At 40.9% G+C, this 65754-nt stretch overlaps 3 protein-coding genes, 1 non-coding gene and 2 pseudogenes across 4 annotated transcripts in view; 3 read left to right on the forward strand and 3 right to left on the reverse strand.

Annotated features, from left to right (window-relative positions):
* Positions 1 to 18492: 18492 nt before the first annotated feature.
* RPL37 (ribosomal protein L37) lies at positions 18493 to 21352 on the reverse strand. Its single transcript, XM_024754670.1, has 4 exons — positions 21224 to 21352; positions 20205 to 20340; positions 19877 to 19961; positions 18493 to 18610 (listed from the first exon to the last, which is right to left on the reverse strand). Exons 1-4 carry the CDS (start codon positions 21224 to 21226, stop codon positions 18541 to 18543), a joined length of 294 nt encoding a protein of 97 aa, XP_024610438.1. The 5' UTR covers positions 21227 to 21352; the 3' UTR covers positions 18493 to 18540.
* On the reverse strand, positions 18691 to 18769 carry LOC112406034 (small nucleolar RNA SNORD72). The gene has a single exon (XR_003004476.1). It is a non-coding gene; the product is annotated as a small nucleolar RNA SNORD72 (small nucleolar RNA).
* A 3020-nt stretch (positions 21353 to 24372) lies between the features above and the next one.
* Positions 24373 to 37727, forward strand: CARD6 (caspase recruitment domain family member 6). Its single transcript, XM_024754633.1, is given in 9 exon segments — positions 24373 to 24424; positions 27322 to 27696; positions 27980 to 28039; positions 29741 to 29811; positions 29813 to 30293; positions 33857 to 33885; positions 34907 to 35006; positions 35009 to 35124; positions 35763 to 37727. Coding segments are annotated over 9 exon segments (1419 nt in total). The 3' UTR covers positions 35898 to 37727.
* A 3935-nt stretch (positions 37728 to 41662) lies between these two features.
* On the reverse strand, positions 41663 to 48331 carry LOC112406004 (kinetochore-associated protein NSL1 homolog pseudogene; annotated as a pseudogene).
* Positions 45203 to 65754, forward strand: part of C7 (complement C7) — a 74867-nt gene continuing 54315 nt past the window's right edge. Inside the window, exons 1-2 of the mRNA XM_024754635.1 lie at positions 45203 to 45303; positions 50918 to 51088. The gene's annotated coding sequence lies outside the window, so the exon portion shown is untranslated. The remainder of the gene's footprint in view (positions 45304 to 50917; positions 51089 to 65754) is intronic.
* Positions 55909 to 56415, forward strand: LOC112405982 (60S ribosomal protein L21 pseudogene; annotated as a pseudogene).

Below are 65754 nucleotides of genomic sequence, written 5' to 3' on the forward strand. Positions count from 1 at the left end.
AAAAAAAAAAAAAAAAAAAAGGAAAAAACTCGAGACCTATTTAGATATGAAATTAGTGAGGTACAGAGATTGGTGTGGACAGAGCGGGAAAGGAAGGAATCCTAATTACCTCCCAGGTTTCTGGAGAGATTGTCAGGAGGATGGGGAATGGAGGTTCAGCAGAAATAATGAATTCTGTCTGTAACATTAAGGCATCTGAGAGACCTTCAGGAAAGATATCCAGGAATGTATGGGTAATACAGGTCTATTAGCCCAAAAAAAGGTCAGTGTAGAGATACAGATTGGGTGTCCTCACCAAACAAATGGCAGAGTAGGGCAGTGAATTTGGGTGAGATCTCCCCAGGTTGTAGCATTAAGGGACCCAAGGACAGAACGCTCACTTAGAGAATATGGATAATTAAGAAGATCCAGAAGAAATGTGAGCCTATGAAAGAAACAGGAAAAAAAGCCAATTTATGTTAGATATTCTCTAGGAAGTTACAGTGATTAAAATTCGTTTGCGGATAGTTTTCCCCTATTTATCTAGGGTTGATGATTCCCAGCTCCTGGTTTGAAATATTTTTAGGTTAAAACTTTTGCAACCCCCTCATGATGATGAATTTTAAGCTTCAATTACCCTTGTAAAAATAGGCCCAGAGCTGTTTTCTAGGGAAAATCTTAGCACTGTTCACAAGGACTCCCTCGGTCCATCTCTAGGTAAATGTGGTTGGTTAGTCCTGGTTGGGTTCCTTGCTTTTAATAAGAAAATGTCAACCCTGCCCACCTCTCAGTTGGTTCACTAAGTATCAGGCACGTGAATCTGTCCGTGATCAGCAGCACGAAGAATAGTCATTCACCAAAAAAACATAACTCCAAACTCTTTGCTGCCCTATTCTTATCAGTTAAGGGAAATAATGTCCTTGGATGGTTGCCTGAAGGGTAGGCTGATCGTCTAAATTGTGCCCTTGGACCATCTGAGACTATCAGAGAGAGGTCGTTGGACTGTCTGGCTCTGGTTACTGTTAGATTCGTTTTTACTCAACTTGGTAATACAAGGGGCTGATAACATGTGGATGCCTTTAATAGGCTAATAATTGGGCTCTCTGTTCCAACTAGTAATTTGGTTCCCTTCAAAACAGTATTCTTGAAAAATTTATTCAACGTTTATTTAAGTGGAAAGGCAGAGGTAAAGGATGTCTGGAGCAGTGTCCCAGGAAACAAAGACCCTGCTGTTCCCAGACCCTAACTTCTTAGGCAGCAGTCCACAGGCCATCTAACCATGCATTTTGTGGGGTGAGGAGGTTTTATCCCACCCCAAGTGACTTACCAAAGTAGTTCTTTTTAGCCGCATCCTTCCAAGAAGAACTCAGGTAAGTAAAGATTAGAGTGACGTTTTGGAGCCCCCGAGATGTGCAGTATCCTTTATAGACTGGCTTCCGGGCAGCAGCCCAGCTCAGGTCTGTCTGCTCTTGTGCTGCTGTCTCTGTCCTCAGTGCAGGAGGGTGCTGAGGGCTGCTATGAGAAACAGACATGCAAAGCTTCCTTACTTCTGTGGACCCAAATGTACAGCCTACCTCTAACCAAGAACGTCGTTGCTAAAGGCATGCATGTTAGTATTCTAACCTCATCCCTGGATTAACGTATTTTCCTTCCCCTCAGTTCCTTATTTATTTATTATTTACTTTGCTGGATATTAGCACTCTCTAGGTTTCCCAGATGCTTTTTTAAAAGTAGACTTTATTTTTAGAACAGCTTTAGATTTACAGAAAAAATGTAAAGATACTACAGAGTTCTCATATACTCATGCCCAGCTTCCCCTATTACTAACACCTTACATTATATGGTACATTTGTTACAATTAATGAGAAAAATAAACCAGTGTTGATATTATATTATTATTAACTAAAGTCCATACTTTATTCCAATTTCTTTAGTTTTTACCTAATGTGCTTTTTCTGTTCCAGGATCCCATTCAGGATACCACATTACATTTAATTGTCATGTCTCCTTAGGCTCCTCTTGGCTGTGACAATTTCTCAGATATCTTGGTTTTTGTTTTTTATGACTTTGACAGTATTGAGGTGTATTAGTCAAATATTTGCTGGAATGCCCCTCTATTGGAATTGGGTGTTTTTCTCATGGCTAGATTGGCGTTATGGGGTTTGGGGAGGAAGAACACAAACAATGGTCTATCTTAATCAAATCACATCAAAGGTCTATTTCGGTTTCTCTATAGTATTGTCACTCGTTTTTTCCTCCTTTCCATACTGTACTCTTTGAAAGGAAATCACTAAGCATAGCCCACACTTAAGGATTGGGGAGTTATGCTCCATCTCCTTTAAGGCGGGATATTTATTTAAATTATTTGGTATTCTTCACAGGAGATTTCTCTCTTCTCTCCCATTTATTTATTTGATCATTTATTTATAGCAGTATAGACTCATGAATATTTACTTTATACACTGAGTTATAATCCAATACTCCTTCATTGTATTGCTCAGATTGTTCCAGCTTTGGTCATTGGGTGCTCTTTCAGTTGGCTCTTGTATCCCTTTGACATGCCTCCATCAATGTTGTTTGTTTTTGGTTTTGTTTTGTTTTTCAGTACACGGGCCTCTCACTGCTGTGACCTCTCCCACTGTGGAGCACAGGCTCTGGACGCGCAAGCTCAGCGGCCATGGCTCACGGGCCCAGCCGCTCCGCGGCATGATGGGATCTTCCCGGACCGGGGCACGAACCTGTGTCCCCTGCATCGGCAGGCGGACTCTCAACCACTGTGCCACCAGGGAAGCCCATCAATGTTGTTTTTGTTTTTTGTTTGTCTGTCACTTACTTACTGACACTACAAGATGCTGAACTTGTATATTTCCTGTCCTGGTCCTAGGATCAGCCATTTCTCAAAGATGTCCTTGTTACTTTTATTGGAGAGTGGTATTAGAACCCAAGATTTGGTATTTGGAGTGTAATTGCTTCTAGACCCTCTCAGCTGACAGAGCAAGGAAATATATGTGTGTATTCTAACTAATAAATATACCCATATCTCTATTTCTCTATGTGGAACCACCCCTGTCTATATTAAGCTAAGCATGACTTCATACTGATCCATACAACCAACTCTAATTCATTGCCGCATAGATTATTCTAGCCATTCCCATTGCTTTTCTGTAAATTCCTGCTCCAACAGTGAGAAACCTAGCTTCCATCATTTAACTTCCATTTACCTAATTGCTCAACATGAGTGTACATTTATGGAAGTATCAGAATTATTAACCCTACTCCTGTGGATAACAGTTTTATCAACTTGAGTCCAGTGCTTTTGTGTAGTTGCTTTTCTCTTTAGTTTTACCGACTTCACTCACTTCCAAGTGGTAATCTTGAATGCCACCATTTCCTTAGGTAATCACCTATTTCCTCCACCCTCTTCAGTGAGGTCGTTTCATATATGTACAATACAGACAGATTATGTTGTCACAATCTGCATTCCATCCTCCGGTCCCCCAACCTCTGTTTTAATTGCCTCCTAGTCACCCTGCTGGTGAGGGAAGAGTTCCCTCCCTAGGGTTTTGGGAATAGCCAAACACATAACACCCGACACAGGACAGATGACATCAACAGCAGTCTGTTGGCCACATATACTCACAGTCTCTCGGGCAGGAGGGTACCACATAGAGAAGGCACTGCCACACGGAAGTCGCACTCAGGAACAGAAGGAACAACCAGAGGCTGTGGGAGAGAGTTTTGTAGTACCAAGAGGATGAGGTGCCCTCTGGTTCCTGTGAAGAATTTGATTAGTTGTTTGAATAATTCCACAAGCTGGCAGGGAACTGAAACTAACTACTCAGGGATCAGCACTGACTGTGCCTGGTCCCTTCAGCATGGAGAGTTAGAGGTTTAGCTAGAGGAACTTATCTATGGCAAGAGTAGGGACAGGGATATACAGATAGGCCATTGTAGGCCCTCCCATTTTTCCCAGGTAATAAACATGACTGTTAAGGCAACACATAATATTGAGACTTTATATTAGGCCTTATACTACGACTTTCCATATGATTTTTAAAAATTTGCATACATTAAGCTTTACTCTGTGCTGTAAATTTTTGTGCGTTTCAACAATGTCATGTATCCACTATTTTTTTTTTTTGTATCCACTATTATGGTATCACACAGAATAGTGTCACTATCCTAAAAAATCTCCTGTTGCTTCACACGTTCAACCATTCTCCTCTTTTTCCTGTCTCTATAATTTTGTCTTTTTCAGAATATCATATAATTGGAATCATACAGCATGTAGTATTTTCAGACTGGCTTCTTTCCCTTAGCAATTTCCATTAAGGTTCATCTATATCTTTTCTGTCACACTTAAAGGCTTTTGAAACAAGGAAAATGTAAACTATTTAAAAAATTTTTAAAAGATTTGTCTCCATTCTAAAATATTTTCTTCAAATGTTTTAAAATATTTTATACTTTCTAAAAGAATCTTACTATGATAGAGATTTATTAAAAGTTATGTAAGGGACTTACCACTTCCATTGCAGGGGGCAGTGGTTTGATCCCTGGTCAGGAAACTAAGATCCCGTATGCCATGCAGCACAGCCAAAAAAGAAAAAAAAGAAAAAAAGTTGTTAAATGTGTTGAGGATATATATCCTCTGAAGAACTGAGCTGTAATATAGCTTTGGTGGATTTTTAAAAAAATATTATTTATTTATTTGGTTGCGCCAGGTCTTGGTTGTGGCTCACTGGCTCCTTAGTTGCAGCACGTGGGCTTCTTAGTTGTGGCAGGTGGGCTCCTTAGTTGCGGCACATGGGCTCCTTAGTTATGGCATGTGAACTCTTAGTTGCGGCATGCATGTGGGATCTAGTTCCCTGATCTGGGATCAAACCCAGGCCTCCTGCATCGGGAGCACGGAGTCTTAACTACTGCACCACCAGGGAAGCCCCTGGTGGATTCCTTAAAACTAATAAATTATATAAGAAAGAAGAGAGTTAAAGACCTGATTTTTTTTAGTAAAGAATATTATTCCTTACCTATGTGACCATCATGTGAAATTACTAATGTAATTCTCATATTGTCTATATCTATTATTTCTCTTACATAAAGTACAATTAAAGTACATTATAACATGTGTAGAGTGTTTAATTTCAAAAATTAAGTTGGTTTTATATGGGAGTTCAGGAGTTTTTTATATGTTAGGAATTTGTTCTAAGTCTAGTATATTTTATTTTTACTGAAATGCTTCTAGATTGCTTGACTCTGAAATTTTAACATGGAGAATGTTCTAGGCACCTTACTGGATCATGTACATTATAATTGACCTTTATAAAAGGCTTTTTGTTTCGCCTGGAATTAATACTTTGTCATGGTTTTTACTTGCTTAGATTTCTAAGTACTTATTGATTCAACCCGAACTTGCACCCGTTGTCTAAAATCTCTCAAAGACATGGAACATGTGATGTGTATTATCAGTCTGAGGTTCTTGAACTCTCCTAGAGCTTTCGTACCTGCTTCAGTTGTTTGCCTTCTATACCTGTCTCAGAGTTCTCACCTGAGAATCCCCTTCAATATTGTCCTGGAGAGTCCCTTCCCTTTCTCCTATGTTGGGTTTATTGTTTCCTAATGCCGTGGTTTCCGTTTTTGTTGTTTTTGTTTTTGTCCTTTCTCCCTGGTTTTGGTGGAACAATCTCACCAGTAGTTTTATGAGAAAGCCTCAGGGAAGTAAAATTTTCTGAGAGCTTATGTGTTTGAAAATGTCTTTATTCTACCCTTACACATTATAGTTTTGTTGGACATAGGGTTTTAAGTTGTAAAGAATTTCCTTGAGGGTTTTGAAGTCATTGCTCCATTATCTTCTAACTTCCCTCCTTTTTCTTAGACAAGTTTTTTGAAGTGTAATTGACATAAAATAAAACTCACTCTTTTTTTTTTTTTAAATATATTTATTTATTTATTTATTTGGCTGCACCGGGTCTTAGTTGGGGCATGCAAGATCTTTAGTTGCAGCATGTGGGATCTAGTTCCCTGACCAGGGATCGAACCCGGGCCCCCTGCATTGGGAGCCCGGAGTCTTAGCCACTGGACCACCAGGGAAGTCCCAAAACTCACTCTTTTTAGGTGTAGATTTCAATGTTTTGAAAAATGTATACTATGTGTAAGCATCACCACTATCAAGATTTAGAATAATTGCATCACCTGCCAAAATTCCCTTGTGACCTTTTAATTTCTGTAACTATAATTTTGCCTTTTTCAGAATGTCATATAAAGAAAATTATACAATATACAGTGTTTTGCATCCAGCTTCTTTCACTTAGCATAACACTTTTGAGACTCATCCGTGTTGTTGCATTTGTCAGTAGCTTATTGCTTTTTATTGCTGAATAGTATTCCATTGTCTGGATATACCAAAATTTATTTATCTATTCTTGGGGAGTTCCCTGGCGGTCCAGCAGTTAGGACTCAGTGCTTTCACTGCTGTGGCCCGACAAACCATGTGGCTCGGGCAAAAAAAAAAAAAAAAAAAAAAAATTATCCATTCTCTAGTTTTGATGTTTTATTATTTCTAATTCTTGGAGCAGGAATAGCTGTTATGAACATTCACATACAAGTCTTTGCATTTTCATTTCTTTTGAATAAATACTCAAGAGTAGGAGTGCTGGGGTTATAGTAGGTATATATTTAACCTTAAGAAACATCCAACTTGTTTTAAAGTGGCTGTACCATTTTGCATTTCCACCAGCAAAGAATGAGCATTCCAGTTGTTCCTCGTTAGCACTTGGTATTATCAGTTTTATCTATTTATTTGTTTTATTTTAGCCATTCTAATAGATGTGTAGTACTATGTCATTGTGGTTTTAATTTGCATTTCCCTGATTTTCTTTCTTTTTTTTTTTTTTTGCGGTACGCGGGCCTCTCACTGTTGTGGCCTCTCCCGTTGCTGAGCACAGGCTCCAGACGCACAGGCTCAGCGGCCATGGCTCACGGCCCCAGCCGCTCCGCGTCATGTGGGATCTTCCTGGATCGGGGCATGAACCCGTGTCCCCTGCATTGGCAGGCGGACTCTCAACCACTGTGCCACCAGGGAAGCCCCCATTTCCCTGATATTAATGTTGAGCATCTTTTCCTGTGTTTATTTGCCATGCATATTTGTTCTTTGGTGAATTACCTATTCAAATCTTCTGCCCATTTTAAAAATTGAGCAATTTATTTTTTAATTATTAAGTTCTGAATACAAGTCATTTATCATATATGTTTTGCATATATTTTCTCCAAGCCTGTGTCTTGTTTTTATTTTTTTTAATAAATTTATTTATTTTTGGATGCATTGGGTCTTTGTTGCTGCGCATGGGCTTTCTCTAGCTGCAGCGAGTGGGGGCTACTCTTCCTTGTGGTGCGTGGGCTTCTCATTGCGTTGGCTTCTCTTGTTGCAGAGCATGGGATCCAGGCACACGGGCTTCAGCAGTTGTGACATGCGGGCTCAGTAGTTGTGGCACACAGGCTTAGTTGCTCTGTGGCATGTGGGAATCTTCTCGGACCAGGGCTCGAACCCACGTCCCCTGCATTGGCAGGCAAATTCTTAACCACTGTGCCACCAGGGAAGTCCCAATACTACACTATCTTGACTACTGCAGCTTTATAGTAAAGCCTTTTTTTTTTTTTTTTTGGTTTGTTCTGTTTTTAAGCAGTTGTATTGCTATTCCATTGTAAAGAGGTACAGTAATTTGCTTAACTCAGCCTGTACTTAGGGGGTTAAGTTGTTTCTATTTTTTATATTACAGATAATGCAACAAATGCCCATGGGCATATAACTTTGTACCCTTGTGATAGTGCTTGTGTAGGGTACATGTTTAGAATTGGGAATGCTGGATCAGTGTTCCCCACATTTTCCCCTAGTAATTGGGTCTAGTTTCACATATAGATCCATTTGGGTAAGACTTATAGTATAAGTAACTAGGCTGTGCTTGGCAGTGTTCTAAGACACTGTCTGACACTGTATTCTAAGACACTGATCTTGAGCAGTGCCTTGTGGCCTATGTGCTAAAGCAAAGATTTCCTGCTTTCCTCTTTGGTCAGTTCATGTGAGCTATAGAAAGATGCTTCCTCGAGAACACAAAAATAAGAGTGCTGTCAGAGTTAGAGAGTGTTTGTCAGAACATCAGGGGCATTCTGCCTGTTTGACAGTTATACTCTTGATCAATTGGCAAGCCTATTTTCAAACAATTATTAATTTAATCTGGGATTGGATTAATCAGTTTGCTGACTAACCATAGAGGCGGGTGAAGTGCATGGTGTGGTGGAGAAGTTGAGTAGATGGAGAAATTAAGGCCTTGAGGTTGAAACTGAGCTCAAGTGGTAGGCATCTCAGGACCATGCTTTCTCTGCTCCCTCTGCCTTTCAACCTAATCCACAACAAGCAGCTTCTGAACCTCAATCAAAGATAATCCCCCAGTGGTTAACCCACCCTACCTGAATAATGAGTTGACTCTAATTTTGTTTTAAACATGACTTGGGCTTATGCACGACCACTTTCCCCTCTTCCTACCCTTCTTGGTTCACTGATATATTCCCAATGCCTAGATCAGTGGCTAGCACATAGACAGTGTACAGTTTACATCTGTAGATAGAATATTGTTAAAATTTAGTTTATTGAATATACATTTATCTTGATTTGGTTAATAAGAGCTTCCCCTGAGAGATAAGCCACCCTCATTGTTCTGATCAAATCAAATTTCTGAGCCTACAGTGCTGTAGAGTCTCTAGCATATAGCAGACACTACTAACCACGGTGAATTCGCCAAGATACATGTCGTCTTATAGGGTTCTGTCTTCCTGCTATTATCAGTGACACCCATTATCCAGGAATATTACCTATATAGTAATAATTATGATCACTAGCATTTATCAGACTCTTACCCTGTGCCAGGCACCATGTTGAACACTTTATATGCACCATCCCATTTTATTCTCATAGCAACACTTCACAACGAACGTTATGAAGTAGGTACAACTGCAACTGAAAGTGGGGTCCAGCTGCTCGCCACTCAAAGCAATAATGAGGTAAGGCTGGTGGAAAGGAAACTTTGCTTTATTTTGGACGCCGGCAACCCGGGTGGTGGGGGTGCAGATACCTGTCCAAAGGCCGACTCCCCCCTCAGCTGACAATCGGGGGCAAGAGCTTTTATAGGCTGAGGGAGGGGGCTATGTGCAGAAACAATACAGTCAGCTCTGACAGTCATCTTGAAATTGGTCATCGGTGGTCTGACCAGCGTCATCTTGACTGTTTTAAGTACGATTAATCTTCAGTTCCAGGGTTGGTTGGTTCCCATTTCCTTGAGGCCAATTCTTGGAATTGTGGCAACTTATGTCATGGCTACACTCTGGCCACCACGTAGTTAACTTCTTCCACCTGGTGAGGGTTTCCGTATCTATAAGACAGCTCACAGGACAGGGCTCAGAATATTATCTATAGCCCTTGAGGGGGAACTAAAAGTCCTTGACTTTGCTGAATGACTCAACTATTATTATTTAGTCTTGTTAGACTGTCTTTGTTTCTGCATTTTCTCACTTCTCTGTTGAAACTTATTCTTTGGCTAAAGTTTTTCACAGACAAAAGGCAGGCTGAGGACATGCAGGGCAAAGACCATAGGATCCTGCTCTGTTTCACAACTTCTGTACCATTTTACAGGTGAAAATCTTGGCTTAAGTTAATTAACTGACCTAAAATCTAGCAACTGTTTTGATTTTACCTATATACTTACATGGTGAATGCAGCATTATTTTACATTTTTAAAAATATTTATTTTTTTATTATTTGTTGCACTGGCTCCTTAGTTGCGGCATGTGGGCTCCTTTAGTTGTGGTATGCGAACTCTTAGTTGCAGCATGCATGTGGGATCTGGTTCCCTGACCAGGGATCAAATCCAGGTCCCCTGCATTGTGAGCGTGGAGTCTTAACCACTGCGCCGCCAGGGAAGTCCCAGCATTATTTTAGATGAAGACAATTTTACCAAATGATGACTCAACCCCAAAACACTAAACTTGTTATTGTTTACGTTTGGGCTACCCAGTAGGATAGCCAACAGCCACACGTAGCTGTTGAACATTTGAAATGCAACTAGTCCGAACTGAGATGTGTTGAAAGTATAAATACACACTATATTTTGAAGACTTAGTATGAAAAAATATATATATCTCAATTTTTATACTGATTACAAGATAAATAAGATACAAGATTACAATAAGATACAAGATTACAAGATAAATAATACAATGCTGGACAAAACTGTAAATAAAATAATACTATTAAAATTAGCTTTACCTTTTTTACATTTTTAAATGAGGCTGTTAGAAAATTTACAACTACATATGTGGTTTGCATTTGTGGCTCGTGTTATATTTCTACTAGATGCTTGTCTAGCACATTTTATAGACATTTATATTGGCCAGTTCAGCACAGATTTTACTCATATTGAATCTGACAGAGCTCTAAGCTGTATCAAAATGATTCTTGGTGATTCAGAAAGAGGCCTATGGTTTCTCCAGGACCAAGCTCCCACAGTATGGGGGCTTTCCCAATGCCAGACCCCTGCAGTGTTGGTGGCTTCTCCAGTGCCAGGTTCCTGCCCTGTGTACCGGCTAGGTGCCCCTAATGACCAGAAGCTTTCCCTGGACCCCCTTCAGGCAGCTTCAAAACAGAACATTGTTGGACAAGGCACCTCCCCATGAATGGCTTCCCCACCATCACCCTTCTGGTGGCTTCCCAGCAAGTCCCAGAAACAAGACACTTCAACATCCAGTGAGCTATGCTGCATCTTCTCAGACATTGGGATCTCAACTCCGGGGGTGGGGAGGCCTCCTTTCTGGGTGCTCTATCTCTGCTCTAGTAGTGGCTGCTTCTTATTTCTGCTCTTCCTGAAGAGTTCACTTCAGTTTTTCCTAGCCAATCCCTTATTACCCTAATCCCTTAATCTTTTCCTGTTCAAGTTACTATGTGACTTCTGTCTCCTCATTGAACCCTCACTGGTATACCAGCTATTTTAATTGGATGTTTGTATTTTTATACTCTACATGTTATTTCTGTTTATATATGTATATAATTACCACGTTTTGAGCAATAACTGAAGTTTTTTTTCTTTTCTTTTTTTTTTTTTGCGTTTTGCGGGCCTCTCACTGTTGTGGCCTCTCCCGTTGTGGAGCACAGGCTCCGGACGCGCAGGCTCAGCAGCCATGGCTCACGGGTCCAGCCGCTCCGCCGCATGTGGGATCTTCCCGGACCGGTGCATGAACCCGTGTCCCCTGCATCGGCAGGCGGACGCTCAACCACTGCACCACCAGGGAAGCCCTGAAGTTTTCTTAGTTTGCAAATACTAAATGACTTTCTGTGCTTGCATCTGCACAGATTGTAGCGTTGGTCTAAATTCAAGTAATTGAAAAATACCAAAAGGCATCATGTGATACTTTATTTTTACTTTTTGGCTGTGTTGGGTCTTTGTTGCTCTGCGTGGGCTTTCTCTAGTTGTGCAGAGCGGGGAATACTCTTCGTTGTGGTGTGCGGGCTTCACATTGCGGTGGCTTCTCTTGTTGCAGAGAACGGGCTCTAGGCGCGAGGGCTCAGTAGCTGTGGCACACGGGCTTAGTTGCTCCGCGGCATGTGGGATCTTCCCAGACCAGGGATTGAACCCGTATCCCCTGCACTGGAATTCTTATCCACTGCGCCACTAGGGAGGTCCCATGTGATAGTCTTTAAATCTGCCTATAGTTGTTCATCTACTTAGATTCGAAGAGTTGTCTCTGATGAATGTGAAATTTATTCAAAATTTAGAGCTGTTCAAAAATTTAAAACTGTAGTATATTCTCATAGGACTTTTTTTGCGGGGGGAGGGCAGGAATCAGGAAAGGGCAGATTTGCTCTGATCCCTATGACCGGAAAATGGCTTGCTATTACCTCAATGAGTTAATCCAGTGCTAAAATTACATATGTTAATGTCTGTACTATATGATGTATGACTAGCACTGCGGTTCCACACCGAGGCCATAGATGAGTAAGTATTCTATTTAATAAAGACAAATTTTCTATAAAAGGAATCTTACATTGTACAATGTCTGTATTAATTAAATGCATTCCAATAACTCACTATTGTCAGAATCCTTACCAGAAAAAGAAAATATATACCTTTCACCATCTCTCTGTGCCTTAGTTTGTTCCTCTCCAAAATAAAGTTTTATTACACCATCTCAAGTCTCTTGCAAATTTAAAAGCACTGTGCCATGCTGCTCTACCTCAGAGGTGTATGTTCCCAGAGGTTTCTCTCTCCAGTCATCCTAATTGAACAGTACTTCTGAGGCTTCCTGTCTCTCTCCTGCCTTGGGGAGCTGCTTCTCCTGAGGGCTGCTCCCCTGCAAAACAGGGACCATAAACAGTTTCTGCTCTGACTATGCCCTCTCCACTCTTGAGGTGACTGAGCCATTTACTGACAAGCCATCCTTCCTCCCATTTGCCCAAGATGGTCGTGTTTCTGAAACAGAACTATTGGCCACCTGCTATTTATCCCATTTGCTTCTTCCTCAGCCACCTCTACCACTTGCCGTAACTTAAGGAAGCTGGACCTTTCTCCAATACCCTGTTTTATCAGTTGTCTTTTTTACAAAAGACCTTTCCCCTAAAGGCCTTAATTTCCTCCACATAACTCTATAGAGTCCAAATCACTTTAAACATTTTTGAGGGCAAATCACACACTTTTTACATGTGCTAGATGTTTATTTGCAGAGCTATATAAATGTAACACTATTAGATTAGGGCTCTGAATTCCCTGGTGGTCCAGCGGTTAGGACTTGGCTCTTTCACTGCAGTGGGCCCGAAGTACCAAATTAGACAGACACACACACACACACACACACACACACACACACACACACTGGAAATGTATACAAGAACCATTTTTTTTTAAATTGAAGTATAGCTGTTTTACAATGTTGAGCTAATTTTTGCTGTACAGCAAAGTGGTTCAGTTATACATATATATGCATTCTTTAATATTCTTTTCCATTATGGTTTATCAGAGGATATTGAATATAGTTCCCTGTGCTATACAGTAGGACCTTGTTGTTCATCCATTCTATAATAGTTTACATCTGGTCACAGCCTTTAGAATCCTCAGCCAGATCAAGGATATAGAGGGGTCCAAGGGAAAGACTGGTAAAGAAATTTCTTTGAAGAGTTTTAAGTACTCAACTCAACCTTCTTGGAAAAGGGGGTTACTACCTTGTAGCTCTAAACCTAGGGAAGGAAACTTCAAAGGAACCACTCAGAGAGCTTTGAAATTTGCTTCCTGCAACTGTTTTGGTGGAGGGCCAGGAAAGTGCTGCTGCCTGAGATCTCCCTGCACTTAAGAACTTGTTCAGGCCAGGGAGGTGGGACTGTTTCCTGTGGACAAGATGTGGGCCACTCAGGAGAGAGGGACAGCATGGGATAATTTTGAATCCTGTCTATAGGGCCCTCAGAGGTAGAGAAAACCTCAGGAGAAAGAGGTTGGATCCTAGGGGCTAGGAAGGAATCACAAAAGACTATTCTGAATTAAGATGGGAACTACAGGAGAGGTCAAACAAATGCCCAAGAGAGGAAAAGTTTAATCATCTGCAGGGTCCAGACATTGTTTACCCACCCAACCAAGGAAGAACCAGCCCCCATCCCCCCACCTCTCCTTCCTCCTCCTGTCTACTCTAACCCCACTGAGGAGTGCAACTGCAGCTCACAAGCCCCAGAGAATGTATACAGGGAGAAGGCTGAGATCAGAGGGACCATGCCCCCTTTTCCACTGCTGGCTCCAACCCAAAGGAGGCCCAAGCTGGAAGATGTGAGATAAGGTTAAGTCAATTTTGAAGTTTGACTATAACAAAGGACTGGAAATTTTATTTGAAATAAAAAAATAACTTACTGAAATAAAGCTTTTTACAACTAATCATGACTGGAGGGTATTTTTTGTTATCTGTGAATAACCCAAAAAAACAAGGGTCAGACCAAGTCTTCATCCTGGGGCACAGGACCATATTTCCACTGTATAAAGATGAGGACACAAAAATAAGATCTGTGTTTTTACCTCAATCAACATACCATACCTGTGGTAATCTACAAGCCACCTGCACACATGAGAACCATTTTTTTTCACTGGTATTTTCTTTGAACAAGACATCCCTCTACCTTACCATACAAGGAAGCTTTTGCTTCAGATTCCATTCTTGGTTCCTGAGGTTGATAGCCTCTGCCCTGTGCTTCTCTTAGATTATGATCTGAACTACCTTTTGTTTTGAGGAAAAAAAAAAAACAACAAAAGAATGAAATACAATCCATATGTAGTACGAATGAGAAAGAGAAAGCTCCTTATCATTTAACTTGGTAAAAGTTAGGGTTGGGATCTTAGTTCCCTGACCAAGGATTGAACCCGGGCCCTCAGCAGTGAAGAGTCCTAACCACTGGACTGCCACAGAATTCCCATAATTTAACTTTCTTAACCACCTTTCTAAAGGTTCCTCTACTCCCACTCTATCACACTCTTTATATCTTTGTCTTCACAGCACTTATCACTACCCAAAATTGCTTACCTGTTCTAGGTCTGTCACACCCCCAACACACACACACATGCTATTGAAATCTTTGTCAGACAAGGACCCTTGTCTGCCTTGTTTTCCACTTGTATCTCCTTGGCCTAGAACTGCTTCTGGCACATAGAGGTCACTAGATCTGGTTCATAAGTGGCACTTTATCAACAGAAATGAAAGGGAATCATAGAACATCTAGGTTCTTCCAGAAGTATATTTAATTTTAAACTCTTAGTTTCTCATTGCCCAATCTCCCCTGAACCTCTAGCAAGTTGGCTTTGTTCTTGCTGCTCTATTGAAACAAGGTTTATGGAAGTAAACACTAACCTAAATTTTGCAAGTCCTGTAAGGTTTTTTCTTTTAATTTTAAAATCTTTTTCTCCTTGGCTTCAGCCACATACAATACTTGGTTCCAACCCTATCCTACGTCCTGGGCTATTTCTGCAACCACTAGAGTCAACTGTCAACTTCAACCATGTCGGTTGTTGCTCCCACTGTATCTCTAACATTGCCTAGCACATAGTAGCATCATCGTATGTAGTATGTTGAACAAATTAATGAACCACTCTCTCTCCTCGCGTCTCCTATGGACATCTCCCCAAATCTTTCCTTGAGCCTCTCCAGATTGTCTTTTCTAAGTATCTGTATTTTCAAATGGTTTCAACCATTACTGAGTCAAGGATGGTTTACTGAAGTTCATCAGTCAAGAAACTGAGTCCTTAAAAAAAAAGAGAAAAAGAAAAAACGAAGTCCTTTTTTTCTCATCATTTCTAAATGCCTACCAGGTCTCACCATCACCTCATACCTCCATTTAAATTATCTTCACCATTTTAACCCCTAAAATCAGTTCCCTTTCACAACTGTCTGTTCATTACTTCCAAATGCAGACCTCTAGCCCAGGCTTTACACTTGAACGGCCACCAGGCTTACTCACCTCTTCCAATGTACTTCCTCTTGGTATCGCACAGGCAACAAAACCTAACTTTAATTTTCCCCCTTGTTGCCTCCACCCTATATTCCCTCCCAGTGAATGCACCACCTCCTTGCCCCCTAGTCCAAAACATCCAAGACTCCTACCTCCAATATTTCTGAGGCCTACCGCACTGGACACAATGCTGTTTTTTAAGTTATTATTTTTTTATTCATTTTTGACTGCTCTGGGTCTCCAGTGCGGCTCACGAGCTTAGTTGCAGTATGTGGGATCTTAGTTCCCTGACCAGGGATTGAACCCAGGCCCCCTGAATTGAGAGCATGGAGTCTTAACGACTCGACCACCAGGGAAGTCCCGCTATATTTTTATATATGTGATCTCATGGAAGCCTCACACAGCCTGATACAGAAGAGGGGCCTTGGAAGGTACTCCCTTTGATTCAAGTTTTACATGTTCTCAGTAGAGACATCCCCCCTACAGCCAGCCCCACTGCTACCTTAGTCCACAACCTCACGATTTTCAGACTATTTAAGAATCTGTTGCCTGGTTTTCCAGCTTCAAAACGTATCCCATCCATACCATCACCTCCCATCACCATATTAATCTTGCTAATGATAACTAATCATGCCATTGTGTGTGCTTAAAACCTTCCAATGATTTATCATTGCTTCAAGCTAAAGTCCAAACTCCTTAGTATAATACTCAAGACCTTCCACATCTGATCATCCTCACCCCTCTAGATTCTTATTACCAACCCCCTCACCTTCTCTAGACCTGACAAACCACAGTATCTGTGATTGAAAGGCCAAGTAAACACACAAAACATTAAGACATGTTCCTGGGTCTCACTTCAGATACCCTTTGGTGACACCCATCTGGTCCTGAGTATCCTCTGCCCAAGAAACACAAATTCCTTAGCTGTGGCACTGGCCCTAGGCATCTTTTGTCAGATTGTGGCCCACTGTCCAAACCAACTTTGACCCTCAGGACATGAGATACATCAGATGTGAACTTCCTGCAAACTAGTATTCAATGAACTGAATCCACCTGATTGCATTCTATACTGACTGTGTTAACCCAGCTCCCTCTCTCTCCCACTGCTGCTCCCTGAGTCTTAAAATTAATTTTACCTGTGATTGGAGCAGCCTCAATTGGTCTGTGAGCCACCTATGATCTATGGAGATACTTACCATTGCATCAGACAATTTCCCACTGAAACCCAACCTGTCTGTCAAGGGTCATAAGCACTGGCAAACAAGAGATAAGCTCCCCTCACACTCAAATACACGGCCTTTCTTAATGCATCACTGCCCACCTCTCTCACAACCCCTTTGTGCCAATTGTTTTCTGGCCCAGGATTTACAAATTCCACGTCTTCAGGTCAGTGCCCATTCACCTCAAGGCCTAATATTTATTCCATCCTGGGCATTACCTATCTTAATGGGCCTCTCCATCACTCAGGAATCAACCATTAGTAACACTGGAAGATTTCAGAAAGATCTTAACACCAAGTTAGATTATTTCAGTACTCTGAAGCCAAAATATATTAAAACCACTATTTTTGTAGGTCAAAAGCAATTTCATAAACTTGAACCTACTATACCAACTTTAGGCCGCAGCCACTGTAGAAGCACCTTCAGTCACTGAACTCGGAAGCCCATAATGTTAAGACCTCCAGCTTACAACTGCGGCACAGGCACAGCAGTAAAATCACATTAACGAATGTCAGCTGGATCCAGGAACCATGCTCTCAATTATGCATCCCTAAAGTACAGAGTACTGAGTCATTATGTTGAGTCTCACATATCGGGAGGAAGCCCAATGTAGATTTAGATCAGCAGGGGCTTCTGTAGAAGTTAAATATAAGCTAAGACCTGAAGGATGAGTTAGGAAAAAAGCGGGAGGAAAGGAATTACCTAGAATTTTGGGAATGCATTCTAAAGGTAAGATTGGTGAGGCAGTGATGATCATGAAGACCCCTTCAAGGTCAGGTTAAGGACGTTATACTTAATACAATGGGAAGCTAAAAGCTAGGAGAGCACAGCTTGGCCACACTGCTATTTTATGCCAGTTGTTCCAACACTTATGCTGTTTAATTAACGTTCTATTCTCTCATTCAGCAGTCCAACAAAGTCAGCCTTGTCTTTACTTCAAATGGCAGTAACACTAGAACTGGGAAAGCAAGGCAAAAAAAATTCAGAGCACCGAAAATCAATGATCACCCAGCTAAGGGTTAAAATAATTCCAGGGATCTATTTATCATTGCCTTTAGCCTACAAATATAAGTTTATACTTGGCCTTCCTTTATATTCTACTCAATCCACTGTATTTGCCCGTGGCCCTACAAACTTTCTTACATATTTTGTTGTTGACTCACACTGAGCAGGTTGCTTTAGTTTTTCACCTAGCTGACCACCTTAAACGGCATGCACAGCCTATAACCTAGGTGCCAAGCCAACAGTTAAGATCACCTTTCCAAAAATCTGAAAAAGTATATGTATAGCTGCATCACTTTGCTATACACCAGAAACTAACACAATATTGTAAACCAATATACTTCAGTAAACATTTTAAGAAAAAAATCACCTTTCTAAAATAGAGTTCATTTAACTCCTATCCTTCACGTTCTCACCGGTACTCCAAAGCCTATCGTAACGATTGATAACCACTCCCCAAAGACCACAGATGTTCCTAAAAGAAATTAAGTTATGCTCTTTCACTCACTCTAACATTTTAAATATCCATGTGTCGTACTAAGATTTGTACTATGTAAATTCACTATATTCTTCACATCATATCCCAGTGTTGTCTGATTGAAGGAATCCTGGAATTCTGCTTGTTCCTTGTCCTCTTAAGCAGTACCACAACCCAGTTCAAAAGTTACTGTTCCAAAACAGCCACTTAACAAGTAAATCTGATTTTAAGCTGTCCCATTCACAAACCTATACAAATCATTGATACAAGCCTATTAAAAATACCTTAGCACACCAGACAGTTTTTCAAAACCAGAACATTTATTGCGTGACTAATAATTGAAATCCTTAAGATGAACTGGATGCTGCAACAGCTGCCCTCTTGGGTTTGGGTGTTGTTCCTTCACGGAATCCATGCCTGCACCGTTAAAAACAAGAACAGTTACTTCAGCAATGCCAATGCATACATTTTAATTTTTGCTATAACAGATTTTTATGAGCTTATCTCAGTTAAATCTGAAATCAATATTGAATTCATATGTTCAGACATTTATTTTTACAACATCACTGATAAGCTGCAGTATTTACTTCCTTCTGCTTCAAGGTAGCCATTTCAGGAATACAGATAACTTTAATTGAAAAAAAAAAGAAAAAAGGGCAACATATTTGGTTGTACTGATCACTGGGCCAGTATTTCCCCACCACGTAAGATTCCTAAGGCATTTGTGAAAACGAGTTCTTAAATTACGGGCCAGAGATCCTACTTTCCTTTAGCCAAGGAAAAACAATGTGTTTAATGGTAGACATTTTCTCAACTGCTTAACTACTCTATAACGTAAACTCATTTAATATTAACACCTACTTGAAGTGTACCGTTATCCCTCTTTTGAGGGACAGACAGGTTAAAGTTGGCTTCAATTCATGCTCTTAACTCTTACATTGAACTAGCAGACCACTGAATCCTAAGCCTATACTACTGTATAATAGTCTTACACGTTAGGAAGCGCAAAGCGCAAAGAAAGGTCACTTTAGCAAATGAACACAAGCACATCTAAGGGTGTTGTGTTTACAAACCCCCAAACCGTCTTCAGGTTTTTTAAAATTTGAAAACCTGGAATTCAGCAGTAGGTCAGAAATTCTGCTAATATCCTACACTGCACAGGACAACCGCCCTCCCCAACAAAGAAATCACCTCAGCTGAGTGCTTACGTGGGTTAACCCCTCAAAAGCTACCACTAAAATGCAGTTTCTGTTTAGTCTAGATGGGGGCTGAAATTAAAACTCTAAGGCCTGTCTTTAAGTAAGAGGAGACTATAAAATTTCTTTCTACACAAACGCAATAGCAACTGACAGTTTTCTATAGCACACGTGCCTAAAGCCACAAAACCCCAAAGTCTCCTTTATGCACGATCATCTTGACAAATTTTGGTAGGAAAGTGAAATGTAGGTATGCTAACGAATGTCATCACATTTTCTGGAGTCTAGCTCCAACTAAGCCCCAGCATGTATAGCTCATACGACTGTTTACTGAAAGATTCACAAGATCTAAACTAACTGATCTGAAGCTTATGGTGGCAGAAGAAAGAAGTCCCTTGCTAACACCTCATCCCACCAACCAGGGCAGTTGAGAGGATAGTTATGCAAGCTCACAGAACCAACTACAACTGAAACATAAAAACTGTACCTGAATCTGCGGTATACAATTTTTAGGTGCCTCATTCGACCAGTCCCGGTGGTATTTCGTCTTTTAGCTTTAGCACTCCAGTTATCTAAAACACACATTCAGGTGAAGGTTGTAAACGGTTTTCCCCACACACCTTGTAAGCTCTGTCGGTCAATATACTTCAAAATGCCTGCCTTGGGTTTTAACCCCACTTCATCGCTATACAGATGCCCCATTCTGCTAGGGGCGACCAAATGCTCAGTCATGCCCCACTGAGGTACGTAACAAACACGGGAGAATTCTCAACGCCATGATACACTCTATCAGAGTTTAGTAAACATGCACTTACACTTCCTCTTCCGCTTGGCAGGGTAGCCACATTTACCACAGGTCGACTTCTGAAGGTGGTAGGCCTTAGAGCCACAGCGGCGGCACAACGTGTGCGTCTTATTCCGACGCTTTCCAAAAGAGGACGTTCCCTTCGTCTACAAGTTAAGGGGACAGACGATTCTTCAATCTAGCAATTTCTACACACGTTCTTACGTTTTCAGTTAAAGAAACTATTGATAAGATTTCATGACAACCACAAGGTCTCAAACTGTGGGAGTCTGACTTTTCTTTTTGTTTAAAATGTGGTGTATTTATTTTATTTACATGTTTTCAAATCGACTGCAATGTATTAATAATTCAAATGCTATAAACATAGCAGAGTCTGACTTTCCTTAAATGCTAAATCAGAGACCTCTATCGGAATTTCACGTCATCTAATGCCCCCTGCAAGAGCTGCTGTGTTTTGAAATCCGCTACATTATCTTTTTTTTTTTTTTTTTTTTTCGGGAGCCGCTCCGCGGCATGTGGGATCTTCCCGGACCGGGGCACGAACCCATGTCCCCTGCATCGGCAGGCGGGCTCTCAACCACTGCGCCACCAGGGAAGCCCCGTCCGCTACATTATCTTAAAAAAAAAGATATAATGCAAAAGACGAGATAACGTGGTTTTCCTACCACCCCTACTCCAAAATCTAAGAGCTCCTGCCCAGAGACCACCGCCAACGATTCCTTGGCGTACAGAGCCACTCTCAAACTATGCTTCTTCTGTCTTTTCCCATAGGCGGACAGGGCTGTGAGGGCTCCCCAAAGGTCAGACAGAAGCAAGGTGCCTAGAGCAGCTGCAGCTCCACGACTGCAGACCCCGCACTCCCAGACAAGTAGGGGCCATTCTTCTGCCTCTCGAGGGCCACCGCATGTCCCTTTCCTGCCCACCGGCTCCCCTTATCGGAAACCTTGCCGGGCCCCCACGGATAGCAAGGAACGCGGCGCAGGGCGCTAGGATGGAAGCCGATTCCAACAGCCCTTGCAAACAACTCACCATCTCGCTTCTGCCGCCGAGACCAAAGAGAGCAAAACCGCAGGCACTTCCGCTATATCGCGCTCAGAAGCTTCCGCCCAGGAAAGTACTTCCGGCGGGACGCGGTGCACCGCTCTCAAGCGTCCGTTGCTGCAGCGTGGGTGGAGTCGAGAGGAGGATCCCGAGCCAGGCGGGGCCAATAGAAGGTTCAGAGGGGCGGGGCTCACAGTTTTCTGGGTCCGGGGTGGGCGTCTGTGTAGGGTTCGGATTGGGACTGGGGTTCTTCGCCAGCTTTTTCCGCAGTCCCGCCGGAAGCTTTCGGCTGAAGCTGATCATCGCTGAGAGGTCGCTAGGAGGACGGAGCTGGGCTCAGAACATGAAGAGAAAGGCAAATAATGTTTTTTCTAACTATAGTACTTTAGAGGCAAAGGATTTGATCCCCAATCTTCTTATGCCAAGGAATCAGACGTGGAACTTGTTAAATAGTTTCCTAAACTCTAACGTGAGGAAATCTGGTTCAGCATCTTTGGATGGGGCTTGGGACATCTGTACTTCATTCAAAACACTATAGTGTTGGGCTTCCCTGGTGGCGCAGTGGTTGAGAGTCTGCCTGCCGGTGCAAGGAACATGGGTTCGTGCCCCGGTCCAGGAAGATCCCACAAGCTGAGATCATTTCTATCCAAATGCCAGGTTTAGGTCGGCAGGAATGACTTCTGAAACAGATGATCTTGTTTACAGAGTCCAAGCTCACTCTGCTCGCCGCACGGCAGGCCAATAAACTGAGAGAGGAGGTGGTGAGGCAAAGAATACGACTTTATTTGGAAAGCCGGCGGACTGAAAAGATGGCGGACTAGGGTCCCCAAAAAACCATCTTAGCGGGGTCTGGATGCCAGTTTCTTTCATAGAATCAGAGAGGGAAGTAAAGTAAAAAGGCAGAATAGAGAGGGAGATGGGGGGAGGAAGTAAAGTAAAAAGGATAAACATCTTCTGGAATGACCAGCCTCCGGGAGGGGATGGTTAATTTCTTTCTTGCAGCCATTCACAGGTGGGTCGGGTTCCCTGAGGCAGTCCATTATGTATGATTATAATAACAAAAGCTACGAAAAGCAAATGCTAAAGTCAAAAAAACAGATCCAACATGGAGTCAAAATTGGGTCTTCCCTGTTGCAATCTCTGCTGTTACTTACGGTGTTTTGCCTTTTGACAGAGAGTGATAGAGACTTCATAAATCTTGCATCTGTTATTCTGATATAGTTCAGGTCTCTTGACTTGACCTGCCTTCTTTTCCTACAATAGATGAAATTAGTGCTGACTTTTCTCTTTGAAAAAAAAAATCACATAATTTAAACTCCTAGCTGCAAACAAAATTTTTACACCTGTTTCACTGTATTTGATGTGAGGGATATATTTTCTTTTTTTGTTTTTTATTTTTATTTTTTATTTTTTGCGGTACGCGGGCCTCGCACTGTTGTGGCCTCTCCCGTTTAGGGGCACAGGCTCCGGACACGCAGGCTCAGCGGCCATGGCTCACGGGCCCAGCCGCTCCGCGGCATGTGGGATATTCCTGGACCGGTGCACGAACCCGTGTCCCCTGCATTGGCAGGTGGACTCTCAACCACTGCGCCACCAGGGAAGCCCAGAGGGATGTATTTTCAAATCTTCATCTCCTGGCCACTCTTCCCCCAGCTCACTTCTGAAACCGTGTAACTCAGATTGGGACTCGAACCAGCCAAAACCCAGATTGGGTGTTTTAACTGAGATCACACACCTGGTCTCAGGATTTAGACCCACGGTCTTTTCTTGATGTCTCATCACAGAAAGAATCCAGTGAGAGACAAAGTGATAGGTAAGAAGTTGATTTATTTAGAGAGAAACACACTCCACAGAGTGTGAGCCATATCAGAAGGTGAGAAAGGCACCAGGGTATGGGGTTGTCAGGTTTTTTAGGGGTGGGTAATTTCATAGGCTAATGAGTAGGAGGAGTATTCCAGCTATTTGGGGGAAGGGGTGGGGACTTCTAGGAATTGGGCCTACTGTTTTTTTAATAAATGTATGTATTTATTTTTGGCTGCTTTGGTGGTTGCCGTGTGCGGGCTTTCTCTAGTTGCGGCGAGCGGGGGCTACTCTTCGTTGCGGTGTGCGGGCTTCTCACTGCGGTGGCTTCTCTTGTGGAGCACAGGCCCTAGGTGCGCGGGCTTCAGTAGTTGCAGCACACGCGCTCAGTAGTTGTGGCTCACAGGTTCTAGAGCGCAGGCTCAGTAGTTGTGGCGCACGGGGTTAGTTGCTCTGCGGCATGTGAATCTTCCCGGACCAGGACTCAGACCTGTGTCTTCTGCATTGGCAGGCAGATTCTTAACCACTGTGCCACCAGGGAAGCCCAGGCCTACTTTTTGACCTTTATGGTTGGCCTTGGAACTGTCATGGCGCCTATGGGTGTGTCATTTAGCTTGCAGTTGTGTTACAATGAGCATATACTGAGACTCAAAGTCTAGTGGAATTAGACTAGTCTACCATCTTGGACCTATTTGGTTCTAATTAGTTTATGTCATGTCCTTGGGCTATGTCATTCTTTTAAAGGTTTTGCCCTGTCCCCTTCCTGTTCACTTCCATTTGCATTCAAAGTGTGTGCAGTGCAGATTTCCTGTTACCAAGGAACTGAATTTAAACTTCCTCCCCTAAATTTACATTTTACTGTGAAATATGCAACTTCAAATAAACACTTTTCTTCCCATCAGCTTTGAGATCTCCTGGAGCAAGTTCCTGTGGGAGAGGAGGGTATTTAGGGGGAGCAGTGGGGAGGAGATGGGGTTTGAGAAGCTGGTTATTAGAATACCTTACCAACCAAGTTGAATTAAAAAAAAAAGATTGGCAAACCTACTAACATTGCCAATCAAATTGTTAGTATTAGGTGGGATACATCTCTTGAAACCCATACCTTTGTGACACATTTTAAAACTCTCAACCTAAAGTTAATTTTTAATGTCATGTATGGATTCTCATATTCTTTTTCAACCTTAGGGACACCAGAATTTAATGAATCATTTTCCTTTGTTATGCTCAGCATTGGTCCATGCATGGTCTGCTTTCCCTTACACGTTTAACTATTTACCTTTAATAATTTAATAAACACCTATAAACTCATTCCCACATGATATCCTATGTCTAACTCCATGATTTCCCTGTCCTCCAATCCCATCCCATCCCTAGCCTCCTCTAACCAAGGTAGCCATCCTTCTGAAGTTCATTTCCGTACTTCTCATTTTATATAATTATACCGATTCCATGTGTATTCCTAAAATGTGTGTGTATGTGTCTGTATTTACATTATTTTGAGCTTTTCAGAAAGGGTGTCATGCAACATATAATATTTGGGGACTTAAAATTTCCCCTTAATATTGTTATGATTTATTTATGTATACTGTGGGTCACTGAAGTTCATTCTTTTTCAATGCTGTATATTACATTATATGAGATACCACAGTTTACTCATCCAGTCCTGTTGATAGTTAGATTGTTTTCAGGTTCTTGTGAACTATAACTGAAAATAAAAACCAACTAGTTTAAAAAAAAATTAAAGTCAGCTAACAAGACAAAAAATGTAAACTATTAAAATAAATAGAAATATTTAAAGTAGAAGGTATTAATACCACTGTAATCATTTCACCAGAGATAACCAGTGTTACAATTGGAGTATCTCTTTCCTGGCTGTCTTCTTTTAAATATAATGTATATGTATATACACATATTGTATACATACACTATACACATATTAACTTTTTAAATAAAAATGGGATCTATAACTTGCCGTTTTCCATGATATATCATGGATATCACTACTTGTCAATATGTGTAGATTTACGTCATCCTTTTTTTTTTTTGTGGTATATGGGATGAGGGCAGATGGTTTTGTAGCTTTTGCACTTTATTTTATTTATTTATCTATTTAAAGTCTTTATTGAATTTGTTAAAATACCGCTTCTCTTTTATGTTTTGGGTTTTTGGCCGTGAGGCATGTGGGGTCTTAGCTCCCTGACCAGGGATCGAACTCGCACCCCCTGCATCGGAAGGCAAAGTCTTAACCTCTTAACCACTGGACCGCCAGGGAAATCCCTACTTCATCACTTTTAACTTCATTTTGGTATTGCATTGGAACTGAGCAGAACTCTGCACCCGACTCCCACCCCACCCCAAGCACAAAGGCTCCTTCCTGTCTCCTGCCTCTTGTTTATAGAAAAGCTGAAGTCTCCCAGGCCTCCCTGAGTCGCAAAACAGCAAGCTCAAGCCATTAATGATTAGGACAATAGAGTCACAGACTCAGTGTCTGATGCACATTCCTGAGTTGTTTTACAGATACTATAACTGCCACCAGAGGGGAAAAGCTAATTGCATGATGACCAGATTGTAGCCATGACATAAGCTGCTCTAACTTGAGCAGTACTGAATCTATGGCTAGTACAATTCCAAGAACTGGCCTTAAGAGAATAGGATTAACACTATTGCTCATAATAATCTATATCTTGGTGGGCATCAAAATAATTGTAGCTTGTTCTGCCTGCATATGTAAGTGGGCAACTAAAATTGTCAGCAAAGAGATGCTGCAAACCCATGCTGACATCTTCCACTCTAAGAATACGGTGCCCTTTGTCAGAATGAAGAAGTTACAGAAGACAGACCTTCGCCCATGATCCCGTAGAAATGGAATGATGTTCTGACAAGTGGGGATTTGTAAGCAGCTTTTGGCAGGAGAAAGCTTTTTGCAGGAAAGACCTTTCTGCAGGAGGCCCCTTTTGCCTTATCACTAACCTGAAACCAGGCACCCCCATGCTCTACTCATCTCTAGCCCTAGCATGCCTTTCAAATCTTGATCACACAATACCATTGCCTAATCTGTTGCTTCTTTCTATAGATCAAAGAAGTTGAAATGAAATAAGTAATTAACAGATGACCAGATCTCTTCCCTAGCTTCCCCTTCAGTAACCTTGCAAACAAACTGTGTGAACAAGATAGCATCTAAAGAAAAATCACAGGAAGTTGACAAGCCTGCATACAAGTCTGCACACAGTGGGGGATGGCGACTCCCACCCCCTATCTCAATGATTAACTGAGATTACTTCCCTTTTTCCCTATAAAAACTTTCATGGCCAAGCATAAGTTTCAGAGGTGGTTTTTGGGGACACTGAGTCCACCGTCTCCCCAGATTGCCAGCATTCTGATTAAAAGCAACTTTCCTAACAACATTTCTCTCTCTCTCTCTCTCTCTCTCTCTCTCTCTCGTTTTTTTTTTTTTTAACCTTTATTTATTTATTTATTTTTGGCTGTGTTGGGTCTTCATTGCTGCGCACGGGCTTTCTCTAGTTGCAGTGATCAGGGGCTACTTTTCGTTGCAGTGCACGGGCTTCTCATTGCGGTGGCTTCTCTTGTTGTGGAGCATGGGATCTAGGCGCACAGGCTTCAGCAGTTGTGGCACGTGGGCTCAGTAGTTGTGGCGCACGGGCATGTGGTATCTTCCCGGACCAGGGATTGAACCTGTGTCTCCTGCATTGGCAGGCAGATTCTTAACCACTGTGCAGCCAGGGAATTTTTTGAGTGGTGAACAGCCAGGCCTGACTAGGTAACACCATTGTTGATGTATCAACATTTGTTCCATAAACACCCAATTTGTGGATATTTGAGTTATTTTCAATTTTCTGCTATTATAAAAATGCTGTAATGCAGATTCTTGCACATACATCTTTGGGCATTTGTCTGATCATTTCCATAAGATAATTTCCTATTCAGTGCAGTGGGATTGCTACACTGAATGGTATGAATTTTGATTTTTATCTGTCACATTTATTTATTTATTGCTGCATATTGACAGATTTCTCTCCAAATTGGTTAATCAATTCACATTCTTATTATCGTAGATAGAGCCCAGAGTAGAGAATACCTAGTCCAATCTGAAGTTCAAGAGAGGCTTCTCAGAGGAGTTGACTCAGGAGTTCTCAGGGGCTAAGTCATATGAAACTGAGTCAAGTCGTCAAAAAACGATAATCTACACGGAGCCAGGGTCCGTGGGGGCTGAGGGCTGGGTTCCCCCTCCGCTTTGGCTTGTTTCTATCCACTCTCTCCAACACTAGGCATCATTGACATAGTTAATCTTTGCCAAATAGAATTACTTTTTGCCTTAAAAAAAACAAAACAAAAAAACTCCCCCCAAACTTGTATTTATGCATTGGAACTATTTCATAGTTCATTTCCTACTCTGCAGAGAACAGGAACATTGGCTACTGGGAGTGTTCCCTCAGAAATCATAGAAAAAGAATGAAAAAAGTTACTTGAACTCCTCCAACAAGATCCTGATTGTATCTTAGATACATTAACCTCTCAGAGGCTAATTTCTGAGGAAGAGTATGAGATTCTGGAGAATATTACAGATCCCATGAAGAAAAGTTGGAAGCTATTAATTTTGGTACAGAAAAAGGGAGAAGTGAGTGGTCAGCTTTTTGTCAACTGTTTACTTAGTACTTTTTTTTTAAAAAAATATTTATTTATTTATGGCTGTGTTGGGTCTTCTTCGTTTCTGTGTGAGGGCTTCCTCTAGTTGCGGCAAGTGGGGGGCCACTCTTCATTGCGGTGTGCGGGCCTCTCACTATCGCGGCCTCTCTTGTTGCGGAGCACAGGCTCCAGATGCGCAGGCTCAGTAGTTGTGGCTCATGGGCTCTTCCCAGACCAGGGCTCGAACCCGTGTCCCCTGCATTGGCAGGCAGATTCTCAACCACTGCACCACCAGGGAAGCCCTACTTAGTACTTTTTCAGAGTCAGCTACCATTTGGGACTTAAATCACTTAAATCACGGTAAGTTAAATTTCTACACTTTTTTGGGCTGAGAGGGAGGAGGCAGATTTCCTGAAAAAAGAAAATTTTTACCTTTTATTTTCATTTGTCATTCTCCTGGAGATAATTTTCACTGAAATATGATAAAAGGGAAAGTGTCCAAGATTTAAAATGCAGGGAATGATGTATCTTATTGTTTTAGGGGATTTATAATTTTTTGTTCAAACTCAATCCAAAAGCTGCAATTGTTTTTTTTTTTTTTAATATTTATTTATTTTATTTGGTTGTACTGGGTCTTAGTTGTGGCAGGTGGGCTCCTTAGTTGTGGCATGCTAACTCTTAGGTGCAGCATGAATGTGGGATCTAGTTCCCTGACCAGGGATCAAACCTGGGCCCCCTGCATTGGGAGCATGGAGTCTTACATGCTGCACCACCAGGGAATGTCCCCAAAACCTGCACTTGTTTTAGTGGTAGTATAAACTTATTATTCTGGCAGTGACATTCTGAAATACTCATAGTTGGAAAGAGACTACTGTTAGTGACACATCAGGATTTCCTTATGAAGTAAGTGAATTCATGGGTATTAACAACTTCAAGACCAAAAGCTGCATCTTTCACTTAGTATACCCATTTTGAAAATATAGGAAAAATAATTTTTAACACACATATGTAGTAGATTAGCAACTTCATTTTTTTTTTTTTTTAATTTATTTTTGGCTGCGTTGGGTCTTCGTTGCTGCGCATGGGTTTTCTCTAGTTGCGTCGAGCGGGGGTTATTCTTCATTGCGGTGCATGGGCTTCTCACTGCAGTGGCTTCTCTTGTTGAGGAGCACAGGCTCTATACGTGCGGGCTTCAGTAGTTGTGGCTCGCAGGCTCTAGAGCGCAGGCTCAGTAGTTGTGGTGCACGGACTTAGTTGCTCTGTGGCATGTGGGATCTTCCCGGACCAGGGATCAAACCTGTGTCCCCTGTATTAGCAGGCGGATTCTTAACCACTGCACCACCAGGAAAGTCCACAACTTCGTTTTCTCTGTGAGAAGAATGCCAGCAGAACTTTAGTTTTCTGGAGCAAATCAAATTCTAATTTTTCAATGTTCAAAGATAATTAGTGGCAAATGAGGGCGCACTTCTTCCAGAATGAATTGTTTAGCAGTTTTGTAAATTACTACCAGAGACAGGTGTAGCTCCTTTTCTAAAAAATAGTGAAGATTATTTTAAGAGATGTTAGAGAGGCAGAGGCTCAGATAAAAAGATTAATGTTTATGGTCTCTAATGTAGTACAGGACCCGTATGCTTAGAGAAATAGGTCTTGTTATTTCCAGGACTTACTCCAAATCAGAGCTATTTGCTTCTTGATTAGAAATTATTAGGATCAGATTTCATTAGCAATGGCCTTATATAGTCTGAGCTGGTTTGGGGTCACAGTAAATCCACAAGTAAACACAGGATTCAAGTTTTCTATTTCACTTATTTACCCTTTGAGTTTGCTGTGAAAGACTCAAACTTTTGAGCAAGGCAGGAGTGTGATCTGATATTTTTCAGTGGGAGGAAGTTCTGACAGTTGAGTCGTTGCCGTTTATGTAGGAGGTGGTAGGTATTCCTGTTATACAGTGAAATAAAGGAGATGATGCTTTGAGGTCATGGAAAGTCAAGTTATTATATAACATCTGTTAATTTCAAAAAAAGAAAATAAAAATCCCCCAACCTTTCCTATTCTTTCCAGAACTTTTAAAACATGAGTATATAGAGCCACCGCAACCTGTGGGGGTAAGCAGGGAAGGTATTTTTTATTCCTGGAGAGAAAGAGCCTGAGAATCCTGAGATCACCATGTCCTTCAAAGAGAAAGAACACTTGGATTTGGAAACCTCTGAGTCTTTCACGGACAAGAAGGCTGGTTATCGGGAAGCTGCTTGGTCCTCAAGGGAAAATGAGAAGGAATACAGCACACCAAAATTCACATCTCTGCAATTGGTTGAGAATGTTGAATGTGAATTTCCAGCAACTATTGAGTATTTACAGGATGAACAGAGATATGAGGAGCCAGATGATTCTTTACACTTAGGAAAAGAGGACTATCTAGAATCTGTTGGGTACTCGGAAGATGCAGACACCCCCATGGAAGAGGATGCTTATGATGACCCAGAGTGCATTATCTATGACAGCAAAGAGGACTCTTTGTATTCTGAAACCATGGAGTTCTCTGATGAAGAACAGAATTATGAGGATTCAGAAACTGACATGTCATTGGAGGAGGAAGAAGAGAAAAGTATGGAAGGTATAGGAATGATGTGTGTATAGTTACTTAGGCAACAACTTATTTTCAGGTTGCCATGACATAATGGGGAGAGGGGCTGAGGAAAGGCACCAGATGGCAGCAGAAAAGCAGCCACACAAAAATTTCTTGGACCTCTCTAACTTGGAATTTCCTCAGAGGTGAGTGTTGACGGGGAGGAAAACCCAGGACCTAGGAACAGCGGACAGTATAACCTAAAGTAAATATTGACTATCAACTTAAAGGTTTCTGCAGTCACCTCCATCATACATATAACCACTAATTTTAGCTGTTACCTTCTGTTCCTCAGATTAAGCCTTTTAAATCATTTTAGCTCCTTTGTGACCAATGGAATATGGGGGTTGTGAACCTGACTATTGAAGTGGGTACAGGAGAGGAATTTGTGATAAATGGATAAAATCCCAAAATAAAACTTGTCTTGATCCAGTCCAAATATTGCCATTTTGATGAGGAAGTCTTGAATATTTCTCAATGAAAATTCAAAATATAAGAAATGCTTAATTTGGAGAGGTATTGTCTGGGAAAATAAACATCACCAAGTTCTGAGTACAGAAGGTGAAGGTAACTACCAACTCACATTCAGTCCAAATCCTGGGAATTCATAATCCAGTTATGGGTCAGAAAAGAGTAATTTCCTCCTCAGCACACCTTGACATAGTTACTAGGGCTGCTGTAATAAAATAGCACCACAAACTTGGTAGCTTAAACAATAACAATTGAAACGTATTGTCCTACAGTTTGGAGGCTGGAAGTCTGAAATCAAGGTGTCTCTAGGGTTGGTTCCTTTGGAAAGCTGTAAAGAAGAATCTGTTCTTACCTTCTGGTAGTTTTCTGGAAATCTTTGGGCTTCTTTGGCTTGTAGAAGCATCTCCTCCACCCTCGCCCCCCTCACCCTACCCCCACAATCTGCGTTCATCTTCACATGGTTGTCTTCCTGGGTTCATGTCTCTATGTTCAAATTTCCCCTTTTTATAAGAATACCAGTCATATTAGGTTAGGGCTCACCATAATGACCTCATCTTAACTAATTACATCTACCATGTGACCCCATTTCCAAATACCATTACATTCTGAGGTACTGGGGCTTAGGATTTCAACATATGAATTTGAGGTGTACATAATTCAACCCATAACACAGCTCTTGTCCCACCCCTATACCTTCCCAATATATAGTTGCTTTTAGACCTCATTCTTAATTTTTTAAAATATATTACAGTTGTTGCATAGGGTTGAATTAAGTAATTAGTCATTGCATACTACCCTCATTATTCTGCAAAAAGCCCCTTTTGTTCATCTATTTCATTTTTTTCTCTATTTCCCATTCACCTTCCTCCATAGGTAATTCTTTTTTATTTTTTCTTTTTTGTGGTACGCAGGCCTCTCACTGCTGTGGCCTCTCCCATTGCAGAGCACAGGCTCCGGACGCGCAGGCTCAGCGGCCATGGCTCATGGGCCCAGCCGCTCCGCGGCACGTGGGATCCTCCCGGACCGGGGCACGAACCGTGTCCCCTGCATTGGCAGGCAGACTCTCAACCACTGCGCCACCAGGGAAGCCCCCATAGGTAACATTCTAATATTATGTGTTTCTTGCATGATATTTTTTTTGTTTTGCATGGTTTTTCTGTATCATTTATTTATCACAATAGTAATATCTCAACATAGCACCTCAAAATTAGGGTCACTTAAAACCATAAGAGTGTATAATTGTTCATGTGTCTATAGTTGGCTGAGCAGTTCTTCTGGTCTTCGCTGGGTTTACTCCTATATCTGTGGTCAGCTGGCGTAGGCTCATCTCTCATCTAGCAAGCTAGTCTGGACTTGTTCTCAGACTCCGCGAGGCATATTATTATGGTGAGGGAGAGTAGTCAGAGAGAGACAGAGAGAGAGACTGGTAAAGGCATTTTTAGGCTTAGGGTCAGAACTATCACGCCATCTGTATGATAGGTTTCCTAGGGCTGCCACAATAAAGTACTACAAAATGGTGGCTTAGAACAATGGGAAATATATTGTTTCACAGATATGGAGGCCAGAAGACTGAAGCCGAGGTGTTGGTAGGGTCATACTCTCTCTGAAGACACTAGGGAAGCAGCTGTTCCAGCCCTCTCTCGCAGCTTCTGGTAGCCTGAGGTGTTCTTTGGCTTGTAGACCATCTTCTTGGTGCATGTCTCTGTTTTCAAATTTCCTCTTTTTATAAGGGCACTGATCAAATTGCATTAGGGCCCACCCTAATGATCTCATTTTAGCTTGATGACCTCTGTAAAGACCTTATTCACAAGTAAGGCCACATTCTGAAGTACTGGGAGCAACATATCTTTTTGGGGGGGAGACAATTCAACCCATAACGCATACATACAATTCTGCCACACCCTGTTGGCAAAAGCAAGTCACAAAGCTAATTCGAATTCAAGGGTTGGGGAAAAATAGACTCCACCTCTTGTGAAGTAGTATTGCAAAAAGTATGGATGCCAGAAAGCCATTAATTGGGGCTATTTTTGCGATCAATTTAACACCTTTAAGAAAATAGGTCAAGAAAAATCTCAATGATAATGTAGTTGTGACCTGCAATATAGTTCTAATGGTTACCAATCCAATCTAGTTGACTGGAGGCATGTGGCTATCCTCTGTCTCTTTCCTCCGTAATATTTGTCTGTGCAGCTGGGAACCGGAAAAAAAAAAAAATCCAAATGCATCTGAGTCAAAGGAGAAGGATCTTCACGCTTTTTGTCATGTTAAATTTTATGCCCCCTATGCCCATCATTGTGTCTCAAGTCAAAGTCTCAGGAAGACTTAAGGCGTTGCCTGTGTGCTCTGCAATGTATAAGGTCAACTTGTATATAGACTATATCAATCAACTCCCTTCCCTTCTAGCTTATACTAGTTGGGGTCAGTCGATGGTAGGAACCCATATATTTACCATTTCCTCTGCCCTTTCTTCTTCCTGAAGATCCCAGGTTTTAATTTGATGTTATTTCCTGTTATCCTGAAGAATTTTATTTATTTTTTGTTTATTGAAACGTCTTCATTTTGCCTTCAATCCAGAATATTTTTGCTGTAATGAATTTCAGATTGGAGATTTTTTGCCTTCAGTGTTTTATGAATGTCATTCCTGTCATTTGGCTTGCATTGTTTCTGATGCTAAGTCTTGTCATTTTATCATTGCTCCCCCTTAAGTGTTGTGTTACTTTTCTTCTGGTTGATTTCAAATTTTTTTTCTTAAAATTTTTTTCTGCAGTTAACTCTGACATGCTTAGGTGTGCTTTTCTTTGTTTTCATCTTCTGTAGGGTTTGTGAATCTATAAATTTGGAATTTTTTTTTCTCAGCTGTTATTTATACAAATATTTTTCTGTCCCACTTGCTCCCTCCTCTCTTTTTGAGACTCCAAGTACATGTATGTTAGAGTTTCTGATATCTTTCCTGAGGTCCCTGAGGCTCCATTCATTTTTTTTTTTTAATTTTCTCTTTATTCTTTAGATTGGGTCATTTCTATTGCTATATCTTTAAGTACACTGAATTTTTCTTCTGTCATTTCCAATCTTCTTTTCAGTCCATCTACTGATTTTTGAAAAAATTCAGGTATGTCACTTTTAATTCTAGAATTTCAATTTTAAATGCTTTTTTTTCCCCTGAGAATTGCTATTTACTCATTCATTATGGGTTTATTTTATTGTACATTCTTGAAAATAGTTAAGAGAGCTGCTTTAAAATTCTTATATGCTAAATCCAACATCTGGGTCATCCTACAGTGGGTCTCCATTGATCAAGTGTGCGTTACATTTCCTGTTTCTTCCTATGTCTCGTAACTTTGGATTTTGTCCTATGCATTGTGTATGATCAGTTATAGAGACTCTGGATTGTGAAATTCTCCAAAGTATCTTGGGTTTTTTTCGTCGGTTTAGTTCTCAATTAACCTGACTGGACTCAAATTCAAAACTCAGTCTCCTTTCAGTGGGTGGCAGCTAAAATCTCTGATCATTTTGTTTTGCCTCACATGGGCTATTTTCATGAATTTTTAATTTACATAAATGGTACTGGGTTCTAGACATTATTGCTTCTTAATTTTTCATCCATCTCTATGCTTATTAGGTATATCCCTGTACTGCTCCACAGTAGCCTGTTATTACCTTGTCAACGTTGGGCATCTGGCTTGGGCTGTGTGAGTACTGATTTCTGTGCTGAGGAAGCAGAGGATGGTTGTCCAAAGGAAAAGCAGGGGATAGGCAAGAGCAGAAATTAAATGCTTTCTGCAACCCATCTTCTCAGTGCCTCCTCTGGGAATCCTTCATGCTGACCTTAACTCCTCCCTCACCTTTTTATCCCAGCAAAGGGGAATTTTTGACTGGAGTAGAGAATTTGGAAATTAGAGAAACAGAAACCATTAATCCCCTTCATGTGGGGCTTCCCTGGTGGCGCGGTGGTTGAGAGTCCGCCTGCCGATTTAGGGGACATGGGTTTGTGCCCCGGTCCGGGAAGATCCCACATGCCACGGAGCGGCTGGGCCCGTGAGCCATGGCCACTGAGCCTGTGTGTCCGGAGCCTGTGCTCTGCAACGGGAGAGGCCACAACAGTGAGAGGCCCGCGTAACGGAGAAAAAAAGAACAATCCCCTTCATGTCCTTTGTGCCTCTATGCTGTATTCAGATAGCTCTTTGCAACGTGAAGTCATGTCAAACACGTATCAGTCCCAGTTTGCCCTTCCCTGCTACTGCCAGATGCAGAAAAGAACAAAAGCATTTTAATGCTGGGGGCCATTAAGGACATTGTGAAGGAGCAGTCAACGCAGTCTTCAGGAAAGCCTACAGGGGATACAGAAAATTTCTGACTCTCATGAAGATGCCTGTCATCTCTTATGTGCGTCTAGGATACTGTAGCTTCTCCAAGTCCAGAATCCTCAACACACTGCTCAGCCCTGCCCACCTGAAATCACACAAAATCTTTCTCCATCAGGATTTGCCTGTTCTGGTGCTTCCCCAGCAGATCTCTGATGGCCTGGTTGAGGTAACATGGAGTTTTCCTGATAGTGATTGTCTAAAGGAAAACCCCAGTTTTTTTCCAGAAAGCTGTTGCTGTGGCCAACCTTCATGGGGATCTAGAAAGTTTTTGGATACAGTTTGGTTTCTTGATGGTAGTTTTCTTAGCTGTGTTTTTTTTTCATTGACTGCCTAGGTGAGAAGGAATGGGGCTTGCTAATGTTTTTAGGAGAAGCTGCCACTGAAAGATGCTACTTTGTCCTCAGTCCACAGGCCAGGGGGAATGAGGAGGCTCAGATTTCCCAGAGGATCCTGAAGTTGAAGCCATCACAGCTGCTGTTTTGGGAGGAGGAGGAAGCTGGAGAGACAGGGAGGAACATGGAGGGTCTTCAAGCTGCACTGAAAGAAGTGATGTCCTCTTCACTCAGATGTATGTCTGTGGAGGACGTTGCACCCCTGGCCAGGGAGTTGGGGATACAGATAGACCACGACTTTGAGAACATGCAGGGGATTCAAGTTTCCCCTACTGAAAACTTGGCTGGAACAGCTGAAGACAAGGGACCACAAAGACACAGTCAGCCAAAAAACTCATCTGAAAGTCCCACTTAGATGTCAGTAAGAGAGGCTGAGGCTAGATGTGAGATCAGCCCAAATCTTCAGAATTTCCATCTCACCCCAGTATTCATGCCTTTTCTGAAAAACTGCTGTCCTTTACCAACCAGAAATGGAGGTAATTTTAACCGTGTTTCTTTGACAGCGCCCTGCGTTATGGTCTCCCAGTTTTGGTTAGAGCAGAGGTCTCAGAGTTTCCATCCTTCACCCTTTCAGAATACAAGGGCCCATAATCCGGGTAAAGTTTTGGGATTCAATAATTCCAACCTCAGAGATTTTATTCAGGTGAAAGATTTATGAAATTTTCAAGAACTGCTCAGGGACGTCACATGGATAAAACTTTTGGGAGACCGCCAAGACCCATTTCTCAGCATGTACAGGCCTGGTCTGAGAGACCACAGAAAATGGTAGCCCTTGAAAGATCTGGGGAAGTGGACTCCCAGGGAGGTCACCTCCATTCCCTGGGTTCACAGCCAGCAAGAGCGGTTGGGAAGTCACAGCCTAGGCAAGTCTGTGCCTGGGGAACACGGCCAAATGAGGCAATTAGAAAATTCATGAGAACAAAATCCCATATTGAAAATCCTCACCATCAAGCATTTCAAGCAGCAGGAGCCATACAAAAACCCATAAGGACTGCCTCTCAGCAAGGAGCTAAGCTGAAGATACAAGGTGGGCCTTCAAATCCATCTTTCCAAATGGGATTCAATCCTATGTCCAACAGCAAATTTTTGCTCAGCTCTCAGTTCAAATCCAATCAGCCCAAGTCGTGCCAGGCCAAGCAGTCCCAGCACAACCCTCTCAACCTGTGTTCTCTCAACCCAAACTCATTCAGACAAATCCACTCAGCACCAGCCCTCCAAGTCTCAGTCCTCCCAATCTAAGCCTTCTCAGCCCTAGACCTCCCAAGCTAAACCTTCTCCATCCAAACCCACTCAGCCCAAGCCATGCCAGCCCCAATCCTCCCAATCTAGGCCTTCCCAGCCCAGACCCACTCAACCCAAGTCATTTCTGACTGGTCCTTCTCAGGCTAAGGCATATGACCCAAGAGCAGGGCCCAAGAGGGTAGGGAAGCATTAAAGTCCTTACTCTGGAGACCTATGAAATGTATCCTTCGCCCAGGCCTTTCCTATCATATATATAGTAACCTGAAGAAGAGTGGCAGTGATGGTAAAAGAGTACTATCATTAGCATGACACAGATAGCAAGATATGCACAGCCTAATTGGATATCATAAAAATATCTATAAGAATTGTGTCCCTAAAAAAAAGGAAAAATACGAAAAGAGTAAAGAATAGAATCAAGCAGTAAATAAACGAATTGAATACAACCTTGAGTATTAGGTAATATATAACCTGAATCCAGGGAATGGGGGCTGTAAGACAATTTCACTTGGAAAAGAGTGGGGATGATGCCTTTAGTTGCAAAGTGGCCATAAAATAGGGCGCAAGTTGCGTCAGTGTTGCAAGAAAAACTGCCCTAGATGTTGGCTGTTCTAGAGGTGTTTTGGTCAAAAATTTTTGGTTTGATATCAGCCGCTAACCTTGTTTGTTTGGAATGTTTAAATCAACTTGCTTGTGATAATAGCCCCAAATTGCTCGGATGATAAAACTCAATTGACCCTTACATATAGAAATAATGAGCTAACAACCAATGAAATTAATTATTTTGCCTTAACTTTGGGAATGATCTGTGTATGTTTCATATTTTAAATGTTTGTAGTGGTTAAGATAATTTGGCTAATTAGAGGATCTGATATATTAGCCTCATGACTCTAACTTAAAATGTGTAATCGAATTTTTAATTTTAGAGTTCTGATTTTTTTAAGTTGAAAAGATTAAGATAGGTTTACAAAGTTTGTAAAAAGCATTGAAATGTTTAAGAGAACTGAAGATTCACATAATTCTCAACTGTAATTTATTAGATACATTATTCTAAACATTTGGTTAAGTTCTGCTAGTTAGAAGCAGTAAGTAGAAGGAATATTAAATTTAAAATATTTAAGTGAGGTTTAATTAACTAAGTTTGTGAGTGACACCAAATATTAATAAAAGACCACTTTATTTATTTATTTATTTTTAGCAAATAAGTTTAACTTTAATTTGACTTTTGTGTGTTTAATCTAAGTATTATAATTATAACAGAAACCAAATAGCTTCTAAATTTCTACAATTAAAAAATAAATTTTGTGGGGTTTTAGCAGATTGCTTTAGCTTCTCAGTAGAATGAACCATTTATCTAAAATCTCTGTTACAAGGGTCTCCAAAGACTTCATGGATATTATCTTAATTTTATTCTTACAACATCTAAAAGGCTACTTTAAAGGAAGATGTTAAAATTCACTAGATTTAGAAATAAAATAATAGGATTTGTAAGTTGAATAAAGAGCCCTGCTTTTTGAATCTGTAACTTTTATAAAATTAACATTAGTTTTAAGTACTAAAATAGCCCCACGTCTTTTCTGGGTTAAAAATAAAATCAAAAATTGTCTTCAAAGACACACAAAAAAATCCTATTAACAAAAAGATGAGAAATGATCTTTGAAAAGAAATAATTAATCTCTTAAAAATGTTTAATTAAACATTTTCATATGACAATAGGTATCCTTCGTTTGTGCATGTATTAAACAATCAATATTGAGTATTTAGAAGGTGTTCAATCTCTCTCAAGTTTACTGTAAGGGTGAAGAAAGAAATAGAGGACTATGCATATGAATTTTTGTCTTCTGGCAGGCAAAAAAGCATAATAATAAAAGCATAAGTTCAAAACTACAAAATCTTTGGTGTAAAAGTGAAGTTTTTCACAAAAATAACCTTTTTGTTGTTTAAACTTTTGAAATGAGCAATAGTAGTGCTGTTTTTAAAAACTTTTCTCTATATCCTTCTTCAAGATTAGTTCCTGGAGGACAGAACTTGTTGGGTTACTGTCACCACTAGATTCTGTATCAGCCTGGGGTTAATAATATATATATGGTACATTCAAATTAGACAATTTGAGGAGAGTTTAATAAACGGACTATTTATAAAGGGCTAGGCAATATGTAAAAACAGTACAAAGGAGAGTGCAGTACCCTGGATCTAGTAAAAGCAAGGCACATTACTACTCCAAGGTCTCAAGGGAAGGTGTGGGGGAGTGCTTTCCCTGATCAGAAGAGCTGTGTGGGAAGGGTCTTGGGTCTGGGTGGTTGCAGTGACCCACAGGGAGGTATCCCAGGGAATACAGTAAGTCCCCTACATATGAATGAGTTCTGTTCCGAGAGCATGTTCGTAAGTCCAACAAAGTTAGCCTAGGTACCCAACAAACACAATCTGCTATATAGTACTGTACCGTAATTGGTTTATAATACTTTTCACACAAATAATATGTAAAAAACAAACACAAAAAATAAAACATTGTTAATCTTACAGTACAGTACCATGAAAAGTTCGGTAGTACAGTACAACAGCTGGCATAAGGGACTGGCATCGAGTGAACAGGCAAGAAGAGTTACTGACTGGAGGAGGGAGAGGAGGTGGGAGATGGTAGAGCTGAAGGATCGTCAGCAATAGGAGACGGAGGGCAAGCTGCCATTTCAGTCACGCCAGTTGTTGATGGCACAGTCTTGCTGGAACCAGATGCATGTTCGCATCTTTGATTTTTGTTTTGTTTTTTTAATTAATTATTTATTTTTTGGCTGTGTTGGGTCTTTGTTGCTGCTCTCTGGCTTTCTCTAGCTGCGGCGAATGGGGGCTACTCTTCAAGGCGGTGTGCAGGCTTCTAATTGCGGTGGCTTCTCTTGTGGCAGAGCGTGGGCTCTAGGAGCACAGGCTTCAGTAGTTGCAGCACGAGTGCGTGGGCTTCAGCAGTTGTGGTTCGCGGGCTCAGTAGTTGTGGTGCACGGGCTTAGTTGCTCCTCGGCACGTGGGATCTTCCCATACCAGGGATCAAACCCATGTCCCCTGCATTGGCAGGCGGATTCTTAACCACTGTGCCACCAGGGAAGTCCTACGTTCGCATCTTTGAAAGTTCTCAACTTGAAGGTTCGTTATGTAGGAGACTTACTGTTAAATATCTATTCCTTACCTCTGATCTGCCAGTACACCCCCTTGACCAAACCCAACCAGAAAACAGAGAACAAGGAGGCCATCTAGGCTGTTCATGTAGGTCAGCCTTTTAGGGTTCAGAGTAGGGTGGAGAATGGATCCAGAGGGGCAAACAGAGGGTAACCAACAGATTCTTCTTTCCATTTCATTCTTCCATTTTTCCTCTTGTTTACTTTCTTCCTTCTCTCATATTTATTTATCGAGCATCTATTATGTGTGAGTCATTGGACTCAGAACTGAGAAGTCATGGAAACAGAATGAGAATCCTACTATAGCTGTGAGATCCTGTGAATCTGTGTGTTTCCTCCCTATTGTAAAACTATAAGCTCATTATACATGGTTTTGAAAATGCAGGAATAGACAAAGAAGAAAGGAACATAAAAGTAACCCTTAACCCTGGTGGTCCAGTGGTTAAGACTTCGCACTTCCAATGCAGGGGGTGCGGGTTCCATCTGGGGAACTAAGGTACCACATGCTGTGCAGTGTGGCCAAAAAAAAAAAAGTAATCTGTAATTTCATAACTTAGAGTAGCTAGTAATATAGTCCTCTAACTCACTAATAACATTTTCATGTATTTTTTCTGTTTATGAATTTACAGGCAGTACTCTATTACATTTTTGCGTCTGTACCAGGGTTGATGTGGCAAAGTCAAACATAGTGTTAGGGGCAGGCAGTATAAACGGGATGAAATATTGATTTTCCAGGTGTCTTAAGAAAGTCTGGGGCTTCCCTGGTGGTGCAGTGGTTAAGAATCCTCCTGCCAATGCAGGGAACAGGGATTCATGCCCTGGTCTCTGAATATCCCACATGCCACGGAGCAACTAAGCCTGTGCGCCACAACTACTGAGCCTCTGCTCTAGAGCCGGTGAGCCACAACTACTGAAGCCTGCACGCCTAGAGCCCATGCTCCGCAACAAGAGAAGCCACCGCAGTGAGAAGCCTGCGCCCCACAACGAAGAGTAGCCCCTGCTCACTGCAACTAGAGAAAGCCCGCGTGCAGCAACAAAGGCCCAACCCAGCCAAAAATAAATAAATAAAGACACAGACCTACTAGAGAATGGACTTGAGGATATGGGGAGGGGGAAGGGTAAGCTGTGACGAAGTGAGAGAGTGGCATGGACATATATACACTACCAAATGTAAAATAGATAGCTAGTGGGAAGCAGCTGCATAGCACAGGGAGATCAGCTCGGTGCTTTGTGACCACCTAGAGGGGTGGGATAGGGAGGGTGGGTGGGAGGGAGGGAGACGCAAGAGGGAAGAGATATGGGGACATATGTATATGTGTAACGGATTCACTTTGTTATAAAGCAGAAACTAACACACCATTGTAAAGCAATTATACTCCAATAAAGATGTATAAATAAATAAATAAATTTATTTATTTAAAAAAACAACAACCTGTAAGGCAGCCAAGTGTTGATGGTATTTAAGGACAGTAAAAGTTTGCACTCTTAATAACCATTGACAGACTTTGTGTAAATATTAAAAAAAATATGCTTTTCATTGACTATAGATGAAAAGGTGAGGGAAGAGACACAATATTACATCATACCCCAGCACAGAGCTACTATATTTGTATAAAGGAATCACTAGTTATCTGTTGTTTTAATTGAAGTCCTGTCTAGGCATTAAGCTGTAATGTAAATGTTGATAGTGCCTAATTTCAACTCCCAAGAGAAACAGAAAGAGCTTATGTATCAAGACTGATTCTCTTTGGCCTCAACGGATACCATTTTCTCTGGGGGCAGTCTTTAGTTCCCTTCCTTCTCAGTACCAAGTCAGTGGTTTTCCTAGCAGAAGTCTCCACTGGTGTGGTTTTTACTTGTGCTATAAAGCTCTCAGGTTTAACATCTGGTTTCCTATAACAACCCGAAGAAGACTTCTTGGTGGACTTTCTGGAGCCGGATAATAGGCTGCATCTTTAAAACTTGGGAAAAATCCATCTCCTTGTTCAATTAATGCAGGCAAGGACTTCGTAGCTTCACTGATCTCCTTAGCTATTGTTTCTTCTCTGCGTTTCAAGTTTTCCATACGAGGGGCTGGATCAGGGTCATATTTTAGGTCCAATGGATGTACAACAGGTTAGTACTGCTTCAGAATTTCTTGTTTTGCTTTTATGATTTTGATGACACATTGAAGGATCTTTCTGGGATACTGCTTACTGTTTTGTGGCTACATGGACTGTGATTTCATCAAACTGGTTTTCAAGGACTTTGATATCAGAATCCATAAGCAATTGTCTGAAGCTTCCTGCCATGCTTGCCCACGAATGTTGACATTCTCTTGCACCACTGATTCAAAAGTCCACTGCGCATCTTGCAGCAGGGGCTCCCGAATCTCCTCTGGCAGCGCGTCCCCGAGGTTTTGCACAGAGCTGCCACCCAGTTCTAGCATTTCCATCACTGCCCGCTTTGAGGTGCAGCGCACTTGCAAGTCTTTTCAGGAGATGGCAGGGACCGAGGCCCCGTCATCTATCGCAGCTACTCTCTCCATGTCCCACAGAGAGGAAAGAGCCACCGACTCAAGCCCTCTCCCGTTTTCCAGCTTCAACTGTCTGAAGAGAAGATTTTGAATGGCGCTGCAATGAAGAGAGGATTTTAGAGTATCTGCGCTTTTAAATAATATAAGGTTGCCATTGTAATCTGGTCTGGGTATTGCCTGCTCCTGACCCTAACTGCACAAGAGCCATAAAGTTTTCTATTACTCTATAATGGGACTATAAAATAGACTGTCTCTTTAATCCAAGGTGTTAACATTCTTCACACCCTTTTCGCAAATTTTCTTAAATTTTAAAGCAGAGGTTTCATAATTAGAGTGTGTGTAAAAATCACTCGGGGTGGTTGTTCGAGTTGTATATTGTTGGGGCTCCCTGCAGAGATTCTGACTCAGTAGGTCTGGAGTAGGTCTCTGCAATAGCCTCTTAACAGGAACTCACTGAGGCAGGAGATCCTGGGGCCACATTCTGAAAAACCCAGATCCAGACTGGGCTGCAAACCTGTTCTTCCAGTACTCAGAGAAAGATATTTTCATCTGGGCCAGAAATCCAGGCTGAGATAATTTCTCCTCATTATCATTCTTATTAAACTCATTATTCCTCTTCTGCTGGAAAATCTGGCACTGAAAAGCTGGTGTAATATAATGAGGTAGAAACTTTTAGCTGTTTAAGATTAGGGCTGTTTTGGGCTTCCCTGGTGATGCAGTGGTTAAGAATTTGTCTGCTATAGGTATAGCTGATTCACTTTGTTTTACAGCAGAAACTAACACAACATTGTAAAGCAATTATACTCCAATAAAGATGTTAAAAAAAAAAAAAATCCAGTGCAGGGGACACAGGTTTGAGCCCTGGTTGGGGAAGATCCCACATGCCGCAGAGCAACTAAGCCTGTGCTCCACAGCTACTGAAGCCCACACGCCCTAGAGCCCATGTTCCACAAAAGAAGCCACCGCAATAAGAAGCCCGTGCACTGCAACGAAGAGTAGCCCCCGCTCGCCGCAGCTAGAGAAAGCCTGCGCACAGCAATGAAGACCCAATGCAGCCAAAAATAAATTAAAAAAAAAAAAAAGATTAGAGCTGTTTTACCTATAGGCTTCTGTATCGAGCACTTCTCATTTTGCCTGCAAGTTTTGTATCTGATTAAATCTAAAAGACATCCTTTATTTTTCAAAATGTGCTTCTTTCTCTTTGTTCCATGGCTGACTTGATTTTTTGCTCAAGCCCCAATTCTTTCTTCCTATTGTCCTGTGTCACCTGTATATGTAGTATCATTCTGTCACTAATGGAAGACAACTTTACTAGTGATAAATGCACTATACTTTTTGGTTCGGGTCCTGATTTGACAGCCCTGCATCTCTATGCCTCGCAGACCAGATCAATTTCTCTGGGATGCAGAAGCAGAGAGAAAGGAGAATAGATGAAGATACTGAGACGTGCATATCGTCCAGAGGGCCCCTGCCCCTTATCCCCAGTTCTGGGTAAACCCCCAACCCTACCCCTAGGCCCCAGGTGAGCAATAAAACCCAAAGAGAGATTCGAATACCGCATGTCTTTAGTATCTCTCACACTTCCCATAATTGGATGGGTGAAGGGATCATGCAAGAGAGGAGGAAATATTAATAAAAAACTGCATCAGTTAATACTTCAAATATCATTCCATCACAACAGTAGCCCAGGTAGTGTGGACAGAGTGACAAGCGCAGCTGGAGGAAGGGCAGAATTTAAGGGACAGGCAGAGGATCAGTGATGTATATACAGAGGAGGACTGGATGGGGAAGCTCTGGGTGGGGTGTTTCAGGAAGTCAGCAGAGACTGTCTTATCAAATTAGGGCCAATTTCCTTACTTTTAGACTAGACCTACTTTTGGTGTTTTTAAGATAAGGAATGAGATGAAAGTTTCAGAAACGAAGAGATAGAACTGTCAAAGGATTATTCTGTTGCCTCTTTATTCTGCTGAAACCATATTAAAATTATTCCAATAATAACCAGCTGAGTGCAGTCCTGGGCAAACTGGGAGTGTGCTGCTGGGGATCCTGCTGGGAGCAGAGTTGCCGGCCAAGAGCCCTCTGTAGGGACCCACCGCGGTGGTCCAGAGACGGCACTCTGGGCAGGCTGTTCCGAGTCAGGGACTCAGCATGGTGAGGGTCCCGGAGCCGGGCCAGTCCTTCCCAACGTGGGAGGACCCTGCCAGGCAGTCTTGGCTCTGGGGCTCCTTGTTGGCCTGGCTGAGACTTTCTCTGAGCTGCACTGTAGTCCGATGCTCTCCCTCACCAGTCCCCCGTCCCTTCTTTCTTGCCTTGTCTGACCTGCCGGCAGTATGAGCTCTCCCCACTTCTGCGCCCTCCTCCCTTTCTGTGTCACAGACTTTTCATGAACTTGAATTCTATCTTAGCGTCTGCTTCCTGGAGGACCTGAACTGGCACAAGTTATTTGTGAAAACCGTTTCTTCTTCTTTCAGTGTCTGAGCAGTCTTGGACACACCTACTTCTCCCCCTCCCCCTTTGTGAGAAAGCAGACCCAGGGAAGCTTTGCTATAATTCTTGAGAGTCTGCTCCAAAAAGGGAGAAATGTTTTGACTCTTAGTTCCTTTAGGATGGACATTAATTTTGGATGTGGAGAGATTTTTTTAACAAGAGCTTTGCATGCATGCATATTTCATCTGTTGCCAGGTGTCAGCTCTGTTCCTTGCTTAATGACAATGAGGAATCATTCATAATTTACTATTCTCATTTGTAGCCCACAAGAAAGAAGAAAAAAATCATTAATGGTATGGTGTGTGCTGGGATATTGCTTTAGGTTCCTGGGACCTCTTGCAACATTGGCCAAAGATTAGTAAGGTAAGAACTGAGATGTGACCCGTTGCGTTGTGTGGTTTTTGTCAGTACAGCTTTAGGGAGAAAAGGGCACAGAAGCCAGACTGGGGAGGGTTGAGATGTGAATGGAAAGTGAAGAAGTGGACGCTTCAAGAAATTTGATTTTAAAGGAAAGTGCTGTACCTACTGGATCAAGAAAATTTTTCCTTCCTCACCCTCCCCCCTTTTTTCTTCTCTTCTCCCTTCCTTTTCCTTCTCCTCCTCATTCTTCTTCTTCTTTATTTTTTTTGACTGTGCTGCATGGCATGTGGGATCTTAGTTCCCTGACCAGGGACCCAACCCATGTCCTCTACAGTGGAAGCACTGGAAATGTGGAGTCTTAACCACTGGACCACCAGGGAAATCCCATCCTCATTCTTCTTCTAATTCATCTTTTTTTTTTTTTTTTAAGTCCAAGGTAACATAATATTTGACAAAAAAGTTCAAACAATATAGAAATATATGGTGTGGAAAGTCCCTCATAATTCTACCCTCTGGATAGCAGGAGTTCTCAGTATTGTCTGCATATTAGAATCATCAGGGGAGATTTTTAAAAATCCTGTGGCTGAGCCCACAGCCTGTGTCAAAGATAGAGAGATCTCTGGGAGTGGCACCCAGATATCGGCATTCTTTAAAGCTCTCTAGGTGATAACGACACACAGTCAAGGCTGAGAACCACTACTCGAAGTGTGGCCTGTGGACCAGTGGTATCAGCATCAGCATTCAGCAGAACCTCAACTCTGCAACCCTTCTACCTAATGAATCGAAATCTGCATGCTATCCCTTGGTATTTCATATGCAAAATAAATTTGTTTTTACACTTATGGTCAGTTGATTTTTTTTAAATTGAAATATAGTTGACTTACAATGTTGTGTTAGTTTCTGAAGTACAGCAAAGTGATATATATATATATATATACATATATATATACATATATATGTATATATATATTCTTTTCAGATTCTTTTCCATTATAAGTTATTACAAAATATTGAGTATAGTTCCCTGTGCTATGCACTAGGTCCTTGTTATTTATCTGTTTTATATATAGTAGTATATATATATGTTAATCCCAACCTCCTAATTTATCCCTCTCCCCCTTTCCCCTTTGGTAACCATAAGTTTGTTTTCTATGCCTGTGGGTCTATTTCTGTTTTGTAAATAAGTTCATTTGTATCTCATGCGCACAGTGAAAATTGAGCAGCACTTTTTAGAGAAAAATCACTAAAAGAAATAAGGAAGACTTTTTTTTTTAAGACGGAATGAACTCATGCTTACAGAGTTACTGAGAGGAAGAATCTGTAAAGGGGAAAGAATAGAAAGTATAAGACAGAATGTCATAATTGGTAGGACAATGTCCCAGAAGAGGTAGGAGGGATAGAATTGGCAGCTGGGAAAAATGAACTTTGAAAAGAAAAGGGAATTTGTCTTCTTGGGACACTGGAAGGAAGAGGGAGTGAATGATAGACTTGCAGGTAGGTTTGAATTGTGGGGGAAACTGGAAGTTGATGGTATTACCACCTGATGGCCTTTGTTTTCTGCTTTCCCCAGGGAAGTAGGAGGAGAGGCCCTCTGTGAAAAACGAATGGGGCAAAGAGGAATAATGGCTATTGAAGCCCTACTATGTGCCACAAGGGGTGTTACATACAAAAAGCCTATATACTCCTTCCAGTAGCCCTAAGACAGTCCTATTATACAGACGGGGAGATCAATCCTCTGCTGGCTTCTCCTTCGCTCAGTCTCTGCACATCTATCCTGAGGTTCCCTCTCTATTTCTTCATTCCTTTGGTGACATCACTCAGTCCTCTGACTGTGAGTGTTATCTACATGACTTTGCCTGCAAAGTCCCCCCCGCCACCCGCTCCCCACAATCTACATTTCTAGTCCTGACCTGTGTTGTGAACTCCATCCAGTTGTTTACTTAACATTTCCATAGCATGCCTGATAGAAATCTCAAACTTATCATGGGCAAAAGACAACCCTTCCCAAACTTGCAACCCTCCTCCATAGCCCACTCCCTTAATTATAATAATGCCCAAACCCAGGACTTCTGGCAGTGTCTTCCCTCCACCTCCCTCCATCCCAAATCACCAAGAAGTCTTGTCAATTTTATCTCCACAACATTCTGAGTCCATCCACTTCTGTAAGATCTCCACTCCCACTAGTCCAATCTAAGCCACCATCACCTCCTATGTGGACCACTGCACCACTGCAGTAGCGTTCCACCTGCCCTCTCTGCGTCCGCTGCTGCCGCCCTGCAACCCAGTCTCTGAATCTCAGCCAGACTGAGGTATACACACATGGTGTATACACATGGCAATTTTAAAACATATAAACAAATAGAGTAGTATCACGAATCCCCTTAATCTTATCATAGCAACTCCAAAAATTATCAATAACTTGTCAATCTTTTTTTAATCTCAACATTTTTCTTTTTTAAAAAAGCATTTAAAAGCAAATTTAAGATGCCATATTATTTATTTTATTTTATTTATTTATTTTTTGCGGTATGCGGTCCTCTCTCTATTGTGGCCTCTCCCGTTGCGGAGCACAGGCTCCGCATGCGCAGGCTCATCGGCCATGGCTCACAGGCCCAGCCGCTCCGCGGCATGTGGGATCTTCCTGGACCGGGGCACAAACCGGAGTCCCCTGCATTGGCAGGCGGACTCTCAACCACTGCGCCACCAGGGAAGCCCCAGGATGCCATATTATTTCAACCATGCATATTTCAATAGATATCTCTAACAGAGGAGGATTTTAAAAATTAAAACCAAAATGCTCATTACATTCTCAGTGCTGCACGGGTTTATATATTTTATCTCATTTAGTCTTCGTAATAGTCTTGAGGGGAGGGTGTTGCTAGATGATTTCACCTACAGGAAAGTGTAGATTTAGAGTGTCCTGGCCCAAAGGGCTGAAATTTGAAGTGGGAGTCCTCAAATTACCTGTCTGCTGTGCGTTCCACCCATTATGACTTCTCTTTCCTGTAAGTGTGAGGTCTCCTCTACACATTCCTTAGTGCCTTACATCTAGTGATCTTGCATCATTTTAAGAAAAGAGAAAATAAAAATGGGAAGAATCTATATTTTCAGATTTTCCTGCTTAAATTTTTCTCTAAAATTTAGGGAAAATATCATTATACTGCCATCTTCTGGATCTTTTGAATGCTAACACATCAATGACAATATAGATATTTAAAACCACATCCGTCCAACTCTAATCTAGGGCTGACATATTAAACTTTGTATAATTAAAATTATTTCTTCAGTTAATTGGAAAAATTTTCTTTAAACAGCTTAATACATATTAAATATAGAGGCTAAAAAGTAGATGTATTTAGAGGTCAGTTATTTTTGTTTCTAGGGGATGGAGGCAAACGTACATAGTTAAAATTTACAAATAATTCAACTGTCATTCAACCAATGACAGTTTTAAAAATTAATGTTAATAGAGGTGTTGGCTAGAAAAGCATTTCCACTGCTGGTGAGAGTATAAATTATCGCAGTCTTTTGGGAAGGCAATTTGATTGCTTATTTAAAAAGTAAAAATAAACTATCTGTAACTTTTGACCCAGTAGATTTACTTTAGGAATTCATCCTACATATATTCTTGTTAATGTATGCAAAGATGTATATATCTTTGAATAAGATGTATAATCTTACCTTGTTTATAAAGGACTAGAAAAACCCAGCATGCTTAAGTAAATGATGTTACTACATCTATGCAATGTGGTTCTTTGAAGGTGCTTAAAAATACTGGTGTAGTTCTAAATACACTGGTAATAATAACTAATAATGACTGATATTCTAAGAGGTTTGTTTAAAATATTTTGGCCTAGAACTGGAAGATGCTATGCAAATTAAATACTCTTTCATATTTTTTACTAACAGATAATTATGTAGCAAAAAACTACATTTGGATTTCTGCCTCTAAAAGAGTGATAAACTCAGCTTTTAAAAAATGGAACATGAAAAAAAAAAAAAAAAAATGGAACATGAGGCAATAAAGTCCTCAATCTTAGCTTCATAATCAATGGTACAATAAATAAGATAAAGATTGTTTGAGTGTAAGTTATATTTTGTGGTTTCTACTCAAGAAAAGTTGAAACTAAAGGGGGAAAAAACTTAGTACTCCGTGAAATCCATGCCATGAAGCCAAATTTACAATGCAATGTCTTTTTACTTACCTTTATTATTTAATAATAAAAGATTGACTAGACACAGTAATCATGACTGGTCTTTGTCAAGTCTTTTCTATGTGCTAAGTGCTGTCCTAAGTGCTTAGCATGTGAGAAGTCAGTTGGTCTTCTCCATGACTTTGGAAAGACAGTATATAGACAATATTTCTATTTAATGAAATTGAGAGTGAGGAAAGTTAAGTGAGGAAAGTTAAGCACATGGTCAAATCAGGAAATGAGTCCAAATATTCTGAATTTGGATGCAGTGCTTTTTTTTTTATTACACCCAAATGCGTCAAAAGGGAAAAACATACAGGTGTATATGCCTATATTAGAATGCTTGGTAATACATATGAAGTGCCAAGTACACTGCCTGGCATATTGATAAATACTCAAAAAACGTTGACTATAACTCTTGTTATTTTTATTATGTTGAGAGGACAATAAAGGCAGGTCTCTGACCAAGTGACAGAGGCAAGCATCCTTCCCACTCAACACTTCCACTGAAAATTCTCAGTTGCGTTGTAATGTCAACACTCATATGAAGCATAAGCCCCGTGAGGGCAGGAGTTTTCTCTATTATGTTCACTGTTATCTCCTGAGGCCTATAAGACAGCTCATATTAACTTCTCAGCAAACATTTGACACCTAGATTGAGAGACCAGAAGATTTTCTTGCTACTTTTTTTTCTTCTTTTTGACTGTGCCATGTTAGCTTACTATTGTTTTGCTCTTCTGTATAATTTGTACACTTCAGAGTAGTGCTTCCCAAGTTTTAGTGGTTATGAAACTTCCTGGGATCTTGCTAAACATGTAGATACCCCCCAAAAAAGTAGATCCTCAGAAAGCTCCATTATGTATTTACATACCCTCATAAATGGACCTCCACCCAAAAATTTGGTTTGGACATCAAAACGGATGATGCATGCACATATCAAGAGAGTATCGGAACACGTAATGAAGCTTTCTGGGGGAAAAAAGACCTGGGCAGGCTTTCCAGCTGGTCCAAAAATGGCTTGAGAGAGCAGGGAAAGAGAGGCTTGGGGTTTTGTTGTGTTTAGGGGGAGGGGCTGGAATAGGTCTCTTCCAGGAAGTTGCACACACCACCTTTGCTAATATCACTTTGGCCAGAAGTTAGCAATATGGCCTCACCTGAATGCAAGGGAGATTATAACATGTAGTCTTTATTTCAAGTCATAGTGTGTCCAGTTCAACATCAGAGTTCCATTGCTATATAACAAGGGGAGAACGAACATAAAGGGACCAGAAGCAGTCTCTGATCCAGTTACGAAATAGACATTAGGTGGAGTAACATCAATTATTTCAAGTCATCTGCGTGTGGTTCACTACTCATAATTTCTAGTTAGTGTTCCAAAGGTTGCTATTTTTGTAACTTACTCTGGGTTTTATTATGTTCCATAGCAATGCTCGGTGAGCTGAGGAGATAGCGCTTAATGGAAAAGAGTATTTATTTATTTCTGGCAATGTGCCAGGCACCTGAATGGATACTTTCACATATATTTTCTCATTTGGAAGAGCCAAGAGAGAAATAAGAAAGAGTTCTCTCATCCAAGGTCAACTATAGGCAAAATGGTAAGTAAAGTAACGTTTCTTTTCTTTATTCTTTTTCTCCTTTTGCATTTAATAATATTTTATTTATTGAAGTATAGTTAATTTACAATATTGTGTTAGTTTCAGGTGTACAGCAAAGTGATTCATATATATATATATATACATATATATTCAGATTATTTTCCATTATAGGTTATTATAAGATATTGAATATAGTTTTCTGTGTTATACAGTAAATCCTTGTAGCTTATCTAGTATATGTACAGTAGTTTGTATCTGTTAATACCATACTCCTAATTCATCCCTCTTTCCTTTTCCCCTTTGGTAACCATAAGTTTGTTTCCTATGTCTGTGAGTCTGTTTTTGTTTCGTATATAGATTCATTTGTACTATTTTTTAGATTCCACATATAAGTGATATCATGTAATGTTTGTCTTTGTCTGACTTACTTCAGTTAGTATGATATTCTCTAAGTCCATCCATGTTGCTGCATATGGCAATACTTCATTTTTCTATGGTTGAGTAATATTCCATTATATATATATATTTATATATATGTATATATATATACCACATCTTCTTTATCCATTCATCTGTTGGTGGACACTTAGGTTGCATGTCTTGGCTATTGTAAATACTGCTGTTATGAACATTGGGGTGAATGTACCTTTTCGAATTAGAGTTTTCATCTTTTCTGGATATATGCCTAGGAGTGGGATTGCTGGATCATAAGGTAGCTCTACTTTTAGTTTTTAAAGGAATTTTCCATACTGTTCTTCATAGTGGCTGCACCAATTTTTTCCACATCCTCACCAGCACCTGTTATTTCTTGTCTTTTTGAGAATAGCCATTCTGACCAGTGTGAGGTGATAAGTAAGGTAGCTTTTCTTTCATAACTTGTGCTTTCCTTTTCAATAGATGTTTTCTAAAGTGTGTTCTGTGTATTTATTTTTCTACAACAGAATGTCCAATGTAGAGCATAACTGAAAATATTCAATTGTGCAAAATGGTATGTAGGACTTAAGTTCAAATGGAAAACATAATTTGTCAAGATAAATACTTGAACGTAATTTGAGGTCTTACAGAATAGTATTTCAATTAGATTATCTTTAAATCCAATTGGCTGAGCGGCCTTATATCTAGACCCCAAATTACAGTTATTCTTTCCCTGCCTAAACTGAAATTGTCAGTATGTAGATGCATCAGAGCCAGTGGCTGGGTGTGATCATAATTGATTCTTGTTTCTAGAGCTTTCCCTAGCAACCTGCAAATATAACCTGCCTTGGATAAAAAGACACCAGAAATTTCTCAAAGGCCAGTGGTTCATATGGTAAGTATGATGAGTACTCTACATGATTCCCTTGGTTTCCATTTCTAGTTAGACAGCATCTAGATGGCTTTCTTCAATTTATCGTACAGGACAAACACAGGGGCTCCATGCAGCCCCTAAGAATTTTGAATAAAGCGCCTAGAAAAAGGCTTATGTGCCTGCATTTTTCTTTTTAAAGAACTTTTTATTTATTTATTTACTTATTTATTGGCTGTGTTGGGTCTTCGTTGCTGCACGTGGGCTGTCTCTAGTTGCAGCAAGCAGGGGCTACTCTTTGTTGCCATGCGCGGGCTTCTCATTACGGTGGCTTCTCTTGTTGCAGAGCCCAGGCTGTCGGCGCATGGCTGTCAGTAGTTGTGGCACGCGGGCTCAGTAGTTGTGGCTCACAAGCTCTAGAGCACAGGCTCAGTAGTTGTGGCGCACGGGCTTAGTTGCTCTGTGGCATGTGGGATCTTCCTGGACCAGGGCTTGAACCCATGTCCCCTGTATTGGCAGGCAGATTCTTAACCACTGCACCACCAGGGATGTCCCCGCCTGCATTTCTGAAAATCTTCCTCCAGTATTCAAGGACCCCAGGAGACACAACATCAACTCCTTTGTGCCCACATTACAACATCAACCATTGACTCACAGTATCACGGGGGTAGGAAACCACCTAGGCTTTTAAATTCTGCTGCCTTGACAGATTTTCCAACATCAGATACAAATTGGGTTCTGGGAAAATCTGATGAGGGGAAGAAGAAGAGTGAAGTGGCTACAGCTGTTGCACGAAGGACCAAAATGCCTTGGTGCTGTGTGTGTTTGTATTCCTCCTAAGAACCCTTGCTTGTAGTTATCCTTAAAGCAAAGTGAAGGGCTCAAGTAAGGAAACATCTGTTGACACTTGTCATGGTGCCCTTCCAGAAGGAACATACTCCTACTCTTTGGGAAGATGGAATATACAGTCCACTCTGCCTTTGTAGAAGGAGTTAGCAGTAACCTCTCTGTTCCCATGCTGCAGCTTCGCCCACTTGATCGGACCACTGCAGCCTTGGAGATGACAGCGGTGATGCTGCAGTCAAGAAACCCCTTGTAAAGTAGATGACCTTTCAAATTTTAACCTTTTTTTTTTTTCCGGCCATGCTGTGTGGCATGCGGGATCTTAGTTCTATGTCCAGAGATCGAACCCGTGTCCCCTGCAGTGGAAGCACGGACTCTTAACCACTGAACCACCAGGGAAGTCCCAACTTTTAACCTTTTTTTATTCCAGTTTTATTGAGACATAATTGACATAAGGCACTGTATAAATTTAAGGTGTACAGCATAATTATTTGACTTATATACATTATGAAAAGATTATCACAAGTTTAGCAAACATCCATCATCTCCTAAAGATACAAAATAAAAGAAAAAAACTTTTTTTTCTTGTGATGAGAACTCTTAGAATTTACTCTTTTAATGACTTTCATATATAACACACAGCAGTGTTAATTATATTAATCACATTGTACATCACATGCCTGATACTTATTTATCTTATAACACGAAGTTTGTACCTTTTGACTGCCTTCATTCAATTCCTCCTCCCCCATCCTCTGACTCTGGTAACCATAAATCTGATCTCTTTTTCTATGAGTTCTTTTGTTTGTTTGTTCTTGAAGTATAATTGACCTATAACACTATGTTAGTTCCTGGTGTACAACATAGTGATTCGATATTCTATACATTTCAAAATTGTCACCATGATAAGTCTAGTTACCATCTGTCACTATATAAAGACAGGAGCTGACCTATTTACTCATGGCAGCAGAATGGGCTGGAGGAGGTTGTAAGGCCAGAGTGGGAGCTTTGCGATCCAGGAATGTTGGTATCACTGGCTCAGCCCTGACACAGACTGAAAGGCTAATATGCTTAATTTCTTTCTTATATCTTTTCCTTACCTTTCTTTTCTCTTTCCCTCTACATAGTCAGTATTCTTTCAAGTAGGACTTTTAAGTTGTCCAGCCTGGGGGAAGATGGTTTGAAGCAAAGAATAAATTGTTAAAGTTGTAATTTCAGGTGTCATGAGAGATAAATATTGGGGTTAAGGGTATCTGGAAAATATGCCTGAAAATTGACATGGGGGAATTTTTTTGGGTTGAAAGAGAAGTGAAAAAAGAGAGGGCAGATGACAGAGGCTGGGACACATGGAAAAGTTTTCTCAATGACCTAATGTTGCCACTAATTCATGAAAAATACTGCTTTAATGTCTTGAATTTATCCTAGAAGAATTAGGCTCAATAGCTCCTTTCATTACCTGGGAGCATAAATCATGAGTGGCATCTTTTTCCCATATATTTTTGAAAGATGATTTCACATAGAATATAAAACGTTTTAGAAATTCAATTTTATTTATGGGCAGCATCGTATTTTTTATACTCTTGCTGAAGAAACTTACGGTAAGTAGAGGGTCAATTTTATCTTTTCTTTTTTTAAGCAAAGGGGCGTATCACTCAGCAGAGTGCTTAGTTGTTATGAGAGTGGAAAAAAGTTCCTCTGGTATAAGGTGTGGGGAACCTATTGGATTTAAAAAGATAATAAGCTTTCTTCTTGAAATAGGCCTAATCAACATACTTTGTTGTACTTTATTGGGGGCATTCATCAATAATGAATCAAACACTAGGCAAAACTTTTCCTGAGAGAGTTAGAAACTCTCTGGCTGGAGTTGAACCCTGGGATCTGGGGTTGTGTCTGTGAATGTTATTCATTCTGCAAAACGCTCTGAGTACCTACCTTGGGCCCAAATGCAGAGAATCATTGGGTCTTGGAAATGTACTTGTTTGGGGAAACACTTAAATATCTCTGCTGGAACAAGGGTCACATAATCACTCCACCATGCAGTGCTTAATGGTAAAAGAGAGTGGGGATGTGATCTCACTGAGTGCAGGACTGTTTCTAAGCAGAGTTTTTAAGGGTAATGAACGCTGGCTCTGCAGGTTCTAAATGTGAGTGAACAAGATGGAATTTGGTCAACAGTTGGAGGAGTTGGCCTCAGTAACACGCAGAGTTCACCTGTGGTAACAAAGGGTAAGACAGAGTATTTGGGCTTAGATGCTGGTAGGTGCATCGTTGCACAGTGGGAGTATGTGGAAGTCCTTTATAATTGATTCCATTTTTTCAATGAAATAAGAAAGCAGTTGATTAAGAACAAATGTGAGATAGTAGATCTTGAAACTATGAGGGGGAAAGTAAGTATGAAATAGTTATCAACAAGTCAGTGTAAGAATTCCTGGAATTTTTCAGTCTAAGTTATAAGCACCAGCTTTCCCCATTGCACCCCCTACCTATCCCTAGCATCCCAATTTATCAATATTAAGTAAAAACCAGTAAAGAAAGATTCATGGCAAGACAAATAAGAGAGGAATGTCATAGGGCATAGACATGCAAGACAAACACTGGTTAAGCCCAGTATTGATTCTACTAAGCCTTATGGGGCTAAGAGAGAGCTTTGTTCCTGCCACTTAAAATCTTGTTAGGCTTTTCAGCTGGAACCACCATCTTCCTGTAATTCGCCAAAATGACCAACACAGAGGGAAAGAGGAGGGGCACCCGCTACATGTTCTCTAGGCCTTTTAGAAAACATGGAGTTGTTCCTTTGGCCACATACATGCAAATCTACAAGAAAGGTGATATTGTAGCTATCAAGGGAATGGGTGCTGTTCCAAAAGGAATGCCCCACAAATGTTACCATGGCAAAACTGGGAGAGTCTACAATGTTACCCAGCATGCTGTTGGCATCATTGTAAACAAACAAGTTAAGGGCAAGATTCTTGCCAAGAGAATTCATGTGCGTATCAAGCATATTAAGCACTCTAAGAGCCGAGACAGCTTCCTGAAACGGGTGAAGGAGAATGATCAGAAAAAGAAGGAAGCCAAAGAGAAAGGTATTTGGGTTCAACTGAAGCACCAGCCTGCTCCACCCAGGGAAGCACACTTCGTTAGAACCAATGGAAAGGAGCCTGAACTGTTGGAGCCCATTCCCTATGAATTCATGGCATAATGGGTGTAAAGAAAATAAAAGACCTGGACTGTATAAATGTTTCTCTTAATTGAGTAGAAGTGTGTGACCCCCTTCCCCAAACAAATATTTAAAGCGCACACACACACACACAAAATCTTGTTAGCATCAACTCACCCATCTTCACATCCATCCCATTGCCCCAAAAGACACCAGTTTAGTTCCAGGGCTGAGGTTGGGGCAGAGGCTCCTTTCTCGTTTAGAATGCCTGCCTGAGAGTATTCTGAACCAATGTTCTCTGATAAGCATCTCAGGGATTCTGGAGATCAAAAAAGACTCAGTATGAGTCCAAAGTTATCTTTCTTCTCTTCAGGACTCTAGTAGAGAAACGTGAGGTAGAATTTCTAGCTACTGAGATAGGACTATAAAGAAGCAACACACTAACCAGAGAGAAAATACATTGGTTCAGTGAGGGTATGTGGAAGCTCTCTCTTTTGGTTCAGTTTTCTCAGGGAGGTAGAGAAGAAGGTTATGACCAGAGAGTGAATTTGTGGAAAAAGGTTTAGAAAAAGAAGTGTGAAATAGTCAGGATGAACAGTTGAATGGACTAGGCAAAGTAGTGTGATTACCATTTAAAGGCCCACTTGAGGTTCATAATCGTCACTTTAAAGTAAGACCAGTCACAGGGTACAGGGAGAGAACAGGCAGACTGAATTTAATAAGCGTTGCGGTTTTGACATATATATTAGGGATAATTGGCAGGGTGGAACAGGGAGAATTGGCAAGGGTAGTTTTGACTGTAAGAATCCAAGATTTCTTACACTGAAAGACTTGTGGATAACTGTTTCATCTTTCTTCTCTCTTTTCATCCATCCAATCATAAGAACATATATTTGTATTTCTTATATTTGCATGAAAGAAACACTGGAAAGACACCCCAACCAAACACAAATGGTTACTTATACAAATGTTTACTAATAGGAGGGTAAGGTGACAGAGATGGAGTCCTTTCAATCCTTCACAAAATTTTCCCAAAAATAGAAGAGGAGGGAACAAGTTCCAACTCACTCTACGAGGCCAGTATTACTCTGACATGAAAACCAGAGAAAGATATAACAAGAAAAGAAAGCTACAGAACAATATCCCTTATTAGTATAGACACAAAGTTCCTCAAGAAAATACTAGTAAACTGAATCTGACAACATAGAAAAAGGAGTACATACCATGGCCAAATGAGGGTTTATTCCAGGAATGCAAGGTTGGTTCAACATATGAACATCAGTTAAAGTAATATATCATATTAAAGCAATAAAGGACAGAAAGCCCGCAACCATCTCTGTAGATGCAGGTGAGATGCACCATTTCATGATATAAATACTTAACAAAATAGGAGTAGAAGGGAACTTCTCCAACATGATAAAGAGAATTTATGAAAAACCCACAACAAACATCACATTTAATGGTAAAGGAATAAAAAAAGTTTTCCTCCTAAGATGAGGATTTTCAACAAGGATGTTGAGACAATTCAATGGGTAAAAGTCTCCTTAGGGCTTCCCTGGTGGCGCAGTGGTTGAGAGTCCGCCTGCCGATGCAGGGGACGTGGGTTCGTGCCCCGGTCCGGGAAGATCCCACATGCCGCAGAGCGGCTGGGCCCGTGAGCCACGGCAGCTGAGCCTGCGTGTCCGGAGCCTGTGCTCCGCAACGGGAGAGGCCACAACAGTGAGAGGCCTGCGTACCGAAAAAAAAAAGTTTCTTTAACAAATGGTACTAGGACAACTGTATATCCATAGGCAAAAGAATGAAGTTGGACTCCTACCTCAGACCATATACAAAATTAACTCAAAATGCATGAAGACCTAAAAAGAGCTATGAAACTCTTTGATAAAATATAGGGCTAAATTTTCATGACCTTGGATTTGACAGTGGATTCTTAGCTATGACACCAAAAGCAAGGGAAGAACAAAAAATTAGATATATTGGACTTCATCTAAACTAAAAACTTTTGTCCATGAAAGGACACTATCAAGAAAGTGAAAAGATGACCTATAGAATGGGAGAAAATATTTGTAAATTATATATCTGATAAGGGTCTAGTAACTAAAATATGTAAAGAACTCTTACAACTCAATAACAAAAAAACAAGAAACCAAATTAAGAAAATGTGTAAAGGACATTACTCCAAAGAAGAAATACATATGGCCAAAAGGCACATGAAAAGATGCTCAATATTATTAGTTATTAGAGAAATAAAAATCAAAGCCACAATGAGATACCATTTTGTACCCTTTCAGATGGCTGTAAGTAAAAAGTTGGACAGTAAGAAGTCTTGCTGAAGTTGTGGAGAAATTAAAACTTTCCTACATTGTTGGTGGGAATGTAAAATGGTGCAGCTGTTTTTGAAAACAGTTTGGTAGTTCCCCAAAATGTTAAGCAAAGAGTTACCATATGACTCAGTAACTCTGCTGTTAGGTATAGTCCCAAAAGACATGGAGACATGTGTCCATATAAAAACTTCTATACGAATGTTCATAGCAGCATTATTTATAATAGCCCCAAAGTGAAACAACTCAAATGTCCATGAAGTGATGAATGCATAAACAAAATGCAGTACAGCCATAGAATATTATTCATCCATGAAAAGAAATAAAGTACTGATACATGCCACAACATGGGTGAACCTTGAAAACATTGTGCTAAGTGAAGAAGTCAGAAACAAAAAGCCACTTGTTGTATGATTCTATTTATATAAAGTGTCTAGAAGAGGTAAATTCATGGAGACAGAAAGTAGATTAGTTGTTTCCAGGACCTAGAAGGCTGTGGAAAATAAGGAGTGACTGCTAAGGGTTACAGGATTTCTGTAGATAGTGGTGATGGCTTCACACTCATGTGAATATTTTTAAAATCACGGAGTTATACATTTTAAAAGGGTGAGTTTTATGCTGTGTGAATTATATCCCAATAAGCAAATATACCAGACAGAAGATAAGGAGTAAAAGATATGGAGGGCTTGGCTCTACATTGACAGTAGAACAGAGTGAAGGGGTGTATAACTCGAAGTATGTTCTACAGAACTTGTTGATTAATTGGGTGTGGGAGGTAGTGAGAAGGAAGAAAAAGTCAAGAATGATTCTGAGGTGCCTCATCACCTTGTATTGCACGGATTCATTTATGTATGTGCCCATCCTGTTAAAATATGTGTTTCTCAACCTGCTACCTAAAAACATAGGGTCTATTCTGGGGGAGAAGTAAGTGGCAGTTTTAGACACACTTCAGAGCAAACATTAAGTACGTCCATTTTCGTGGGTCTGTTTCATACAATTCAAGAGAGTTGCTCAATTTCCCCTGTGAACTGAGAGGTTACTTCCTGTGTTTGGACAGTGTTGAAAGGCTACTTCCCATTTTGAGGTTTCCCCACTTTAGTTTTGATGGGAGAAGCCACTAACCTCTACTGACTCTAAGTGCTAAATGTTCTGCCAAGTTCTTCCTGATGTTTTCACAAATGAGGTGCCCTCTTCATTTCACCCTGCATTGGACCACAGGTTTTGAAAGAATTTTTGACAATAAAAGCATTTATTAACATAACTGGTTTCACTGTTTGCCTAATCAAAGTTATAGTAATGCAACTGTCAGCTGGCCTTTCCCATTGCGTGAATTGTACCATCACTATCGCAATGCTAGTTGATATAATTTCAGTCTAAAGAAAAGGGTCTTGATACTTTGATAAGCCTGTACATTCTCATTTTAGATCATATAAACTTAGACCAGTAAAACAGCCCTGGGTTCCCCAGTAACTATCTTCACAGACTCATAAGAATCTAATGTCAGATAGTTGGTAATCTCCCTGGTAATTATTAATTAGGTTCCTTCTGGACTTATTGCCCATGGGTGGGGAGGGTGTGGAAGCCTATAAGTGTTCAAGATGCTGCAGTGTGTATTTTATATATCTTGATTTCATCGACCCTATAAAGAAGGTTTCATTATCCTTTAAGTAAGAAAATTGAAGCTTAAGAGTATAACTCAGATAGCAAACAGTAAAGCCTACATTTGAGACAAGATTTGTCTGATGGTCTTTCTGGCAAGCCACATTTTCTCCCAAGAAGCAGGTTCATACTAGTAGAAGCTGAAGAAGGAGAAAAAAGAGAGTGAAACTAATTTCTTTACGAGTACAAGTAACTTATTACATCTATAAGTATATTTAAATACATACCATCAGTGCACTTCACTCATATGCTCACTATTCTGCTTTATAACGAAGTGATTCAGCTATACATATATCCCCATCACTGTTTTTTTAAATAAATTTGCTTATTTATTTATTTATATTTGGCTGCATTGGGTCTTCGCTGCTGCCCGCGGGCTTTCTTTAGTTGAGGTGAGTGGGGTCTACTCTTTGTTGCCGTGCACGGGCTTCTCATCACGGTGGCTTCTCTTGTTGTGGAGCACAGGCTCTAGGCGCGCGGGTTTCAGTAGTTGTGGCATGCAGGCTCAGTAGTTGTGGCTCGCAGGCTCTAGAGCGCAGGCTCAGTAGTCGTGGTGCACGGGCTTTGTTGCTCCGGGGCATGTGGGATCTTCCCGGACCAGGGCTCGAACCCATATCCCCTGCATTAGCAGGCAGATTCTCAACCACTGCACCACCAGGGAAGTCCCATATACTCACTGTTAAAGAGCATACATTGGAAACACGGTCACGTAAATATCAAGGAACTATACCAGCAGTGCATTAAAGTGAAGATCTGTGCATCACCGGACCTACCTTGCATCCAGACCATCCTTTTGCCCCTGGTGCCCATGAAGCATTTCAATAAGATTCCTGTTTCTATCATGGCTCTGTGTATCATCACAATATACTCCCGTTCCTTCAAACAAAAGAACCAACAAACAAGCAGACATACAAAAGACAGAGCATCTTTAATCCTAATTATCTTATTGCACTGTGAATAAAAAAGTAATAGCAGCTAACAAAATAAAATTAAATAATTTAAAATTTCTTTTGTGAATAAGTAATGCATTCGTTAACATATTAAAAATATAAGCAAGTATAAGGTGTAAAGTCTTCGTTCCATCTCTTTTTCAATCTAACCTGTTTCCATCTTTTCACCTTGTGGGTGAAAAATGTTGTTATCAGTAAACAAAGGATGTTGCAGCCACCAAGCCAGCAGCCACTGCAGCCACCTCCCAACTGGGTACCCTGAGGGGATTCAGGATGGAGAAAAGCAGGATACAGGCCCTAGGTAGCTAAGGTGCATGGCAAAGGAATGATTTCAGTGAGCCCAGACTCTTGCATCTTCCCATACACAGAACAGCGCTAAATTCAATAACTTGAGATGTCTGGTTTTCTTCATTAACAGTAATCTTTTGATGTTCCAGCTGTCTGGTGTCTGTTGCAAAACTCCTGTATATCCTGGCTCCCCTCTGCCTCCTTGGAGCAGTGCCTGAGAGTGCTCTGGGAGGTTGTCTTCCAGGCTTAAGCCCTTAGAAGATCCTCTGAATAAAACGTAATTCTCCACTTCTAGGTTGTGCTTTTTTTTTTTTTCAGTCGACAACCTAGTCCCCTTCTCCATGTATCCCCTGTCAGATAATAATTTTTATTAGTTTCTCATGTATCCTTTCAGAGTTTTTTCATGCAAATACAAAGAAGCATGAAAGTATTCTTTTTGAATTAATTGCTTAAACTTTTTTTCTTCTGTTTTATTAAGATATAATTGATACACAGCACTGTATAGGTTTGAGGTGTACAGCATAGTGATTTGACTTACATACATCATGAAATAATTATCACAATAAGTTTAGTGAACATCCCTCATCTCATATAGATACAAAATTAAAGAAACAGAAAAAAAATTTTTTTTCCTTGTGATGAGAACTCTTAGAATGGACTTTCTTAACAACTTTCATATAAAACATATAGCAGTGCTGATTATCAAAGGGGATAACTACCCAAGGTAGATGAAAATCATCTGGGTACGTAGACCAAACTGAAGCACAGTCCACTTCCACAGCTGGTGCAGAGCTGTGCTCCTGACTTTCCCTGGGCACTCAGTGAGCCCCACAAACCCAGAGAAGCACCATTGCACCTGGGGGTGGTGCAGAGACCCCCCTCCCCCAAATGTATTCTTATTCTCCTTCATCCTTTTAACTCCAAAGTAACTTATTGGTCTGTATCTTTCTTTTTCTTCTTAACAGTGTATTTTGTAGATCTTTCCATATCAGTGCATAGAAAACTTCTTCAGTTTTTTTTTTTAATAGCTGCAAAATATTTCTTTTAATGTGTATACTGTACAAGTTACTTAACCAAGCCACTGCTGATGAATATTTGGGTTGTCTCTAATCTTTTGTATGCTAGCTCACATTTATTGGACTAAGCTTACTATATTCCAGGTGCTGTCCAATTGCTTTACTCGGGTTCATTAATGTAACAACGCTTTGAGTTAGATAATATTATTTCCACTTTTCCGATAAGGGAACAAGAGGATCAAAGAGGCTAAGCAACTTTCTCAAGATTTTGAACAAAGACTGTCAACCTTTAGAGCACATATTTGTACTAGTGAAACACAAACTAGTACCCTTTATTGCTTTTGGGGAAAGTCCTACTTTTAAGGAAAAGTCTCTAGTTGTTGTGTTTACAACTGTTTTCCATTGGTTTCTAAGATTTTATCACAAACATTTGAAAAATTTGTACAATTCAGGATTTTACTCCTTTCCACCACTCATTCTTTACTCTTTCTTTTTTTTTTTTTTTTTTGGTGGTACGCGGGCCTCTCACTGTCGCGGCCTCTCCCGTTGCGGAGCACAGGCTCCGGACGCGCAGGCTCAGCGGCCATGGCTCACGGGCCCAGCCGCTCCGCAGCATGTGGGATCTTCCCGGACCGGGTCATGAACCCGTGTCCCCTGCATCAGCAGGCGGACTCTCAACCACTGCGCCACCAGGGAAGCCCCCTTTACTCTTTCTTGACCTGTGGAGTATGTAATGATGAACCTGATATCAAAATATATCTGTTTAAAGACAGTTTAAGGAGGTAGTGTTTAAAATTATGGGATAGACTGACATTTTCTGAAAGTGACTGATTTTCATTTTAGGGTATAATATGCTCAAGCCTCAGTCTGAGAACAAAAACAAACCACCTCTTTTACTTGGGCACCACAAGTTTAAAGTGGAGAGCAAATAAATGACCTTTGCCCTTTGATATCCACACTTCCTCTGCAGGATTTTACCCAATACAGTTGTAGAGCCATGGAAACCTTTGCATTTCGTATCCGCTTTCTCAGAGCTGTTTGACTTCATTCAAATATAAACCAACTGAAATGTTCCTTAGACTTGCACGCCCCTGCCACGTACTGCAAAGAACTGAAAAACCCAGATGATAGCTAGAAACCCAAACAAATCCGGGTCCTCTCCTAAATTTAGCAAGTGCCTGCCACTATTGAAAACCATCATGACAAAATGTCTTATCGCCTTCTGATTGTCATTTGATCCTTGCCATCTGCAGCCATCAGGACCACCAGGGCAAAATGTGTCCAGTGTTGTAAAGGGCAAGGATATCTTACCTAAAAGGGAAGTGTGAAGCCCTGTTCATACTACTTAATATTTAAACCTAAAACAACATTCTTATGAAGGACTTGATGCCAGCAGAGAATACTCATCTAGTGACCTCACTTTAATGCACAAGGGTAAGCTGTGACAAAGTGAGAGAGTGGCATGGACATATATACACTACCAAACGTAAAATAGATAGCTAGTGGGAAGCAGCCACATAGCACAGGGAGATCAGCTCGGTGCTTTGTGACCACCTAGAGGGGTGGGATAGGGAGGGTGGGAGGGAGGGAGACGCAAGAGGGAAGAGATATGGGAACATATGTATATGTATAACTGATTCACTTTGTTATAAAGCAGAAACTAACACACCATTGTAAAGCAATTATACTCCAATAAAGATGTTAAAAAAAAAGAAAAGTAAAAATTATACAAATAATATTGGAATAAAATGTCTTATTAGAAAAAAATTAATGCACAAATCACAGTATTTAGGTGTAATGATAAAGCATTAACAATAATTATTTTGCTGAAATCTTCCTTTAGCTAAGTCATTGCCTAGCAGCCATTTTTCTTTCTCAAACTATTCACACAGTGACAATTTAATGGAAAAAGAGATACCATCTGGAGTACTTATTAGCTTAACAAGCCCTTGACTGGGAGTCTAAGAAGATTCCATGTTTCTCATTCCCTCTGAGTGGTTTAACTCCAGAGCCTAACGCTATTGTTTAACTCTAGGGACTGGAGCATGCTTGCCACTAGGGGGTGCTGTTGCTTCTTTACTCCAGCCTCTGGCGGTTTCAATTCTGACTTTATCAGACTTAACAGAAAAAAGGAGGTTTTATCCTTCCCGAGTGTGTTCCTCGTATGTCCCAGAGTAAGTGGAATATGTTGGAACAATTCAGAACAAAACAAAATAACTAGTAAATGAAATAGGCTTGTTAAAATGTTTTCTAGTATCTCTCCGAGATGGACCAGAACAGCTTCATGATATCATCAGTGGTCTAACAGTTTCATTAGTGTCTGGGGACAGTAACAGTTTTTGAAGTGCTACTTCAGGAAGTGGGGACTAGTGGGGAACAGGGAGTGTGTCTCTGCAGCAGAAGGGGAGAGGACTGGGTCTTTGCAGACTCTTCCACAGTCTGGCAGAAATCTGCTTCCCCTTCTACTGATTCAGTGTTGACTCAGACACAACTTGCCAAAGCCTGTCACATGTATCAGTTTTGGGGGTTGTTAAAAATAAAAGTTCTGGGACTTCCCTGGTGGCACAGTGGTTAAGAATCTGCCTGCCAATGCAGGGGATACAGGTTTGAGCCCTGGTCTGGAAGAGCCTACGTGCCATGGAGCAACTGACCCCGTGCGCCACTCCTACTGAGCCTGTGCTCTAGAGACCGTGAGCCACAACTACTGAACCTACGTGCCACAACTACTGAGCCCACGTGTCACAACTACTGAAACCCGTGCACCTAGAGCCCATGCTCCGCAACAAGAGAAGCCACTGCAATGAGAAGCCCGCGTATTGTAGCTAAGAGTAGCCCCCGCTTGCCGCAACTAGTGAAAGCCTGCGTGCAGCAACAAAGACCCAACGCAGCCAAAAATAAAAAATTAATTAAAAAAAAAAAAAAGAAAGAAAAAGAAAAAAAAAGTTCTGTGGTCACATGAATTTGGGAAATTCTGGTTTGAAAAAGTTTTACTTGCTGTAGAACTTTCAGAATATTTAATTGACATTACCCTGTGCATTGCGCTTTGTGAATCTAAGGCTGGGCATTTGCTAGGGGTAGATACTCTAACAGTGGTTCTCAGTGGAGGGTGGTGATTTTGCCTCCAGGGGACATTTGACATTGTCTGGA

Source organism: Neophocaena asiaeorientalis, unplaced genomic scaffold (assembly GCF_003031525.2).
Source record: "Neophocaena asiaeorientalis asiaeorientalis breed wild unplaced genomic scaffold, Neophocaena_asiaeorientalis_V1.1 scaffold229, whole genome shotgun sequence".
Lineage (NCBI taxonomy): Eukaryota > Metazoa > Chordata > Mammalia > Artiodactyla > Phocoenidae > Neophocaena > Neophocaena asiaeorientalis.

What these genes read in the sequence shown, in the direction of transcription:
- RPL37 (XM_024754670.1), bottom strand. An exon ending in TGCCAAGCGGAAGAGGAAGT is followed by an intron (nt 19,962 to 20,204) that starts GTAAGTGCATGT and finishes TGTGTGTTTTAG; the next exon opens with ATAACTGGAGTGCTAAAGCT. An exon ending in ATTGTATACCGCAGATTCAG is followed by an intron (nt 18,611 to 19,876) that starts GTACAGTTTTTA and finishes TTAACGGTGCAG; the next exon opens with GCATGGATTCCGTGAAGGAA.